The 72089-nt window shown below is 49.2% G+C and overlaps 1 protein-coding gene across 1 annotated transcript; it reads right to left on the bottom strand.

Moving 5' to 3' along the window:
- Positions 1-17892: 17892 nt before the first annotated feature.
- On the bottom strand, positions 17893-61335 carry XRCC5 (X-ray repair cross complementing 5). Its single transcript, XM_075318766.1, has 21 exons — positions 61245-61335; positions 60322-60435; positions 58773-58956; positions 54798-54846; positions 54179-54301; positions 52814-52990; positions 52471-52585; positions 51667-51805; positions 49285-49397; positions 48954-49016; positions 48364-48501; positions 46422-46509; positions 46196-46323; positions 40453-40649; positions 35529-35613; positions 33578-33647; positions 32436-32545; positions 32260-32356; positions 29007-29074; positions 22721-22792; positions 17893-18468 (listed from the first exon to the last, which is right to left on the bottom strand). Exons 1-21 carry the CDS (start codon positions 61260-61262, stop codon positions 18454-18456), a joined length of 2163 nt encoding a protein of 720 aa, XP_075174881.1. The 5' UTR covers positions 61263-61335; the 3' UTR covers positions 17893-18453.
- Between the last annotated feature and the right edge of the window lie 10754 nt (positions 61336-72089).

The raw sequence follows: 72089 nt of genomic DNA, 5'->3' as shown, positions 1-72089 counted from the left end.
AGTGATGTCACTGCTGATCTCTGGTGATTGATAGGCGGTGTTCTCAGTGATGTCACTGCTGATCTCTGGTGATGGATAGGAGGTGTTCTCAGTGATGTCACTGCTGATCTCTGGTGATGGATAGGAGGTGTTCTCAGTGATGTCACTGCTGATCTCTGGTGATGGATAGGAGGTGTTCTCAGTGATGTCACTGCTGATCTCTGGTGATGGATAGGAGGTGTTCTCAGTGATGTCACTGCTGATCTCTGGTGATGGATAGGAGGTGTTCTCAGTGATGTCACTGCTGATCTCTGGTGATGGATAGGAGGTGTTCTCAGTGATGTCACCGCTGATCTCTGGTGATGGATAGGCGGTGTTCTCAGTGATGTCACTGCTGATCTCTGGTGATGGATAGGAGGTGTTCTCAGTGATGTCACTGCTGATCTCTGGTGATGGATAGGAGGTGTTCTCAGTGATGTCACCGCTAATCTCTGGTGATGGATAGGAGGTGTTCTCAGTGATGTCCTTTGGTCGGGGGTCACCATTCTTTAGTCTTCGGTTAGTTTTCTGTTACACTATTTATACTGAATATGTGATAATTTAAATCAGAAGCTGATGTCACCTTAACCCTTTCCGTCCTGTTGGGCGCCATTTCCCCGCAGTCGTCTTCTCACCTCACTTCTCATCTATACATTTTCCATATGATTAGGATTCAGTGTTTGTTTCGCCTTCTGTTTTCGATGTGATGGAATATTAAGCAGTTGCTGTATTGTGGCTTCTCCGGGGGATTATCGTTCACATTATTATCCCCCTGCAGACTTCTCTGCCGATTGCAGCTGCATAAGAAAAAGTAAATGTTAAGGTGAACTCTTAATCAGAGATCACTAGTTGCCTACTGCCTGGCCGAATTGATATGGGCCGAGTGCATGCATAAAAGAATCCACACCAGACACAGTCGGATATGAAGTCTCTTCTTGGTCACAGTAGAAAATGGCACCAAAACAGACAGAGAAGGAACATGCGTCCTCTTGATATAGGCTAGGGGCGTACACAAGTTCAGATATAAAAAAACACAAAAAACCTGAGCTGAAACAATGTTCAGTAAACATGCAACATTAAGCATGTGAATTGCAGCCTTAAGACTAGAAAAAAAACAAAGAGAAAATTGCATGAAAAATACCCTGACTATAAATAAATAAATTGCAAGTGCTTAATAACAGGGTACTTAGTGTATACCTTTTTGCAAAAATGTATACACTAAGTACCCTGTTATTAAGCACTTGCAATTTATTTATTTATAGTCAGGGTATTTTTCATGCAATTTTCTCTTTGTTTTTTTTTACAAGTTCAGATATGCCCATTTTGTTCAAATCAAAGTTTATTAGAATAGAAGAAGATAATCAAACAATTGCACAGCGCGCAGGCAGAGGGTATATATCCAAGCTAGCTGCTAAAAACACAACAGTTCTTTGACTACACCTGCGCCACTGGCGACCAAAAATAACAAGTACAATTCGTATGTGTTTGAAATAGGAAGAACAAGTTGAAAAAAAAGAGATAAAGAAGAGGAGGTGGAAGAAGAATTTAGAGACAGTAAAGACAACAGAAACGTGGGAAAGTAAGATGAAAGGGGAAGGGTACAAAGAGTTCCCACTCGAGTGGACGCGCCCTCCTACATCAAAACCACATTTTCAAGGCTAACCTTCTAGGTACAGAAATAAGAGAATGGAAAATTACCTACATACCTGCCCCCCCGTGAATCCATAGACCCATATCCGGTGAGTCCCTGAACATGATCCACGGGGCCCACGTAGCATCAACTTTGTCCTTGTTGCCGAGTGTCTGCCCTATCAAGGTCTCCATCCTGAAGATCTCGTTGCACTCTGCTATGAATTCATCCCGTGATGGGATTCTAGTTTGCTTCCAATATCTTGGAATTAGGTTTCTGGCAGCTGTTAAAAAATGTCTTAATAAACCTTTCCTAAACCCTGAAGCAGAAACATTCCCGAGGGACAGGAGAGCTAACTCTTTTGTGGGCCGGATCTGACTCAAGGAGAGTTTATTGAGTAACTGGAAAATGCTCTCCCAGAATGATCTCACTGGGGGACATGACCACCAGATATGAGTGAGGGTTCCCCTCTCCTTTTGGCATCTCCAGCACACATCAGAGGCTGATGGAAAGGCAGCATGGATACTCACAGGACACCTATACCACCTAGATAGGATCTTGTAGCACCTTTCCTGTGATATCACATTCAGCGAAGTTTTACCAATAAAGAGAAGGATTTTGGTCCGCTCCTCAGCCGAGAATGACCTCCCCCACTCTCTCTCCCATTTCCCAAAGTACCCAGGCAAGCCGTCCCTCGCACCTCTGCATCTGAGAAACAAGTCATACAAGGTCGAAATGGTATGGCCTGGAGGATCCTTCGCTAGGCAAAGGGCCTCAAAGGGTGTGAGTGCCCTATAGATGTCTACCCTCCTAGCCATAGACACTATAAAACTTTTCAGCTGTTCGAAGAAGAACCACATATCTTGAGATTTGTTGATATCTGAAGAGTAATTATCTAGGGGTTTAAAGCTGGTGTCACACTAAACGACAGCGACAACGACGTCGCTGTTACGTCACCATTTTCGGTGACGTAACAGCGACCTTGTAAGTCGCTGTTATGATCGCTGCTTAGCTGTCAAACACAGCAGAAGCAGCGATCATAAGGTCGCTGTGCTACATGTTCAGAGAGCAGGGAGCCGCGCTTAGCGCTGGCTCCTTGCTCTCCTGCAGCACACATCGGGTTAATTAACCCGATGTGTGCTGCAGCTACATGTCACAGTGCAGAGAGCAAGGAGCCGCGCGCACTGCTTAGCGCTGGCTCCTTGCTCTCCTTGCTACAGTATACATCGGGTTAATTACCCGATGCATACTGCAGCCACATGTCACAGTGCAGGAGCCGGCACTGGCAGCAAGAGCGGAGGCTGGTAACCAGCGCGAACATCGGGTAACCAGGGAAAGGTCTTCCCTTGGTTACCCGATGTTTACGCTGGTTACAGCTTACCGCAGCTGCCAGTGCCGGCTCCTGATCGCTTCATTTCGTCGCTCTCTCGCTGTCACACACAGCGATGTGTGTGTCACAGCGGGAGAGTGACGACCAAAAAATGAAGCTGGACATTCAGCAACGACCGGCGACCTCACAGCAGGGGCCAGGTCGTTGCTGGATGTCACACACAGCGACAGCGACGGGACGTCGCTGCAACGTCACAGAAAATGGTGACGTAGCAGCGACGTCGTTGTCGTCGTCGTTATGTGTGACACCAGCTTAATACCTGTGTCTGAGATAAAGTCACGAATAATAGGATGGTCACTCTTCCTTTTATGGAGGAATGTTGATCTATGGAAACCCGCCTGAAAATCTGAATTACTATGGACCGGTGTCAATGGGCCTGGAATGGAGGACAAGTCAAGATATTTATTACCTCGGGACATAAAATTCCGCAATTGCTTTGTGATAAAGGGTACTGTGATAGAGCTGGAGCTGGGTGGTGCTCTGGTCCAAATAACTACCTTCGGATCAACATCAGATTGCGCGCTTTCGGCTTCCACCCATCTTTTCGTTTCACCTGAGTTAAATAGATCCAGAACGCACGTCCCTAAAGAGGCGTAGCTATACAAAAGGAGATTAGGGAGTCCAGTTCCTCCCATATCCCTTGATCTACTCAATATTTTGTGGGAAATACGTGGGCGTTTATGTGCCCAGACAAATTTGGTTATGCTAGATTTCAGACGTGAGAAAAAAGAGGCCGGCAATACTAAGGGGATGGTTTGGAAGTAATAAAGCAGCTTCGGTAACAGGTCCATTTTGATCGCATTTATCCTCCCAAACCATGAAAGCTGGAGTTTGTGCCAGTTATTGAGTTCTAATTCTAACTTCCTGGAAATGTGGCGGTGATTTGATTTAAAGAGGTCAAGGGGATCTGCCGTCAGTTTAATTCCTAGGTATGTCAATGAATCCACCTGCCATTTGAAGGGGAGAGAGGCTTTGAGCTGAGTCACCAGCATTGGAGGAAGAGATATATTCAGTATTTCGGATTTATGAGTATTTATTTTAAAATTACTCAGAGATCCGAACCTCCGCAATTCAGCCATTATGTTGGGTAGACTAATGAGTGGAGAGGTAACGTACAGGAGCAGATCATCTGCGAATAAAGCTAATTTATGGTCCTGTTTGTGAAATGTAACCCCTTTAATTGATATATTGCTCCTCAATGCCACCGCCAGATGTTCCATGGTCAGAATATATAATAATGGGGAAAGGGGGCACCCTTGTCTTGTTCCATTACATATTGTAAAGGAATCTGAGAGGGAGCCATTTATTTTGATTTGTGCTGTGGGCGAAGAGTAGAGTGCTGTAACTCTGTTCATCATGTGCTCTCCCAACCCTATGTTTTTAAGGACCTGAAACATGAAACCCCAGTGCACCCTGTCAAACGCCTTCTCTGCATCTACCGACAGGATGCACATGGGGATCCCGTGACGTCTTGCGCCGTCAATCAGGGAGATGGTCCTCAGGGTGTTGTCCCTGGCTTCTCTTCAGATATGCCCATTTAGTGGGGACAGTTCATGGGCTAGCCAATGGGGAGATCCGTGTTGCTGTTGATGGGCGGGTCTGACTCCAGTGGATGAAACCATAATGATGGGAGGGACGTCATTTGGTGGATCCATGCTGATGGTTTGGTCTGTGATGTCATCTGATCTTTGGGTTGGTCTTCTAGCTTGACCAGGGGTCTTCCCTTTTATATGGTATCTTCTTTCATCTGGACATTCTTTGTATTCCAAGCAAGGTGTGGATAATAGGAAATGGCGGCCATCTTTATATATGTGTCATGTGTATGATCTGAACCCTGAATTATGTAAGGCAAATCGACATATTTCCCACAATGCTCTATGTCCAGAGGTTAATTAAGTATTTCATTTTATGGCTCTCCTCAACAGTCCCCCCTAAATACTTTATTAACCTTCTGACCCTACCGTGGTCCTCTAACACATCAGCTCTAATGCTTTAACTGCAACCTTTTTTCATTTTTCTATCTGCTATACAAGCAATACTAAGCTTTTGCCCCCGCTCCCCGACGGCTCGCCCTCCCTATCCCTACACTGCTAATACGTGCTGCTAATGTCAGTGAGGGAATATAGAAACCGTGAGATACAGGGATAAAGAGGCGTCTATATGCAATTATATATATCCACTTCATTACCAAAGATTAAATATTCACACTCTGTATTTACATAGCTGTTTGGTAGCTTAAATCAATATGATACAGCAAAATTGAAGGACCAAACCCTAAAAGAAATTAAATATCTCACATGTATAACATGTACCCACTGTATAAATATAATAATAATAAGGCTAGGTAAAGTCATGAGGAGATCTCGTCCAATCACAGACCCTCCACTGTCCAATTCACACTCAGGCTAATAAAATAAACGCATATTTATCAGACACTTAGCATGAAAGAAGCGCAACGCGTTTCTCCCCTCGTCACAGTGGCAGACAGGGTTCATCAGGGGCATCCCCAGGTACTGATCTCTATAGTGACCTCTGCTATAGAATATGTTCTTTTACCGCTTTTTTAGGAACTCCATCTTTACATACCACCAGCATCATGAGTTTTTCAGCAGTAATGTTTTCCACACTGGATATGTTTCAGAGCAGGCCTGAAAAGAAATTCACTCAACACGCACAAATCTCATATAAACCTACTCATGGTAGATGTATATGACTAATCTGCAATCACCGGAGCAGTAGAGCGGATGAGGGGGGTGTTGCTACGAGGTCTTTACAGTTTTTCTACCTTAATAGGCACACGTCTTACAAGACTGGAGGTGTCTGGCCACCTGGGTACTGAGCAGTGGTGCCGCCCAGATCTTGTCCACAGACTGGAGGTGTCTGGCCACCTGGGTACTGAGCAGTGGTGCCGCCCATATCTTGTCCACAGACTGGAGGTGTCTGGCCACCTGGGTACTGAGCAGTGGTGCCGCCCATATCTTGTCCATCCCAACACCTTTGTCACATGGGTTACCTGGGCCATTATTGAGTAGAGCGCTCATGGCAGAGAAAGCTTACCGCCCTTTATCCACAGACCTTCCTCAGTCACTGGCTCCCTGCGTCTCACACTCCGTTCCTTGCTGAATCGCTTGTTCCTGTAAGGATTTAAGAACACAAGGAGTGACCAATGTCACGGACGACGTGACAGGAGCCACCGAGGTACTGGTCTGCATTGGACTCTCAACTCTAGGCCCATTCTTCTTTGTTGTGCACCTGTGCGAGCATCTCCTCCGGCTGCTGCCTATATCCACATTTTGACTATCTTACCACTTTCCGCTCTACGAACCACAGTGATCGCAAATCTGCAACTCATTCTCCTATTCCGATGAGAGAGGAGGGAGTGGTTTGATTTTTAATACCTCATGTTGCGTAACCTCAGCATATCCAGTGCAGAATCAACCAGCATCTTGGTATCTGGATCCATCTACGGAAAAACTCAAAATCTGCATTAGCAATGGCCTCATCTGAGACATGTTCAAAACCTGACAATTCTTGTTACATCAGAGCAATCATGAGATATATGTCTGTCTGCTGTATCCTCCTTACAGATAAAAATATAAAGACAACTTAATAGAAAAACCCAATCGATGAACAAATTAAAACCTTAAATAATACGTGTGACTTTCCACATCATCTTTCCCCCCCTTTATGAATCTATTATCCAAAACATAATTAGATTAAAAAACTGTGTGGCACCAGAGCTCTACATTTAGGAATAAAAGTCACATTGTGTAGATTGTACCTAATCGGGAACAAAATAAATATTATGTTATGTATAACCTTATAATAGAAAACTATTTCAATGGCTTTTATAACCTTCGCTTGAACCACAGAAATCTGCATCGCAATCTTTCTTTCTATAAAAAGGAAACAGATGATTCAATACATTATATATACATATATATATATATATATATATATATATATATATATATATAACACAGAATGCCATAAATAATCCACATACTTTTAAACCAAATTGTAATTATGAATAAATTATTAATAATTATTATTTTTATCATTATTATTAACAACAATAATATTAATAACGTAACACAACCTCTGACCTCTGGCTATAGAGGCGTTCATATTTGCAAAATTGAGGAAATTATCAGGAAATTTTCAGCATCTCTGTGATAATTCTGTCCATAAATACTATTACTTTTTTTTATAAAATGCTGATTTACCATAGAAATCCATCTGATTAAACAGCTTCCCATGCTCTTGTATCTACCAATAAATCTAAACATTTACACAATTAAGTTTTATTCCTGTAGGATAAAATTAGTAAAATAAACTATACCCTTTTCCAGTATAATTTGCAATGAATTAAATGCAGAAAGCTTTTTTTTTTTTTTATTTATTTATTTCCTTGGGCTGCTCTTTAAGGTGTAAACTTAAATAGATAGAACTATCCCCCCTGTAACCTGATACTCTAGTGGAAAAGCCTGTATTTTTCCTCCTCCCCCTGTAGCCAAAAACAGGGTTTCTTTTTTTTTTCCTTCTGCAAGACAAGTCAACATTGCGACCTCTCTTCGCATGGATATATTTAATCTTTTTATATATTTATTTATTTATTTTGAAAACATACAACTCTCAGGATCAATCTATCAGATCCATAACTGGAATATTTATTTATTTTCATCAGATCTCTTTTAAGGTACATTTATTTTAAGGTTTTTCTCTTATTTTTTTATTGCTTACTAATTAATAAGATATTGCTCCTTGTGACTGTCCTGACTCAATCCAACCTGCACACTGGATCTATATTAAGTGTCTTCCACAACTGCCCAATCATTCAATGTTCCATCTTTTAGTGCTATAAACATTTACTAACACTTCATGTTATTCAGTGGCTGCAGTTTTGTCAGCTCCACTGAGGCCTATAGAAAATGGCCCCACAGCACGTGATTTCCTTCTCTTTGTTGGGATTGCAGCATCATCTGGGGGGGGGGGGGGGCGGAAGGGAAACTTTTTTTTTTTTCTCAACTCTTTCCCCCTATATTCCATAGTTTGGATTTTATTCATGCACACCACACATACATTTATATATCTCATATACACACATTCACATATCTACAGTCCTGGTCCAACTACAGTTAAAAACACTCATGTTTCTGTCTAAGTATATAGTACTCCATCCAATCCATTGCTCAAACATTTACAGAGCACATGGTCTTCTTCACACATTCCCTGACTCACTTTGCTTTCTTTGTCTCAATCATGCTGTAGCCATGTGCTTCGTCCACCATTTTAAAATCTTACCTAAAATGTCTGCCTCCATGACTAGCACATGGTTTATCACAGGATTGCGGCCTAGAGTCCCCACATCCCAGCAAAGTCCACTTTCATCCGGATCTTTCCAGCACAACTAGACACCGCTTCATCAATTTTTCCATCTTTCTATCAAGATAAACCACACCAAACAAGCGATCTTTCTCTATGCATACCGGATAAAAACAGACAAACAAAAAGACGGGGGCGATGACAAATAACTGAAACACTAAAGAAAACCTGCAGTTTGCAGCATACACTTCCAAATCCTTCCTTATACTGCCACGTGGTCCCTGTCTGATTTCTGCGTTCCGTAAAATACAAAAAAATACCTAGTATCACCCCTGACTACAAGGTGTCTATACCGGCCGATTCGCCTCTCTTGGAGGACTAACAACTAGCCTAATAAAAAACCACCTAGTATCACCCCTGACTACAAGGAGTCTATACCGGCTGATTCGCCTCTCTTGGAGGACTTATAACTAGCCTAATAAAAAAACCACCTAGTATCACCCCTGACTACAAGGAGTCTATACCGGCTGATTCGCCTCTCTTGGAGGACTTATAACTAGCCTAATAAAAAAACCACCTAGTATCACCCCTGACTACAAGGTGTCTATACCGGCCGATTCGCCTCTCTTGGAGGACTAACAACTAGCCTAATAAAAAACCACCTAGTATCACCCCTGACTACAAGGAGTCTATACCGGCCGATTCGCCTCTCTTGGAGGACTTACAACTAGCCTAATAAAAAAACCACCTAGTATCACCCCTGACTACAAGGAGTCTATACCGGCCGATTCGCCTCTCTTGGGGGACTTATAACTAGCCTAATAAAAAAAACCACCTAGTATCACCCCTGACTACAAGGTATCTATACCGGCCGATTCACTCCAGGAAAACACTTTAAAAAGGTTAGATTTATGTATAACGTAAGGCTCTGCACTCAGTCTAGCCAAAGCTGGGTCCTTACATATGGCTCTGCACTCAGTCTACCTGATGTTGGCACTTACATCTGGCTCTGCACTCATCTGAGCTGGGCCCTTACATCTTGCTCTGCACTCATCTGAGCTTGGCACTTACATCTGGCTCTGCACTCATCTGAGCTTGGCACTTCAAAAACCACAAACCGTATCACAGGCAACCACAAACCATATACTTTACACGTTTTACAGACACCACTCACAAACCCACATGCTCTCTTCACAAATACACAACAGGCAGCAGGCAACTGAATACGTGACGGTTCTTCCGAGATTAATATGGCCAATAGCAGTGAGACCCGTCTGCCCGTCAACAGATACCCCAACAAACCGGACACAGTCAGGCAATCAGTGCCACACACCCCACCGAGACCACGGGAAGACTACAGATTATGAAAAATCAGCAGACCTACCGTACTCTCGTTCGGAAGTGATCAATTTCCAGGGGTGTCCAGCACGTCATGCCATTCCAGTTGCCGGTTCATCAGGATTTCAGGTGTCTCCGTCTATTGGCTCCACGTTGGGCACCAATAAAGTTAAGGTGAACTCTTAACCAGAGATCACTAGTTGCCTACTGCCTGGCCCAATTGATATGGGCCAAGTGCATGCATAAAAGAATTCACACCAGACACAGTCGGATATGAAGTCTCTTCTTGGTCACAGTAGAAAATGGCACCAAAACAGACAGAGAAGGAACATGCGTCCTCTTGATATAGGCTAGGGGCGTACACAAGTTCAGATATGCCCATTTAGTGGGACAGTTCATGGGCTAGCCAATGGGGAGATCCGTGTTGCTGTTGATGGGCGGGTCTGACTCCAGTGGATGAAACCATAATGATGGGAGGGACGTCATCTAGTGGATCCATGCTGATGGTTTGGTCTGTGATGTCTTCTAGCTTGACCAGGTGTCTTCCCTTATATGGTATCTTCTTTCATCTGGACATTCCTTGCATTCCAAGCAAGGTGTGGAGAACAGGAAATGGCGGCCATCTTTATATCTGTGTCATGTGTATGATCTGAAACCTGAATTATGTAAGGCAAATCGACATATTTCCCACGATGCTCTATGTCCAGAGGTTAATTAAGTATTTCATTTTATGGCTCTCCTCAACAAAAGGCGTTACAATTGTAGTGGAATCGGAGGCGATTCCATCACTGAGAGGGATCTGACAACTTCTGTGGCCTCGAAAATGAAGCAGAGTGGTTGTCAAGACCCTAATGCAGAGCGGAAACTGCTCGGAACCTGTCGCGATGGGGCAGCGTCTATGTGGATCATCGGAGAGGAACCTGCAAGAAACTGCCCTCATCCAGAGAAGAAACAATGGCTCCTTGGTCATTGCTTCATTAAATCTTAGAAGGAATTGGAGGTGTTACGGGGGACGAGTGCGGCCATATTTCCCAGAAAAGGATAATATTAATAGTATTAGCTCCTCTCTCTATGCAGAAGCTGAATCCTCCATCCTTGGCGCGGTGGTTATCAGCGCATTATATCAGCATTATTTTGTTTCGCTTTCCTCGTTTGTCTTGGACATTAGTTGTTTGTATTTTGCTCCAAATTCATCAAAAAGGCGAAAGCGATTCATGAATATGTAACTTTATCAAAATTAGATTTCTTGATTTTTCTCTTGAGCTGTTTTTTGCCTCCAAAAGTCATAAAGTTGCACCAAAAATTTGGCAAACTCAAAAATATCCCATTTTGTAACTAGATCAAGGAAAAGGATGGAAACAAAAGAAAAAGTACAAAACGCTCAAAAATAAACACCAGACTCCCAGGCGATGACATCTTCATGACCTTTTATATATCTTTTGTTAATTTTCCATTTATAACCTTAGTGGAAACCATCAGCAAGTTGCCCTGCAGATCACATATATTGTGCACTCAGCATAATAAACCCGCATTGCAACAATGTAGCTGTTTGTTAAGATGCAAACATTTGTGTGGTCCAGGCATGAGCTACTTAAAGGGGTTGTCCCATTAAAAAAAAAAACTTTACTTCCTTTCCCGTCTTCCAGGGCGGAGTCATTTCCGCTGATCCCAGTTTCATTTTCATTATCAGCAGCCAATCACTGAGCTCTGCCACTTTCTCCGTGTAGATGGGACACCTGAGTTTACTGATTGGCTGCAGCGGTGGTAAGATGCTGCCAGCGCTGCAGACAAGAACTGATACCGGGAGTCACAGCTGAGACTCAGTGCTGGACCGAAGGAGGGTGAGGAAAGCACAGTATTTATTACCATATAACAACTCTGCCCATGGCCTGGGATTTCTTATAAAGGGACAATTTCTGCCGTCTCTGAGTATTTATCAGCCGGGCACCGGAGGGCGACGCAGTTTCTGAATCCGACGCCACAAGCGGGTGGGGTGGTAAAGAGAGGAAACAAAGAGGAAAAATAATGTTCCTTTAAATCACACGTAGAACACTAAAAAAGAAAAAATACTCCAAAATGGTGAGAACACGTCCCAATGGAAATGGCTCCTGCTTGCTGATGGTTTCCATGTAGGAGCCAGGGCTTTTCTCAGCAGAAGTAAGGAACAATTAAAAGAAAAATATAAAAATCTGCAAAAAAAGGGTGAAATGAAGAAATAATGCATAAAAACAGATCTTACCAGAGTGGATTTTCTGCTGGGAATTGTAGTCCCACAGCAGCTGGAACGCCACAGATTGAATCCTATAGATCAGTGATCTCCAATTATAAATGATCACTTTCTGATCTATCAGTTTAGAGGAAATATTTTGGCTTCTGGGGAAAGCGCGGCGGCTCCTGCCGAGATCAGCCGGGTTCCCAAGTTAATTTCGGTTCTCCCCCCGGGCCATATTCTGGATGATTCATCCGGCCGCTTTCTGCCTCGTGTCCCCCCCACCCTCGATCATTCAGATGACATGAGTCCGGGGCGACGTCGCTGCTGTGCCTGCCGGGAAGAGCGGTTACCTGCAGATAAAGTAATATCCGCCATTAACCTCTGCTGTGATGGATGCGGATCCACGGCTAATAACAGGTTAAAGGTACAATTTTATTCTATAGTTGCTTCTATCTAATGCTCTAGTTACCTCTAAAGCTGCAATGTTAATACTATAGATTATAAACAGTGATTATTGGAGACGTTGCTGTCAGAGGTGAGACCTCACCACAGTGTTCTGAGATCTCAGGATTTTTAGTCTTTTATTCTCTATATATGAAGTGTCCAGATCCTCGGCTTTCCTTCACACTCCCATAATCACATCATACAATTCCGTATGTCTGCAGTCACCACTAGGGGGAGCTCCCTGTATACAGAGATACATGATAAGATCCTGTCTGCAGCCACCACTAGGGGTAGCTCCCTGTATACAGAAATACATGATAAGATCCTGTCTGCAGCCACCACTAGGGGGAGCTCCCTGTATACAGAGATACATGATAAGATCCTGTCTGCAACCACCACTAGGGGGAGCTCCCTGTATACATAGATACATAAGATCCTGTCTGCAGCCACCACTAGGGGGAGCTCCCTGTATACAGAGATATATGATAAGATCCTGTCTGCAGCCACCACTAGGGGGAGCTCCCTGTATACAGATACATGATAAGATCCTGTCTGCAGCCACCACTAGGAGGGGCTCCCTGTATACAGAAATACATGATAAGATCCTGTCTGCAGCCACAACTAGGGGGAGCTCCCTGTATACAGAGATACATGATAAGATCCTGTCTGCAGCCACCACTAGGGGGAGCTCCTTTATACAGAGATACATGATAAGATCCTGTCTGTAGTCACCACTAGGGAGATCTCCCTGTATACAGAGATACATGATAAGATCCTGTCTGCAGCCTCCACTAGGGGGAGCTCCCTGTATATAAAGATACATGATAAGATCCTGTCTGCAGCCACCACTAGGGGGAGCTCCCTGTATACAGAGATACATGATAAGATCCTGTCTGCAGTCACCACTAGGGGGAGCTTCCTGTATATAGAGATACATGATGAGATTCTGTCTGTAGCCACCACTAGAGGGAGCTCCCTGTATACAGAAATACATGATAAGATCCTGTCTGCAGCCTCCACTAGGGGGAGCTCCCTGTATACAGAGATACATGATAAGATCCTGTCTGCAGCCTCCACTAGGGGGAGCTCCCTGTATATAGAGATACATGATGAGATCCTGGCTGCAGTCACCACTAGGGGGAGCTCCCTGTATATAGAGATACATGATGAGATCCTGTCTCCAGCCACCACTAGGGGGAGCTCCCTGTATACAGAGATACATAAGATCCTGTCTGCAGCCACCACTAGGGGGAGCTTCCTGTATACAGAGATACATGATAAGATCCTGTCTGCAGCCACCACTAGGGGGAGCTCCCTGTATACAGAGATACATGATAAGATCCTGTCTGCAGTCACCACTAGGGGGAGCTCCCTGTATACAGAGATACATGATAAGATCCTGTCTGCAGCCACCACTAGGGTGAGCCCCCTGTATATACAGAGATACATGATAAGATCCTGTCTGCAGCCACCACTAGGGGGAGCTCCCTGTATACAGAGATACATGATAAGATCCTGTCTGCAGTCACCACTAGGGGGAGCTTCCTGTATATAGAGATACATGATGAGATTCTGTCTGTAGCCACCACTAGAGGGAGCTCCCTGTATACAGAAATACATGATAAGATCCTGTCTGCAGCCTCCACTAGGGGGAGCTCCCTGTATACAGAGATACATGATAAGATCCTGTCTGCAGCCTCCACTAGGGGGAGCTCCCTGTATATAGAGATACATGATGAGATCCTGTCTCCAGCCACCACTAGGGGGAGCTCCCTGTATACAGAGATACATAAGATCCTGTCTGCAGCCACCACTAGGGGGAGCTCCCTGTATACAGAGATACATGATAAGATCCTGTCTGCAGTCACCACTAGGGGGAGCTCCCTGTATACAGAGATACATGATAAGATCCAGTCTGCAGCCACCACTAGGGGGAGCTCCCTGTCTACAGAGATACATGATAAGATCCTGTCTGCAGTCACCACTAGGGGGAGCTCCCTGTATACAGAGATACATGATAAGATCCAGTCTGCAGCCACCACTAGGGGGAGCTCCCTGTCTACAGAGATACATGATAAGATCCTGTCTTCAGTCACCACTAGGGGGAGCTCCCTGTCTACAGAGATACATGATAAGATCCTGTCTACAGTCACCACTAGGGGGAGCTCCCTGTATACAGAGATACATGATAAGATCCTGTCTGCAGCCACCACTAGAGGGAGCTCCCTGTATACAGAAATACATGATAAGATTTTGTCTGCAGACACCACTAGGGGGAGCTCTCTGTATACAGAGATACATGATAAGATCCTGTCTGCAGCCACCACTAGGGGGAGCTCCCTGTATACAGAGATACATGATAAGATCCTGTCTGCAGCCACCACTAGGGGGAGCTCCCTGTATACAGAGATACATGATAAGATCCTGTCTGCAGCCACCACTAGGGGGAGCTCCCTGTATACAGAGATACATGATAAGATCCTGTCTGCAGCCACCACTAGGGGGAGCTCCCTGTATACAGAGATACATGATAAGATCCTGTCTGCAGACACCACTAGGTGGAGCTCCCTGTATACAGAGATACATGATAAGATCCTGTCTGCAGCCACCACTAGGTGGAGCTCCCTATATACAGAGATACATGATAAGATCCTGTCTGCAGCCACCACTAGGGGGAGCCCCCTGTATACAGAGATACATGATAAGATCCTGTCTGCAGCCACCACTAGGGGGAGCTCCCTGTATACAGAGATACATGATAAGATCCTGTCTGCAGCCACCACTAGGGGGAGCTCCCTGTATACAGAGATACATGATAAGATCCTGTCTGCAGCCACCACTAGGGGGAGCTCCCTGTATACAGAGATACATGATAAGATTTTGTCTGCAGACACCACTAGGGGGAGCTCCCTGTATACAGAGATACATGATAAGATCCTGTCTGCAGTCACCACTAGGGGGAGCTCCCTGCAAAAAGATTATTAGTCTTCGGTGCTGACTTCTCACAAGACCCCAAAATTCTATTAAGTGTGGATGGGAAAACCCCAGATGTGATCCTCCCCCCCTTTGTTCGCAGCCTGTAGCAGCCTCGTCCGGTCTCCGTTGTTCTGGACGCTTGTATTTGCGGTGACTCCAGGGACGTCTGATCACAGAGCGCGTCTGATCGCGGCGGTGAATGACAATCTGCGCTTTGTGGCGTTGCACAGAACTGATTAGGATTCGGCGGTGCTCGCAAACAGTAATCAAATCTGCCTGAATTGGCGCAGTAATTATTCTGGGTTTTGTGTTTATGCTGATAATTTGCTGCGGAAATGATTCTTTTCATCCAATGTTCACGTCTCCACGGAAAGCAAATGATTACAAGTGACCCGATCGGCCCAATTACCCCGCGGCGCACGAAGACGGCGCCGCACAAAGACTGCGCCGCAGCCACACAATAGTGTATGGGAAGAAAGTAACATTAAATGTAATGTCTGTGTAATTACCGGCAACTCCCTGCCAGCAAGTCCAGTAATCAGGCATCCGATAGTCTGGAACCACTGCAAAACCGGGAACAGAGGACACAATGCCACTGAGCTGTGTATCTAATCCTATCATGTGTGATACTGTCTGCTGAGCTGTGTATCTAATCCTCTCCTGTGTTATATTGTCTGCTGAGCTGTGTATCTAATCCTCCCCTGTGTGATACTGTCTGCTGAGCTGTGTATCTAATCCTGTCCTGTGTGATACTGTCTGCTGAGCTTTGTATCTAAACCTATCATGTGTGATACTGTCTGCTGAGCTGTGTATCTAATCCTCTCCTGTGTTATATTGTCTGCTGAGCTGTGTATCTAATCCTCTCCTGTGTGATACTGTCTGCTGAGCTGTGTATCTAATCCTCTCCTGTGTGATACTGTCTGCTGAGCTGTGTATCTAATACTCTCCTGTGTGATACTGTCTGCTGAGCTGTGTATCTAATCCTATCCTGTGTGATACTGTCTGCTGAGCTGTGTATCTAATCCTCTCCTGTGTGATACTGTCTGCTGAGCTGTGTATCTAATCCTCTCCTGTGTGATACTGTCTGCTGAGCTGTGTATCTAATCCTATCCTGTGTGATACTGTATGCTGAGCTGTGTATCTAATCCTCTCCTGTGTGATACTGTCTGCTGAGTCGTGTATCTAATCCTCTCCTGTGTGATACTGTCTGCTGAGCTGTGTATCTAATCCTGTCCTGTGTGATACTGTCTGCTGAGCCGTGTATCTAATCCTATCCTGTGTGATACTGTCTGCTGAGCCGTGTATCTAATCCTCTCCTGTGTGATACGGTCTGCTGAGCCGTGCATCTAATCCTGTCCTGTGTGAGATACTGTCTGCTGAGCCGTGCATCTAATCCTGTCCTGTGTGATACTGTCTGCTGAGCTGTGTATCTAATGCTAATAGTCTGTGGAGCAGTGTACCCTAGTATATAATGGGTGATAGTTTGCTGAGGGGATGCATCTAATCCTGTGTGATACTGGGCTGGTGTATCTAAGTTTCCTCTTCCTGATGCCGCTCTCGTGGCGCGGTACGTGCAGCTCTCGTCTCCCTCCCTTTGCTCCTTTTTCCGGCGGATCAATAGGACGTGGCTCATTATGTCTTGTGCCCGGTGGGTTCGTGTCCTCGCGGCGCCGTCGTCTGCAGCCGATCATATTAGGATCAGATGCAGAGACCACGTCAGTATCAGATCAGCGCGGTAGATCGGATGCAGCGAACGTCCAGCAGATACGAGATCCCAGGATTCCTGCGGATTTCCAAATGTGACAGCTTCAGAACAGAACGACGGCGGACTACAACCCTCAGCATCTCCTGCACCATCATCACAGCACCGGAGATGCTACAGATCTGTGAAGGGAGTGGAAATTTTTGCAACGTTCTATCGCATGGAAAAAATAAAAAATGCAACTTTGTAATTAAACTCTAGCATTCTGAGTGTGCGGCTCCTGCGCAGAGCTGGGGTTACTACGGTAACAGACTACAAACCCTGCGTAGTCTGATCCTGCTGTAGACTCAGAGAGGCGCAAGTGCAGGGTCAGAGAACAGAGCGGCCGGAAAACCTACACCCACCGCAGAGACCGGAAACCTGCAGTAATCCGGCGTCTGCAGGAGCAGAAGGTAACATCGAAACATCCAGACAAACGGAATCTCAGACAAGAAAATGGCTGATAACAGAGGACAACAGTCTGCACTGGATCTAAGAGGAGTGGTTGCTGATCTCTGGGGGATAGTTTGGGCTTGGCGCTATGATCCGGGGGGTGGCTGTGCAGTGCAAGCATTCAGGCTGTGCCCCCTGCAGGTACCAATGTGCCCATTGTTGGATATAGGTGGGCAGCGTGGGTTTCGAGCCGATGCCCCCCAGTCCTGTTATGGCACAGCGGCAGCTGCTGATCTGAGGCCGCTGATCTCCCCCGCCAGGAGCCGGTCTGTGATGCAGAGGACGTCGTCTCGCGCTCCGTGGATGCAGCACGGAGGGGGCGCCCAAACTTTTGCTTCACCCCCACCAGCAGGCAGATGATCGGTGTCTGACATCTCATTTATTACAGCTCATTACAGATGTTAATCAAAAGGCAAAAAATAGAAAGAAAACAGTAAATATAAAACCTCCATAATCCACCCTTAGAGCATATTCTAGGATTCCTTCTCCCCTCTTGTGAGACGGCTGATTCAGAGCTGCAATCACAATTCTGCCCGTAGTTGCTTCATCTTTATGGGCCTCATCAGACAGGAGAAGCAGACGCTATTCGTCCGCTGCGTAATGTGAAGTGTCAATGAGGAAACTGCTGGAAACCACCCCCCAAATCCCCCCAACATCTCACATACATGGCTTCTGAGTGAGTGGAGGGGGTCTGCGAGGGGAGACCCCCAAGTGCCATCAACTGCACAGCGGAGAAAAGGGAGAATGAAGGAACTAAATTATCAGCAGTTCACATGGATCAGTTCCATCACACGTCCGGAGCAAGCGATCGCCACCGCATGAAACGGCCCGAAATCAGCGAGAAGAAGCCGAGTGCAAAATATACAGATATTACACTGTAACCACGGAGACTCCTCATCCTCTGCCGACATCCCATAATGCGACTGCTACATCATATCCAACTGCAGAGAGAACGGGAGAGGTTAGAACTGCACAATATAATACACAGCACAGTACTGATCATAAGAAATAACCTGCTATACTCCAGAGCTGCACTCACTGTGTATATACATTACTGATCCTGAGTTACCTCCTGTATTATACTCCAGAGCTGCACTCACTATTCTGCTGGTGCAGTCACTGTGTATATACATTACTGATCCCGAGTTACCTCCTGTATTATACTCCAGAGCTGCACTCACTATTCTGCTGGTGCAGTCACTGTGTACATACATTACATTACTGATCCTGAGTTACCTCCTGTATTATACTCCAGAGCTGCACTCACTATTCTGCTGGTGCAGTCACTGTGTACATACATTACATTACTGATCCTGAGTTACCTCCTGTATTATACTCCAGAGCTGCACTCACTATTCTGCTGGTGCAGTCACTGTGTATGTACATTACATTACTGATCCTGAGTTACCTCCTGTATTATACTCCAGAGCTGCACTCCCTATTCTGCTGGTGCAGTCACTGTGTACATACATTACATTACTGATCCTGAGTTACCTCCTGTATTATCCTCCAGAGCTGCACTCACTATTCTGCTGGTGCAGTCACTGTGTACATACATTACATTACTGATCCTGAGTTACCTCCTGTATTATACTCCAGAGCTGCACTCACTATTCTGCTGGTGCAGTCACTGTGTATGTACATTACATTACTGATCCTGAGTTACCTCCTGTATTATACTCCAGAGCTGCACTCACTATTCTGCTGGTGCAGTCACTGTGTATATACATTACTGATCCTGAGTTACCTCCTGTATTATACTCCAGAGCTGCACTCACTATTCTGCTGGTGCAGTCACTGTGTACATACATTACATTACTGAGCCTGAGTTACCTCCTGTATTATACTCCAGAGCTGCACTCACTATTCTGCTGGTGCAGTCACTGTGTATATACATTACTGATCCTGAGTTACCTCCTGTATTATACTCCAGAGCTGCACTCACTATTCTGCTGGTGCAGTCACTGTGTATATACATTACTGATCCTGAGTTACCTCCTGTATTATACTCCAGAGCTGCACTCACTATTCTGCTGGTGCAGTCACTGTGTACATACATTACTGATCCTGAGTTACCTCCTGTATTATACTCCAGAGCTGCACTCACTATTCTGCTGGTGCAGTCACTGTGTACATACATTACTGATCCTGAGTTACCTCCTGTATTATACTCCAGAGCTGCACTCACTATTCTGCTGGTGCAATCACTGTGTACAGACATTACTGATCCTGAGTTACCTCCTATATTATATTCCAGAGCTGCACTCACTATTCTGCTGGTGCAGTCACTGTGTACATATATTACATTACTGATCCTGAGTTACATCCTGTATTATACTCCAGAGCTGCAGTCACTATTCTGCTGGTGCAGTCACTGTGTACATACATTACATTACTGATCCTGAGTTACCTCCTGTATTATATTCCAGAGCTGCACTCACTATTCTGCTGGTGCAGTCACTGTGTACATACATTACTGATCCTGAGTTACCTCCTGTATTATACTCCAGACCTGCACTCACTATTCTTCTGGTGCAATCACTGTGTACATACATTACTGATCCTGAGTTACATCCTGTATTATACTCCAGAGCTGCACTCACTATTCTGCTGGTGCAATCACTGTGTACAGACATTACTGATCCTGAGTTACCTCCTATATTATATTCCAGAGCTGCGCTCACTATTCTGCTGCTGCAGTCACTGTGTACATACATTACTGATCCTGAGTTACTTCCTGTATTATACTCCAGAGCTGCACTCACTATTCTGCTGGTGCAGTCACTGTGTATATACATTACTGATCCTGAGTTACCTCCTGTATTATACTCCAGAGCTGCACTCACTATTCTGCTGGTGCAGTCACTGTGTACATACATTACTGAACCTGAGTTACTTCCTGTATTCTACTCCAGAGCTGCGCTCACTATTCTGCTGCTGCAGTCACTGTGTACATACATTACTGATCCTGAGTTACCTCCTGTATTATACTCCAGAGCTGCACTCACTATTCTGCTGGTGCAGTCACTGTGTACATACATTACATTACTGATCCTGAGTTACCTCCTGTATTATACTCCAGAGCTGCACTCACTATTCTGCTGGTGCAATCCCTGTGTACATACATTACTGATCCTGAGTTACATCCTGTATTATACTCCAGAGCTGCACTCACTATTCTGCTGGTGCAGTCACTGTGTACATACATTACTGATCCTGAGTTACCTCCTGTATTATACTCCAGAGCTGCACTCACTATTCTGCTGGTGCAATCACTGTGTACAGACATTACTGATCCTGAGTTACCTCCTATATTATATTCCAGAGCTGCACTCACTATTCTGCTGGTGCAGTCACTGTGTACATATATTACATTACTGATCCTGAGTTACATCCTGTATTATACTCCAGAGCTGCAGTCACTATTCTGCTGGTGCAGTCACTGTGTACATACATTACATTACTGATCCTGAGTTACCTCCTGTATTATATTCCAGAGCTGCACTCACTATTCTGCTGGTGCAGTCACTGTGTACATACATTACTGATCCTGAGTTACCTCCTGTATTATACTCCAGACCTGCACTCACTATTCTTCTGGTGCAATCACTGTGTACATACATTACTGATCCTGAGTTACATCCTGTATTATACTCCAGAGCTGCACTCACTATTCTGCTGGTGCAATCACTGTGTACAGACATTACTGATCCTGAGTTACCTCCTATATTATATTCCAGAGCTGCGCTCACTATTCTGCTGCTGCAGTCACTGTGTACATACATTACTGATCCTGAGTTACTTCCTGTATTATACTCCAGAGCTGCACTCACTATTCTGCTGGTGCAGTCACTGTGTATATACATTACTGATCCTGAGTTACCTCCTATATTATATTCCAGAGCTGCGCTCACTATTCTGCTGCTGCAGTCACTGTGTACATACATTACTGATCCTGAGTTACTTCCTGTATTATACTCCAGAGCTGCACTCACTATTCTGCTGGTGCAGTCACTGTGTATATACATTACTGATCCTGAGTTACCTCCTGTATTATACTCCAGAGCTGCACTCACTATTCTGCTGGTGCAATCCCTGTGTACATACATTACTGATCCTGAGTTACTTCCTGTATTATACTCCAGAGCTGCACTCACTATTCTGCTGCTGCAGTCACTGTGTACATACATTACTGATCCTGAGTTACCTCCTGTATTATACTCCAGAGCTGCACTCACTATTCTGCTGGTGCAGTCACTGTGTACATACATTACATTACTGATCCTGAGTTACCTCCTGTATTATACTCCAGAGCTGCACTCACTGTTCTGCTGGTGCAATCCCTGTGTACATACATTACTGATCCTGAGTTACATCCTGTATTATACTCCAGAGCTGCACTCACTATTCTGCAGACTTTGGAGTTAAAATCCCCCATCATGCCTTGCTGTTCGGTGTCTGCACACATATTGCGGGGACATGTGTGTGATGGGAGCTGGCAGCAGATGCCGCACACAATAGTAAATACATTTGCTGGACCTGATGAAGCTGGTGTGAATGTACTATTCAGCAGGGAGCTCTTCTGCGATGGATCCTCCTGTAAGTACATCAGTGTCATCAGGCTATGTCTTTATTTTAATGATGTGTACAGCCTGTATACTGAGTGCTGGAGACAGATTCCGTTCCTGCCCCCGCTGCCCCCCGAGTCTCCGGCTTTCAGTCACTGAATGGAAACGTTTTTATTCACTGACAGCAAAAAATAATGAAGAGCTGAAAATGTGAGAGACGCAACACGAAGGAGGCCGAGTGCACGAGGTGTTACTAATTATTATATATGTCTACCTGTAGATACGGAGCAGTAGTGTGACTGTACAGACGAGACCCCCGCTCTCCTGTGCGACCCCCGCTCTCCTGTACGCCCCCGCCCTCCTGTACACCCCCTGGCTCCCCTCTGCGCCCCCCCCGGCTCCCCTGTGCGCCCCCCCCGGCTCCCCTGTGCGCCCCCCCGGCTCCCCTCTGCGCCCCCCCGGCTCCCCTCTGCGCCCCCCCCGGCTCCCCTCTGCGCCCCCCCCCGGCTCCCCTCTGCGCCCCCCCCCGGCTCCCCTCTGCGCCCCCCCCGGCTCCCCTCTGCGCCCCCCGGCTCCCCTGTGCGCCCCCCGGCTCCCCTGTGCGATCTCTACTTGTAGATCTTACCAGGTCATCCACGTCTCCGCCTTCCTCCATCTTGGTGGCGTCCTCCTTGATCTCCTCACTTGGGGCCAAGAACTGTGTGAGACATGAACAGGAGATTATGGGGGCGGCCATCAGAGGGTGCAGCGGGGGAAGGGTGAGGAAGGAAAGAAGGGAATTTTGTTACTTACCGTAAATTCCTTTTCTTCTAGCTCCTATTGGGAGACCCAGACGATTGGGTGTATAGCTACTGCCTCCGGAGGCCACACAAAGCATTACACTAAAAAGTGCAAGGCCCCTCCCCTTCTGGCTATACACCCCCAGTGGGATCACTGGCTCACCAGTTTTAGTGCAAAAGCAAGAAGGAGGAAAGCCAATAACTTGGTTAAACAAATTCACTCCGAAGTAACATCGGAGAACTGAAAAACCGTTCAACATGAACAACATGTGTACCCGAAAAAACCCAAAAATCCCGAAGGACAACAGGGCGGGTGCTGGGTCTCCCAATAAGAGCTAGAAGAAAAGGAATTTACGGTAAGTAACAAAATTCCCTTCTTCTTCGGCGCTCTATTGGGAGACCCAGACGATTGGGACGTCCAAAAGCTGTCCCTGGGTGGGTAAAGAAATACCTCATGTTAGAGCTGCAAGACAGCCCTCCCCTACGGGGAGGCAACTGCCGCCTGCAGGACTCTTCTACCTAGGCTGGCGTCCGCCGAAGCATAGGTATGCACCTGATAATGTTTGGTGAAAGTGTGCAGACTCGACCAGGTAGCTGCCTGGCACACCTGTTGAGCCGTAGCCTGGTGTCGTAATGCCCAGGATGCACCCACGGCTCTGGTAGAATGGGCCTTCAGCCCTCATGAAACCGGAAGCCCAGCAGAACAGTAGGCTTCAAGAATTGGTTCTTTGATCCATCGAGCCAGGGTGGCCTTAGAAGCCTGCGACCCTTTGCGCTTACCAGCGACAAGGACAAAGAGTGCATCCGAGCGGCGCAGGGGCGCCGTGCGGGAAATGTAGATTCTGAGTGCTCTCACCAGATCTAACAAATGTAAATCCTTCTCATACCGATGAACTGCATGAGGACAAAACGAAGGCAAAGAGATATCCTGATTAAGATGAAAAGAGGATACCACCTTCTGGAGAAACTCCTGAATGGGGCGCAGCACTACCTTGTCCTGGTGGAAGACCAGGAAGGGGGCCTTGGATGACAACGCTGCTAGCTCAGACACTCTCCGAAGAGATGTGACCGCTACCAGAAAGGCCACTTTCTGTGATAGTCTAGAAAGTGAAACCTCCCTCAGAGGCTCGAAGGGCGGCTTCTGGAGGGCAACTAGTACCCTGTTCAGATCCCATGGATCTAACGGCTGCTTGTACGGGGGTACAATATGACGAACCCCCTGCAGGAACGTGCGCACCCTAGGAAGTCGTGCTAGACGCTTTTGAAAAAAGACGGATAGCGCCGAGACTTGCCCTTTAAGGGAGCCGAGCGACAAACCTTTTTCTAACCCAGATTGCAGGAAAGAAAGAAAGGTAGACAATGCAAATGGCCAGGGAGACACTCCCTGAGCAGAGCACCAGGATAAGAATATCCTCCACGTTCTGTGGTAGATGTTAGCGGACGTGGGCTTCCTAGCCTGTCTCATGGTGGCAACGACCCCTTGGGATAATCCTGAAGACGCTAGGATCCAGGACTCAATGGCCACACAGTCAGGTTCAAGGCCGCAGAATTCCGATGGAAAAACGGCCCTTGGGACAGTAAGTCTGGTCGGTCTGGTAGTGCCCACGGTTGGCCGACCGTGAGATGCCACAGATCCGGATACCACGCCCTCCTTGGCCAGTCTGGGGCGACGAGTATGACGCGGCTGCAGTCGGATCTGATCTTGCGTAGCACTCTGGGCAAGAGTGCCAGAGGTGGAAACACATAAGGGAGCCGGAACTGCGACCAATCTTGCACTAAGGCGTCTGCCGCCAGAGTTCTGTGATCGCGAGACCGTGCCATGAAGGTCGGGACCTTGTTGTTGTGCCTGGACGCCATTAGGTCGACGTCCGGCCTTCCCCAGCGGCTACAGATTTCCTGAAACACGTCCGGGTGAAGGGACCATTCCCCTGCGTCCATGCCCTGGCGGCTGAGGAAGTCTGCTTCCCAGTTTTCTACGCCGGGGATGTGAACTGCGGATACGGTGGAGGCCGTGGCTTCCACCCACATCAGAATCCGCCGGACTTCCTGGAAGGCTTGCCGACTGCGTGTCCCTCCTTGGTGATTGATGTATGCCACCGCTGTGGAGTTGTCCGACTGAATTCGGATCTGCTTTCCTTCCAGCCACTGCTGGAAGGCTAGTAGGGCAAGATACACTGCTCTGATTTCCAGAACATGGATCTGAAGGGTGGACTCCTGCTGAGTCCACGTACCCTGAGCCCTGTGGTGGAGAAAAACTGCTCCCCACCCTGACAGACTCGCGTCTGTCGTGACTACCGCCCAAGGCGGTGGTAGGAAGGATCTTCCCTGTGATAATGAGGTGGGAAGAGGCCACCATTGCAGAGAGTCCTTCTGTGAAAAGGATACTTTCCTGTTCAGGGATGTTGACTTCCCGTCCCATTGGCGGAGAATGTCCCAATAAGAGGACGCAGATGAAACTGCGCAAACGGAACCGTCCCATTGCCGCCACCAACTTCCCGAGGAAGTGCATGAGGCGTCTTAAGGAGTGCGACTGACCTTGACGGAGAGTCTGCACCCCAGTCTGTAGTGACCGCTGCTTGTCCAGCGGAAGCTTCACTAGCGCTGAGAGGGTATGAAACTCCATGCCAAGATACGTTAGTGATTGGGTCTGTGACAGGTTTGACTTTGAGAAGTCGATGATCCACCCGAACGTCTGGAGAGTCTCCAGCGCAACATTCAGGCTGAATTGGCATGCCTCTTGAGAGGGTGCCTTGACAAGTAGATCGTCCAAGTAAGGGATCACAGAGTGTCCCTGTGAGTGCAAGACTGCTACCACTGCCGCCATGACCTTGGTGAACACCCGTGGGGCTGTCGCCAGACCGAATGGCAGAGCTACGAACTGAAGATGGTCGTCTCCCAGCACGAAACGTAGAAAACATTGGTGCTCTGTAGCAATCGGCACGTGGAGATAAGCATCTTTGATGTCTATTGATGCTAGGAAATATCCTTGAGACATTGAGGCAATGACGGAGCGGAGGGTTTCATCCGGAACCGCCTGGCCTCCACGTGCTTGTTGAGCAGTTTTAGGTCCAGAACGGAACGGAAAGAGCCATCCTTTTTTGGCACCACAACCAGATTGGAGGAAAACCGTGTCTTGTTCCTGAAGAGGAACAGGGATTACCACTCCTTCTGCCTGCAGAAGAGCATCGGCTCGGTGGGGAGGTGGGGACGTTCTGAAGAATCGAGTCGGAGGACGAGAACAGAACCCTGTCCTGTGCACGTGGGCACAATGTCCCTCACCCACCGGTCTGTGACCTGTGGCAGCTAAATGTCGCAAAGGCGAGCGAATCTGCCATCAACCGCGGATGCGGAGAGATGAGAGAGCTGAGAGTCATGAGGAGACCGCCTTGGTAGCGGTTCCTCCGGCTGCCTTCCTTGGGCGTGATTGAGCCCCCGGAAACTGAGCCCCTCTGAGGCTTTTCAGCTCTTTTGGACGAGGACAATTGGGACCTGCCCGAGCTTGGGAAGGACCGAAACCTCGACTGTCCTTCCAGGACAGCATTAATAGGGTAAGTCGCAATGCAGACATTGCGAGGTTACGGACGCCCCTGCGGCACAAATGTACATATGCTCAAGACCAGCTGTGCAAGAACAGCTGAAAAGCTTAGGGTGCCCATACGGCTGTAAATGCCGGAGCAACCGACACGCCGATAGCCTCATAGACAGATTTCAACCAGAGTCCATCTGTCTGGCATCTTTAAGTGAAGTCCCATCTCCACTGCAACTATGCTCTAGCCGCAAGCCTGGAGATTGGAGAATCCACCTTTGGACCCTGGGTCCCACGCTTGACCACGTCAGGGGGAAAAGGATAACGTGTATCCTTAATACGTTTGGAGAACGCTTATCTGGTAAGCGTGGTGTTCCTGGACTGCTTCTCTGAAGTCAGCGTGGCCAGAAAAATACTCAATCTACGTTTGAGCTACTGAAAAGGGACTTCTCCTGCTGTGAAGCTGACTCCTCCGCTGGGGGAGCTGAGGGAGAAAGATCCAACATTCCATTGATGGACGCTATAGGATCATTCCTTATGGCGTCACCATCCGGTGTATCCGGATTGAGAGCGTTGTCAGGATCAAAGTCCTGATCAGCTACGTCTGCCCCATCATACAGAGAGCCTCCTGGGACCCCCCCGGAGCACCGATTTTATTCCCAATGAGGGTGGCCAGGGAGCAATGATCCAGATTGCCCATGGCCTGTCCGGACTGCAAGTCTCTATCCCATTGCAACTCCATCCCTGTCCTTGGACAGGGTTGACAGGTGGTTCCTTTGGCCACGTCTAGTAGAGACCCCGGCTGACCAAGTGCTCCAGGGGAGCATTGCACACAATGGGGTTCAGTGCCGTGGAACAGTATCACATGCAGTAAAAACAGCATCGAAAGCCTGAGTTGCTTATATGCTGCTGCCGACTAGCCATCTAGGACATAGAGCTAAGAATGGCGACCGTACAATGCAATGTATAGCATACAAGCATAAAGTACAATGAACACTGCAGCACATGCAATACAAGCAGCATAGAAAGCCTGTGCCTTGGCACCCCTGCTTTTCTGCTGCTGTAGACTAGCCATCTAGGGGAATATAGCCCAGAATATCGACCATACAGTGCAATGTATAGCATACAAGCATAAGTACAAATGAACACTGCAACCCCTGCAATACAAGCAGCATAGAAAAAACCTGTGCCTCAGCACCCCTGCTTTTCTGCTGCTGTAATCTAGTCATTCTAGGCGAAAATAGCCCAGACTAGTGACCGTACAGTGCAGTGTATAGCATACAAGCATAAATACACATGAACACTTCAGTACATGCAATACAAGCAGCATAGAAAGCCTGTGCCTTAGCACCCCTGCTTTCCTGCTGCTGATGTGTCGCCATCTAAGAGGGCATATAGCCAAAAATAGCGACCTATGCAGTGTAAGCATAAAAATACCAATGGACAACTGCGGTATTTAGTGGGGTCAGCACTTCAGGTGCCGCTTACCGCCCGCCTATAAGCGGGTGTGTGGTCGCCCTAGTCCTGTGCCTGGTCGCCCAGAGTCCGATCTCTCAGCTCGGACTGCAGGAATGGCTGCCGGCGTCCTTCTCCCGCTCGTGTGAGTAGGGGGCGGGCCGTGGGCGTGCCCCCAAGTCAGAGCGGTAAACCGGCGTCCCACAGTGTCCAGTGAGAGGGCTGGAGCATGTAAATAAGGCTCCAGCCCTCGGCGCTGATTGTACAGCGTCTCTCCCCTACCCTGATTGACAGGGTGGGGGCGGGAACGAAGCGGAGCTAGGCCGCAAAAGCCGGGGACTGGATTTATAAGCGCCGCCGCCGTAAAAGCGCGGTCGGCGCTAAGTCCCCGGCGCACTACAAGTCCCAGCCGCGCCGCCGCTCCCGGAGCGTCCGGCGCGGTAGTTCCCCATACATAAAGTCACTCAGCTAGGCTGTAGTGACTGTAACCCTTTACTGTCCCCGGCGCACTAGCACACCCAGCAAGTCTGGAGTGTGCTGTGCCTGTGTGTACGGGGACACAGAGTACCTGAATGGTGCAGGGCCATGTCCCTGAACGGCACCCAGCTCCGTATCCAGCAGGTTCAATGGGTCTGTGGATGGAGCCCGGCCTCAGGGCTTTGGGGCCGGTAAGATCCCACTTCCTCAGAGCCCCTCAGGGGGATGTGGAAGGAAAACAGCATGTGGGCTCCAGCCGCCGTACCAGCAATAGGTACCTCAACCTTACAAACCACAAGCGGGGTGAGAAGGGAGCATGCTGGGGGCCCTATATGGGCCCTCTTTTCTTCCATCCGATATAGTCAGCAGCTACTGCTGACTAAACAGTGGAGCTATGCGTGGATGTCTGACCTCCTTCGCACAAAGCAGAAAACTGGTGAGCCAGTGATCCCACTGGGGGTGTATAGCCAGAAGGGGAGGGGCCTTACACTTTTTAGTGTAATGCTTTGTGTGGCCTCCGGAGGCAGTAGCTATACACCCAATCGTCTGGGTCTCCCAATGGAGCGCCGAAGAAAGTGAGAATTCTGCTCCCCTCCCCCCCCTGTATTGAGGGGGGATGGTGGACACCGGGGCAGTGGCGTTTCCACCTGCAGCGTCAGATTAGGGTCTGGTACCTGTTTGGCCTCCTCCGGAGTCACCGCGCTGTCTGCAGATTCCTTACTGGTTATTAGGGAAATGCCATCTGCAGAAAGAGAAGACGACAAACATGACGGGCGCCGGACCCTCGCTGACTGCGGGACCCCAATAATATGGACACATTCAGCCTGATAACAACTGAGCAGCCGCAACTAAAGGCTGCGCGATCTCGCCTGAGCCGCCGGACTCAGCGCCCTCCCCCCCAGTGCTACGTAAAAATAAATGATATATTCCTGCATTAAAAGGCCGACTGCACAAAAAATATATTTTATATAAAAGCTTTTTTTGTAGAAAAATTTGCATAATTACACGAAAAAAGCTTCTCATAGCCAGATCAGACACCCCATACTTTGCACTGACGAGGGGCAAGCACCCCGAAACACCGTGTCTGCAAATTGGGATTCTGATCTGGCTTATATATCCTAAGTTATATTGAAAGGATTGTTAAAAATCCACATTTAACTTTTAGGATCGCTACTTTCAATAGGTGGCGCTGCGCTAGAGTTTGTCTCCTGTCCTGGAGAGACAATTTGAATATTTTGCAGAGGGGCAGCTACAAATCCCCTTACAGCATCCAGCCAGACTGGCTTGCAAAGTCTCCATAAGGAGAATAGTGTTCCCCGTGGTCCCACATAATTACACAATAATTTATAAGTGGCCAAAACACCGCAAAAAAAAAATAAAAGCATCGTTCAGCCGCGTCCCTGAGGAAGAAATAAAAAAGCCGCGGCTGCTGAAATCCAGGGGGAAAAAGCTAAAATATATCTGAGGTCAATCATTAGGGGTTGATGGTCGTGCCCCGTGATGACTCTTTATATACAGAGGCTACGCCCCGTGATGACTCGTCATATACAGAGGCTGTGCCCAGTGATGACTCGTCATATACAGAGGCTACGCCCCGTGATGATTCGTCATATACAGAGGCTACGCCCCGTGATGACTCTTCATATACAGAGGCTACGCCCAGTGATGACTCGTCATATACAGAGGCTACGCCCAGTGATGACTCGTCATATACAGAGTCCGCACCCCGTGATGACTCCTCATATACAGAGGCTGCGCCCAGTGATGACTCTTCATATACAGAGGCTGCGCCCAGTGATGACTAGTCATATACAGAGGCTACGCCCCGTTATCACGCGTCATATACAGAGGCTATGTCCCGTAATGACTCTTCATATAGAGTCCGCGCCCCGTGATCACGCTTCATATACAGAGGCTACGCCCAGTGATGACTCGTCATATACAGAGGCTGCGCCCAGTGATGACTCGTCATATACAGAGGCTACGCCCCATGATGACTCCTCATATACAGAGGCTACGCCCCGTTATCACGCGTCATATACAGAGGCTATGTCCCGTAATGACTCTTCATATAGAGTCCGCGCCCCGTGATCACGCTTCATATACAGAGGCTACGCCCAGTGATGACTCGTCATATACAGAGGCTGCGCCCAGTGATGACTCGTCATATACAGAGGCTACGCCCCATGATGACTCCTCATATACAGAGGCTACGCCCCGTGATGACTCTTCATATACAGAGGCTGCGCCCTGTGATGACTATTCATATACAGAGGCCGCGCCTTGTGATCACGCTTCATATACAGAGGCTACGCCCCGTGATGACTCCTCATATACAGAGGCTGCGCCCCGTGATGACTCCTCATATACAGAGGCCGCGCCTCGTGATGACTCCTCATATACAGAGGCTACACCCCGTGATGACTATTCATATACAGAGGCTGCGCCCCGTGATGACTATTCATATACAGAGGCCGCGCCTTGTGATCACGCTTCATATACAGAGGCTACGCCCCGTGATGACTCCTCATATACAGAGGCTGCGCCCGTGATGACTCCTCATATACAGAGGCTGCGCCCCGTGATGACTCTTTATATATAGAGGCTACGCCCCGTGATGACTCCTCATATACAGAGGCTGCGCCCCGTGATGACTCTTTATATATAGAGGCTACGCCCCGTGATGACTCCTCATTTACAGAGGCTACGCCCCGTGAGGACTCCTCATATACAGAGGCTGCGCCCCGTGATGACTCCTCATATACAGAGGCTACGCCCCTTGATGACTCTTCATATACAGAGGCTACGCCCCTTGATGACTCTTCATATACAGAGGCTACACCCCGTGATGACTCTTCATATACAGAGGCTACGCCCCGTGATGACTCTTTATATATTGAGGCTTTGCCCCGTGATGACTCCTCATATACAGAGGCTACGCCCAGTGATGACTCTTTATATATATATATATATAGAGGCTACGCCCCATGAGGACTCCTCATATACAGAGGCTACGCCCCTTGATGACTCTTTATATACAGAGGCTACGCCCCATGACGACTCTTCATATACAGAGGCTATGCCCCGTAATGACTCTTCATATACAGAGGCCGCACCCCGTGATGACTCTTCATATACAGAGGCTACGCCCCGTGATGACTCCTCATATACAGAGGCTGCGCCCGTGATCACGCTTCATATACAGAAGCTACACCCCGTGATGACTCCTCATATACAGAGGCTGCGCCCGTGATCACGCTTCATATACAGAGGCTATGCCCCGTGATGACTCCTCATATACAGAGGCTACGCCCCGTGATAACTCTTCATATACAGAGGCTACGCCCCGTGATGACTCTTTATATATATAGAGGCTATGCCCTGTGATGACTCTTTATATACAGAGGCTACGCCCCATGACGACTCCTCATATACAGAGGCCGCGCCCCGTGATGACTCCTCATATACAGAGGCCACGCCCCGTGATGACTCCTCATATACAGAGGCCACGCCCCATGATGACTCCTCATATACAGAGGCCACGCCCCGTGATGACTCCTCATATACAGAGGCCGCGCCCCGTGATGACTCCTCATATACAGAGGCTACGCCCGGTGATGACTCCTCATATACAGACGTCCTGATACCCTCTGTACTTCGTTTCCGCGCCGTTTTCAATATCTCTGCCGGCTGTGGGTGAATATGAACTTTCGTGGTCAGATCTAATAGTTCTCAGCACTGAGGGATTGATACAAAGTATCACAACGGCCGGACGATGATACAATGTATCACTGCGGGGTCAGGCCCAGAAGAGGTGTGAAAATGGTGAGAACTGAGCACAGATAAGGGGACGATCGCAGCCATTAATGCTCCGACGCAGATCCACGCCCACATCCGGGGTCCGGCCCGCTGCGGACCCCAACGCACCTTGCACCACGATTTCCCAGAAATCCTTTAACACGCGGCTCGCCGTCCTCTCTTTCAAAAACTGAAGAAATTCATTGAAGTCTCGGGCGTGGGACGTCTGCGGGGTACAAGACACACAGAATGAGCACATGTATATCACTGCCAGGAAAGAGCTGATAACAGAGAATAACGCCTACCCGTACTGCTTCCTCCCGAAAACACGTAATGCAGCTCATGCTCTTCATGTAATACTGCGACTGCTTAATGTCCAGGAACTCGTAGATCCGATTCACCAGCTGTTTACTCACTAAAGGGAAAGTAATACAGAGGAGAAATGCTGGGGGCGGTAGTACGCAGAGCGGAAAATGAGTGTCAGCCAAAATAACAACAAACTACACAATCCGGGGGCACAAGAGAAGAGGACAGCTCCAAATTCCAGCAGAATAGTGAGCGCAGCTCTGGAGTATAATACACGAGGTAACTCAGGATCAGTAATGTAATGTATGTACACAGTGACTGCACCAGCAGAATAGTGAGTGCAGCTCTGGAGTATAATACAGGAGGTAACTCAGGATCAGTAATGTAATGTATGTACACAGTGACTGCACCAGCAGAATAGTGAGTGCAGCTCTGGAGGATAATACAGGAGGTAACTCAGGATCAGTAATGTAATGTATGTACACAGTGACTGCACCAGCAGAATAGTGAGTGCAGCTCTGGAATATAATACAGGAGGTAACTCAGGATCAGTAATGTAATGTATGTACACAGTGACTGCACCAGCAGAATAGTGAGTGCAGCTCTGGAGAATAATACAGGAGGTAACTCAGGATCAGTAATGTAATGTATGTACACAGTGACTGCACCAGCAGAATAGTGAGTGCAGCTCTGGAGTATAATACAGGAGGTAACTCAGGATCAGTAATGTATATACAATGACTGCACCAGCAGAATAGTGAGTGCAGCTCTGGAGTATAATACAGGAGGTAACTCAGGATCAGTAATGTATATACAATGACTGCACCAGCAGAATAGTGAGTGCAGCTCTGGAGTATAATACAGGAGGTAACTCAGGATCAGTAATGTAATGTATGTACACAGTGACTGCACCAGCAGAATAGTGAGTGCAGCTCTGGAGTATAATACAGGAGGTAACTCAGGATCAGTAATGTATGTACATAGTGACTGCACCAGCAGAATAGGGAGTGCAGCTCTGGAGTAGAATACAGGATATAACCTGAAATTAATAGATGTAAGATAGATGATATAGTTCTTAGTTTGGGGTCGGGGAACATTTAATAATCTTAGAAATCACAATCAGAAATATCTTTGAACTCACAATCCTGGAAGTTTGCGTTCTTCTGTCTGACCAGCACACGGAAGTCACTCGCAGGGTTCACACTTCCCACCTGAAATAATGTCACAGGGTGATGACGCCGGCCTCAGTACAGTATATACATATATACACACATTATATATCTGCAACAACAATAAGACTATCCAGCACGGTGGGGCGCAGGGTGAGGTCTGCTCTGAAGCTGCAGAATTACACTGTCTCATCCTTCTCAGCATCGTCACAACATCTGCACAAAGAATGGACTCGACCCTGGTCCGAGCATCCGGCTGCTGGATACCCCCTGTATCTACCCCCCGTATCTACCCCCCTGTATCTACCCCCCGTATCTCAGGGTCACTGTGCAGGAGTCTGGCAGAAAGTGCCGCTCCGCGCGCCTCCACCCCCGGACCCCGCACAGTCTGATCTCACCGTGTCTCGCGGGTACAAGTATAACATTCTTAGGTGTTATTCCAGTTTCAGTGTCATTGACAGCTCCTAATTACACCGATACATTGTACCAAACCCATCAGCCGTATGTGGAGGAGATCACTAGAACCAGGCACAGTGTGGACCCGCGAAAACATGGACTCAGTTCCTGAACATTTGCTAGACCACTGCTTGCTGCCAGTGAATTAACACGTGTCTAAAGGCAGAAAATACGTTCAGACCTAACACAGCTGAATATTACACAGATCAGTCCAGGTCAAGGTCAGGATGGGCTGAGACTCTGCCCTCTCCTCTCTTCCCGGGCGGAGGCCCCTTCTCCTCTCTTCCCGGGCGGAGGCCCCTTCTCCTCTCTTCCCCGGGCGGAGGCCCCTTCTCCTCTCTTCCCCGGGCGGAGGCCCCTTCTCCTCTCTTCCCCGGGCGGAGGCCCCTTCTCCTCTCTTCCCGGGCGGAGGCCCCTTCTCCTCGCTTCCCGGGCGGAGGCCCCTTCTCCTCGCTTCCCGGGCGGAGGCCCCTTTTCCTCTCTTCCCGGGCGGAGGCCCCTTCTCCTCTCTTACCGGGCGGAGGCCCCTTCTCCTCTCTTACCGGGCGGAGGCCCCTTCTCCTCTCTTCCCCGGGCGGAGGCCCCTTCTCCTCGCTTCCCGGGCGGAGGCCCCTTCTCCTCGCTTCCCGGGCGGAGGCCCCTTTTCCTCTCTTCCCGGGCGGAGGCCCCTTCTCCTCTCTTCCCGGGCGGAGGCCCCTTCTCCTCTCTTACCGGGCGGAGGCCCCTTCTCCTCTCTTACCGGGCGGAGGCCCCTTCTCCTCTCTTCCCGGGCGGAGGCCCCTTCTCCTCTCTTCCCGGGCGGAGGCCCCTCTCCTCTTTTCCCGGGCGGAGCCCCCTTCTCCTCTCTTCCCGGGCGGAGGCCCCTCTCCTCCCGGGCGGAGGCCCCTCTCCTCTCCTCCCGGGCGGAGCCCCCTTCTCCTCTCCTCCCGGGCGGAGCCCCCTTCTCCTCTCCTCCCGGGCGGAGCCCCCTCTCCTCTCTTCCTGGGCGGAGCCTCCCTGCCCCCTCCTCTTTTTGGGTGGAGTCTACCCGGAGTGACTACAATATCACTACATTGGGCCAGTCTTCGGCCGCACAACTTTTTTTTCTGTCCTAGACTCAGATACAATTAAAGGGATTGTCCGGTTTTCTGAAACAAGTCTGCAGCTCATCTATGGGATGCTCCGGTGTTGCTGGTGAAAGCGGGGGTCTTGTGTCCACATGTAAGCGATTTTCATACAGATGGTCATGTGCTAGAAGTGCTCAGCCCCTCCAAATCCACTTATATTGATACAGACGACGTTTTCAGAGTGTGGCCATACAAATCGCACACGACCGCCCGCTGTCACCGACAACCCTTAATGCCTGCAGATACAAGGAAATGGCGTTTGTGCTGCTGCATGAAGCTCACAGAGGAGCGACCCCCGGAATCTGCAGAACCCAGGCCTGGAGGGAAGATCCACAAATATAGTGCAAATGCTGGAGCTTACAGATGTGACACTGGCATCCGCCACCTGAGAAAGACTGAAATCATCATCACTGGTCTTCATTTTCTTGCTCTCAGGCTCCTGGTTACTGCAAAAAATAAATAATAATCATCATAATAATAATAATAATAATAATAATAATAATAATAAAAAAAATAAAAAAAAAAAATCACAGTAATAGTGCAAAGATCGATTCTGAAAAACAGACGCCCAAAATGCTGCGTACACATGAGACTGACTATGGATGAACCTGCTGACAAGAATATAACTACTATAATACTGCCCCCTATATACAAGAATATAACTACTATAATACTGCTCCTATGTACAAGAATATAACTACTATAATACTGCCCCTATGTACAAGAATATAACTACTATAATACTGCTCCTAAGTAAAGGAATATAACTACTATAATACTGCCTCCTATATACAAGAATATAACTACTATAATACTGCTCCTAAGTAAAGGAATATAACTACTATAATACTGCCCCTATGTACAAGAATATAACTACTATAATACTGCTCCTAAGTAAAGGAATATAACTACTATAATACTGCCTCCTATATACAAGAATATAACTACTATAATACTGCTCCTAAGTAAAGGAATATAACTACTATAATACTGCCCCTATGTACAAGAATATAACTACTATAATACTGCTCCTAAGTAAAGGAATATAACTACTAAAACACTACCCCTATGTACAAGAATATAACTACTATAATGCTGCTCCTATGTACAAGAATATAACTACTATAATACTGCCCCCTATGTACAATAATATAACTACTATAATGCTGCTCCTATGTACAAGAATATAACTACTATAATACTGCCCCCTATGTACAAGAATATAACTACTATAATACTGCTCCTATATACAAGAATATAACTACTATAATACTGCTCCTATATACAAGAATATATCTACTATAATACTGCCCCCTATGTACAAGAATATAACTACTATGATACTGCTCCTATGTACAAGATTATAACTACTATAAAACTGCCCCTATGTACAAGAATATAACTACTATAATACTGCTTCCTGAGGGCAGCTTTCCCTTTGGCTGCTCTCTTCCTATGTACACAATATCATTATCACACGCCTCGCTCCCCCGGGGGGTCCAGGTGCTGCTCTTTGTGGTTTTGGCGGTAGTGTCACTTGTGCGGTGTTATTTCTTCCCTCCTGCGGTTTATCATTAGGCTTCTTGGACGTTGCTGCCACTTGGTGCACAATATTGTGAGGTCCGTCAGTGTCTTGCGGCGCTGCCCCCGTCTGGAGGGGGTGGGGGTTGCGCTCACAGCACAGATCAGACAGGGACAAGGTTCCCTTATTTTGCTCCGGAGCAGAAATCAATAATCTGCAATCAGCTAATCACAAGGCTCGTCAGGACCTGGGGCTGTAATCAAACAGTGGAAAGCTACAAATGAAGAATCCGGCCTGCAGCGTAATGGCCGGGCCCGGCCTGAGCGGCAGCGCGGCGTTAACCCCTGAGCCGCTGGGACGCCTCTCGCCCACTTATTACTGAGGCTTTTCATCTGGGAGACACAGACGTCACCGAGATTCAGAAAAGAGACAGAGGAGCGCAGCAGCCGGGAACACGAGCGCCAGACGCCGGTCACTGGCTGGTGACATTCACCCAAATAATGGCTAATTATCCGCCCCGGGGGCAGCCGCCGCCAACGTCCTCATGGAGCTCAGCTACATTGAATAAATCTGCAGTATCGGAGTCATGAAATATCGAGCGCCCACTAACCCCAATCATAAGGGCAGCAGCGGGCGGCACGCGACTGCCCCAGGGATGAGTGTTCATTCCACCTATAATTTAGGAGGTTTGCACCTTTTATGTATGGGGTCTGCACAGGACGCAGTGGACACTTCATTCGGTATCTGGACCCCCACAGTCCGGGAGCAGAGCTGAGCGCAGGTTTTCAGCAGCGCGGAGCGCAGGTTTTCAGCAGCGCGGAGCGCAGGTTTTCAGCAGCTCGGAGCGCAGGTTTTCAGCAGCTCGGAGCGCAGGTTTTCAGCAGCTCGGAGCGCAGGTTGTCAGCAGCGCGGAGCGCAGGTTTTCAGCAGCGCGGAGCGCAGGTTTTCAGCAGCGCGGAGCGCAGGTTTTCAGCAGCGCGGAGCGCAGGTTTTCACGCTGTTCTCCTGTGATGTCAGGAATTGTTATTTTATTATTTTTTCTCCCAAAAAAAAGAAGAAAATAAAAAGTTACATTTTAGGATGTAGTAAAAAGTGACCGCTGTTTAATAGGTGAATACGCTGCGCAGGCAAAAATTCCCATATTTATTTTTTGGTAAATGTAAAAAATTATTTCCATTGGCAAAATCTATTACGTTCAGATTTTTCTGTTTAGGGGGGAAAGACTTTCTTTCCTTTTTTGTCCCCCCCTGGCAGACCTGGAGCAGCCATCACAGCGACACTGGGGCACACGGATGTCAGGGGGCACCACGGGGATGGAGGGGGGATTTACAGCTTCAGATCGGGGAGGCCATTAGATAAAAGGAAAAAAGAAGCTGCGCTCATCCCAGCTCCAGACCACCAGACTCCTGGAGCTGCGCTCATCCCAGCTCCGGACCACCAGTCTCATGAAGCTGCGCTCATCCCAGCTCCGGACCACCAGACTCCTGATGCTGCGCTCATCCCAGCTCCGGACCACCAGACTCCTGAAGCTGCGCTCATCCCAGCTCTGGACCCCCAGTCTCCTGAAGCTGCGCTCATCCCAGCTCCGGACCACCAGTCTCATGAAGCTGCGCTCATCCCAGCTCCGGACCCCCAGACTCCTGAAGCTGCGCTCATCCCAGCTCCGGACCCCCAGACTCCTGAAGCTGCCCTCATACCAGCTCCAGACCACCAGACTCCTGAAGCTGCGCTCATCCCAGCTCCGGACCCCCAGACTCCTGAAGCTGCGCTCATCCCAGCTCCGGACCCCCAGACTCCTGAAGCTGCGCTCATCCCAGCTCCGGAACCCCAGACTCCTGAAGCTGCCCTCATCCCAGCTCCGGACCCCCAGACTCCTGAAGCTGCCCTCATCCCAGCTCCGAACCCCCAGACTCCTGAAGCTGCGCTCATCCCAGCTCCGGACCCCCAGACTCCTGAAGCTGCGCTCATCCCAGCTCCGGACCACCAGACTCCTGAAGCTGCGCTCCTCCCAGCTCCGGACCACCAGTCTCCTAAAGCTGCGCTCATCCCAGCACCGGACCACCAGTCTCCTGAAGCTGCCCTCATCCCAGCTCCGGACCACCATTCTCCTGAAGCTGCGCTCATCCCAGCTCCGGACCCCCAGACTCCTGAAGCTGCCCTCATCCCAGCTCTAGACCCCCAGACTCCTGATGCTGCGCTCATCCCAGCTCCGGACCACCAGACTCCTGAAGCTGCGCTCATCCCGGCTCCGGACCCCCAGACTCCTGAAGCTGCCCTCATCCCAGCTCCGGACCACCAGTCTCCTGAAGCTGCGCTCATCCCAGCTCCGGACCCCCAGACTCCTGAAGCTGCCCTCATCCCAGCTCCGGACCACCAGACTCCTGAAGCTGCACTCATCCCAGCTCCGGACCACCACACTCCTGAAGCTGCGCTCATCCCAGCTCCGGACCACCAGTCTCCTGAAGCTGCGCTCATCCCAGCTCTGGACCCCCAGTCTCCTGAAGCTGCCCTCATCCCAGCTCTAGACCCCCAGACTCCTGATGCTGCGCTCATCCCAGCTCCGGACCACCAGACTCCTGAAGCTACGCTCATCCCGGCTCCGGACCCCCAGACTCCTGAAGCTGCCCTCATCCCAGCTCCGGACCACCAGTCTCCTGAAGCTGCGCTCATCCCAGCTCCGGACCACCAGTCTCCTGAAGCTGCGCTCATCCCAGCTCCGGACCCCCAGACTCCTGAAGCTGCCCTCATCCCAGCTCCGGACCACCAGACTCCTGAAGCTGCGCTCATCCCAGCTCCAGACCACCAGACTCCTGAAGCTGCGCTCATCCCAGCTCCAGACCACCAGACTCCTGAAGCTGCCCTCATCCCAGCTCTAGACCCCCAGACTCCTGATGCTGCGCTCATCCCAGCTCCGGACCACCAGACTCCTGAAGCTGCCCTCATCCCGGCTCCGGACCCCCAGACTCCTGAAGCTGCGCTCATCCCAGCTCTAGACCCCCAGACTCCTGAAGCTGCGCTCATCCCAGCTCTGGACCACCAGACTCCTGAAGCTGCCCTCATTCCAGCTCTAGACCCCCAGACTCCTGATGCTGCGCTCATCCCAGCTCTGGACCCCCAGACTCCTGAAGCTGCCCTCATCCCAGCTCTAGACCCCCAGACTCCTGATGCTGCCCTCATCCCAGCTCTGGACCACCAGACTCCTGAAGCTGCCCTCATCCCAGCTCTAGACCCCCAGACTCCTGATGCTGCCCTCATCCCAGCTCCGGACCCCCAGACTCCTGAAGCTGCGCTCATCCCGGCTCCGGACCCCCAGACTCCTGAAGCTGCGCTCATCCCGGCTCCGGACCCCAAGACTCCTGAAGCTGCGCTCATCCCAGCTCTAGACCCCCAGACTCCTAAAGCTGCAGACAATCAATGACAGGAGCAGTCAGGTGACTGGTGGTGGTGATGTCATTGCTTGCGGTCTGGCGTCTGAGCAGATTGCTGGGATGATTTGATTTTAGCTTACAGTCTTTTTTTTTTTTTTTACATCCTAATGGCTGTCTAAAGTAATAAAAAAAAAAAAGTTGTACAACTCCTTTTAAATAGCAGAATAAATAAATGAATCCTGTAATCTGGCCTCTTGCACGCAGCGCAGCGTCACCCAGCAGAGGACTCCGGGCACCGTGTGTGCCCATTTCTGCACAGAAGCTCCGATAACATTTCCCAGTGGAGACACATGATGGGACGTGAATCCCTGGCACATGAGGGGTGCGGGACGTACTTGTCTGGGAAGACTTGTTGGGCTGTAACCTGCTCCTTCATCTTGCTGGACTCCTGCAGCGGGAAGCAGCTCTTCACCTTCTCCAGCGCAGCCTGACACTGCGCCTTCACCTCTGCCGGGGTCTGCAGCATGTCCAGGAGGTGCTGCTCGATGTCCGGGAGGGGGTCATCAGGGTGCAAGGCCTTGTGCTGTAGGCACTGTCATAAGAAAGGAGGACAAAGATAGGCGCCTGCAGCCATGATCATGCGAACTACACATAGATACCTGGGGTTACTGAGATCGTATCTATCCTTCTAGTGGTGGCTGTATAAATCTGTATGTAGTGAGCGACCCTCTAGTGGTGGCTGTATAAATCTGTAGTAGTGATCTCCCTCTAGTGGTGACTGTATAAATCTGTATGTAGTGAGCTCCTTCTAGTGGTGGCTGTATAAATCTGTATGTAGTGAGCTCCCTCTAGTGGTGGGCTGTATATATCTGTATGTAGTGAGCTCCCTCTAGTGGTGGCTGTATACATGTGTATGTAGTGAGCTCCCCCTAGTGGTGGCTGTATAAATCTGTATGTAGTGAGCTCCCTCTAGTGGAGGCTGTATAAATCTGTATGTAGTGAGCTCCCTCTAGTGGTGGCTGTATAAATCTGTATGTAGTGAGCTCCCTCTAGTGGTGGCTGTATAAATCTGTATGTAGTGAGCTCCTCTAGTGGTGACTGTATAAATCTGTATGTAGTGAGCTCCCTCTAGTGGAGGCTGTATAAATCTGTATGTAGTGAGCTCCCTCTAGTGGTGACTGTATAAATCTGTATGTAGTGAGCTCCCTCTAGTGGTGGCTGTATAATCTGTATGTAGTGAGCTCCCTCTAGTGGTGGCTGTATAAATCTGTATGTAGTGAGCTCCCTCTAGTGGTGACTGTATAAATCTGTATGTAGTGAGCTCCCTCTAGTGGAGGCTGTATAAATCTGTATGTAGTGAGCTCCCTCTAGTGGAGGCTGTATAAATCTGTATGTAGTGAGCTCCCTCTAGTGGTGTCTGTATAAATCTGTATGTAGTGCGCTCCCTCTAGTGGTGGCTGTATAAATCTGTATGTAGTGATCTTCCTCTAGTGGTGGCTGTATAAATCTGTATGTAGTGAGCTCCCCCTAGTGGTGGATGTATAAATCTGTATGTAGTGAGCTCCCTCTAGTGGTGGTAATATAAATCTGTATGTAGTGAGCTCCCTCTAGTGGAGGCTGTATAAATCTGTATGTAGTGAGCTCCCTCTAGTGGTGGTAATATAAATCTGTATGTAGTGAGCTCCCTCTAGTGGAGGCTGTATAATCTGTATGTAGTGAGCTCCCCTAGTGGTGGATGTATAAATCTGTATGTAGTGAGCTCCTCTAGTGGTGGCTGTATAAATCTGTATGTAGTGAGCTCCCTCTAGTGGTGGATGTATAATCTGTATGTAGTGAGCTCCCTCTAGTGGTGGCTGTATAAATCTGTATGTAGTGAGCTCCCTCTAGTGGTGGCTGTATAAATCTGTATGTAGTGAGCTCCCTCTAGTGGTGACTGTATAAATCTGTATGTAGTGAGCTCCCTCTAGTGGAGGCTGTATAAATCTGTATGTAGTGAGCTCCCTCTAGTGGAGGCTGTATAAATCTGTATGTAGTGAGCTCCCTCTAGTGGTGTCTGTATAAATCTGTATGTAGTGCGCTCCCTCTAGTGGTGGCTGTATAAATCTGTATGTAGTGCGCTCCCTCTAGTGAGGCTGTATAAATCTGTATGTAGTGAGCTCCCCTAGTGGTGGATGTATAAATCTGTATGTAGTGATCTCCCTCTAGTGGTGGATGTATAAATCTGTATGAAGTGAGCTCCCTCTAGTGGTGGCTGTATAAATCTGTATGTAGTTGAGCTCCCTCTAGTGGTGGCTGTATAAATCTGTATGTAGTGAGCTCCCTCTACTGGTGGCTGTATAATCTGTATGCAGTGAGCTCCCTCTAGTGGTGGCTATATAAACCTGTATGTAGTGAGCTCCTTCTAGTGGTGGCTGTATAAATCTGTATGTAGTGAGCTCCCTCTAGTGTTGGCTGTATAAATCTGCATGTAGTGAGCTCCCTCTAGTGGAGGCTGTATAAATCTGTATGTAGTGAGCTCCCCTAGTGGTGGATGTATAAATCTGTATGTAGTGAGCTCCTCTAGTGGTGGCTGTATAAATCTGTATGTAGTGAGCTCCCTCTAGTGGTGGATGTATAAATCTGTATGAAGTGAGCTCCCTCTAGTGGTGGCTGTATAAATCTGTATGTAGTGAGCTCCCTCTAGTGGTGGCTGTATAAATCTGTATGTAGTGAGCTCCCTCTACTGGTGGCTGTATAATCTGTATGCAGTGAGCTCCCTCTAGTGGTGGCTATATAAACCTGTATGTAGTGAGCTCCTTCTAGTGGTGGCTGTATAAATCTGTATGTAGTGAGCTCCCTCTAGTGTTGGCTGTATAAATCTGTATGTAGTGAGCTCCCTCTAGTGGAGGCTGTATAAATCTATATGTAGTGAGCTCCCCTAGTGGTGGTTGTATAAATCTGTATGTAGTGAGCTCACTCTAGTGGTGGCTGTATAAATCTGTATGTAGTGAGCTCCCTCTAGTGGTGGTTGTATAAATCTGTATGTAGTGCGCTCCCTCTAGTGTTGGCTGTATAAATCTGTATGTAGTGAGCTCCCTCTAGTGGTGACTGTATAAATCTGTATGTAGTGAGCTCCCTCTAGTGGTGGCTGTATAAATCTGTATGTAGTGAGGTCCCCTAGTGGTGGCTATGTAAATTTATATTTAGTGAGCTCCCCCTAGTGGTGGTTGTATAAATCTGTATGTAGTGCGCTCACTCTATTGGTGACTATGTAAATCTGTATGTAGTGAGCTCCCTCTAGTGTTGGCTGCATAAATCTGTATGTAGTGAGCTCCCTCTAGTGGTGGCTGTATAAATCTGCATGTAGTGAGCTCCCTCTAGTGGTGGCTGTATAAATCTGTATGTAGTGAGCTCCCTCTATTGGTGACTATGTAAATCTGTATGTAGTGAGCACCCTCTAGTGGTGGCTGTATAAATCTGTATGTAGTGAGCTCCCTCTAGTGGTGGCTGTATAAATCTGCATGTAGTGAGCTCCCTCTAGTGTTGGCTGTATAAATCTGCATGTAGTGAGCTCCCTCTAGTGGAGGATGTATAAATCTGTATGTAGTGAGCTCCCCCTAGTGGTGGATGTATAAATCTGTATGTAGTAAGCTCCCTCTAATGGAGGATGTATAAATCTGTATGTAGTGAGCTCCCTCTAATGGAGGATGTATAAATAATAATAATAATAATAATTTTATTCATTTATATAGCGCTATTAATTCCATAGCACTTTACATACATTGGCAACACTGTCCCCATTGGGGCTCACAATCTAGAGTCCCTATCTATCTGTATGTAGTGAGCTCCCTCTAGTGGAGGCTGTATAAATCTGTATGTAGTGAGCTCCTTCTAGTGGTGGCTGTATAAATCTGTATGTAGTGAGCTCCCTCTAGAGGTGGCTGTATAAATCTGTATGTAGTGAGCTCCCTCTAGCGATGGCTGTATAAATCTGTATGTAGTGAGCTCCCTCTAGTGGTGGGCTGTATAAATCTGTATGTAGTGAGCTCCCTCTAGTGGTGGCTGTATAAATCTGTATGTAGTGAGCTCCCTCTAGTGGTGGCTGTATAAATCTGTATGAAGTGAGCTCCCTCTAGTGGTGACTGTATAAATCTGTATGTAGTGAGCTCCCTCTAGCGATGGCTGTATAAATCTGTATGTAGTGAGCTCCCTCTAGTGGTGGCTGTATAAATCTGTATGTAGTGAGCTCCCTCTAGTGGTGGCTGTATAAATCTGTATGTAGTGAGCTCCCTCTAGTGGTGGCTGTATAAATCTGTATGTAGTGAGCTCCCTCTAGTGGTGGCTGTATAAATCTGTATGTAGTGAGGTTCCTCTAGTGGTGGCTGTATAAATCTGTATGTACTGAGCTCCCTCTAGTGGAGGCTGTATATATCTGTATGTAGTGAGCTCCCTCTAGTGGTGGCTGTATAAATCTGTATGTAGTGAGGTCCCTCTAGTGGTGGCTGTATAAATCTGTATGTAGTGAGCTCCCTCTAGTGGTGGCTGTATAAATCTGTATGTAGTGAGGTCCCCCTAGTGGTGACTGTATAAATCTGTATGTAGTGAGCTCACTCTAGTGGTGGTAATATAAATCTGTATGTAGTGAGCTCCCTCTAGTGGTGGTAATATAAATCTGTATGTAGTGAGCTCCCTCTAGTGGTGGTAATATAAATCTGTATGTAGTGAGCTCCCTCTAGTGGTGGATGTATAAATCTGTATGTAGTGAGCTCCCTCTAGTGGTGGCTGTATAATCTGTATGTAGTGAGCTCCCTCTAGTGGTGGCTGTATAAATCTGTATGTAGTGAGCTCCCTCTAGTGGTGGTAATATAAATCTGTATGTAGTGAGCTCCCTCTAGTGGTGGCTGTATAAATCTGTATGTAGTGAGCTCCCTCTAGTAGTGACTGTATAAATCTGTATGTAGTGAGGTCCCTCTAGTGGTGGTTGTATAAATCTGTATGTAGTGAGCTCCCTCTAGTGGTGGCTGTATAAATCTGTATGTAGTGAGGTCCCTCTAGTGGTGGCTGTATAAATCTGTATGTAGTGAGCTCCCTCTAGTGGTGGCTGTATAAATCTGTATGTAGTGAGCTTCCTCTAGTGGTGGCTGTATAAATCTGTATGTAGTGAGCTCCCTCTAGTGGTGGCTGTATAAATCTGTATGTAGTGAGGTCCCTCTAGTGGTGGTTGTATAAATCTGTATGTAGTGAGCTCTCCCTAGTGGTGGCTGTATAAATCTGTATGTAGTGAGCTCCCTCTAGTGGTGGTTGTATAAATCTGTATGTAGTGCACTCCCTCTAGTGGTAGCTGTATAAATCTGTATGTAGTGAGCTCCCTCTAGTGGTGGCTGTATAAATCTGTATGTAGTGAGCTCCCTCTAGTGGTGACTGTATAAATCTGTATGTAGTGAGCTCCCTCTAGTGGTGGCTGAATAAATCTGTATGTAGTGAGCTCCCTCTAGTGGTGACTGTATAAATCTGTATGTAGTGAGCTCCCTCTAGTGGTGGTTGTATAAATCTGTATGTAGTGCACTCCCTCTAGTGGTAGCTGTATAAATCTGTATGTAGTGAGCTCCCTCTAGTGGTGGCTGTATAAATCTGTATGTAGTGCACTCCCTCTAGTGGTAGCTGTATAATTCTGTATGTAGTGAGCTCCCTCTAGTGTTGACTGTATAAATCTGTATGTAGTGAGGTCCCTCTAGTGGTGACTGTATAAATCTGTATGTAGTGAGCTCCCCCTAGTGGTGGTTGTATAAACCTGTATGTAGTGAGCTCCCCTAGTGGTGACTGTATAAATCTGTATGTAGTGAGCTCCCCCTAGTGGTGGTTGTATAAACCTGTATGTAGTGAGCTCCCCCTAGTGGTGACTGTATAAATCTGTATGTAGTGAGCTCCCTCTAGTGGTGGCTGTATAAATCTGTATGTAGTGAGCTCCCCCTAGTGGTGACTGTATAAATCTGTATGTAGTGAGCTCCCTCTAGTGGTGGATGTATAAATCTATTTGTTGGGAGCGCTCTTCTGTAACTGAAGCAGAAAGCTTGGAATGAACAGGTCGACAACTCAATATTCTCAATTTTGTTTTTCTTTGTGATTTTTTTTTAATCTATGGAGGGGAGTAGATTTTACCTGGAATAATCTTTGGAACTGGGGATTTGGGATTTTGCTTGGTTTGAATAAATCTTCAATCTCTTCATCATCTTCCTGAACCAAACTCATGTTGTCAATCAGTGAGTCCACGGCGGAGAGCTGAGCGTCTGCGACAGAATTAGTGTTTAGTGGTGGCAGGAAAATGAACACAACAAACTAAACATGTTAGAGAGACCTGGAGGTAAAAACCGCAGCACAACACTACCTGTGGGCTGGACCTTATTATTGCTGAGAGATGAGAAGAGATACTGACGCAGATCCTCCATGAAAGGCAGCTGCACATACATCAGACACTGCGAGCAGAGGAGAAGCCTGTAACAACGTGTCAGCACGAAGAAAGCAACCACATATACACAAACACCAAGAGCTACATGCATCCTGTATTATACCCCAGAGCTGCACTCACTATTCTGCTGGTGCAGTCACTGTGTACATACATTACATTACTGGTCCTGAGTTACCTCCTGTATTATACTCCAGAGCTGCACTCACTGTTCTGCTGGTGCAGTCACTGTGTACATACATTACATTACTGATCCTGAGTTACCTCCTGTATTATACTCCAGAGATGCACTCACTGTTCTGCTGGTGCAGTCACTGTGTACATACAATACATTACTGATCCTGAGTTACCTCCTGTATTATACTCCAGAGCTGCACTCACTATTCTGCTGGTGCAGTCACTGTGTACATACATTACATGACTGATCCTGAGTTACCTCCTGTATTATACTCCAGAGCTGCACTCACTATTCTGCTGGTGCAGTCACTGTGTACATACATTACATGACTGATCCTGAGTTACCTCCAGTATTATACTCCAGAGCTGCACTCACTATTCTGCTGGTGCAGTCACTGTGTACATACATTACATTACTGGTCCTGAGTTACCTCCTGTATTATACTCCAGAGCTGCACTCACTATTCTGCTGGTGCAGTCACTGTGTACATACATTACATTACTGGTCCTGAGTTACCTCCTGTATTATACTCCAGAGCTGCACTCACTATTCTCCTGGTGCAGTCACTGTGTACATTACATTACTGATCCTGAGTTACTTCCTGTATTATACTCCAGAGCTGCACTCACTATTCTGCTGGTGCAGTCACTGTGTACATACATTACATTACTGATCCTGAGTTACCTCCTGTATTATACTCCAGAGCTGCACTCACTATTCTGCTGGTGCAGTCACTGTGTACATACATGACTGATCCTGAGTTACCTCCTGTATTATACTCCAGAGCTGCACTCACTATTCTGCTGGTGCAGTCACTGTGTACATACATTACATGACTGATCCTGAGTTACCTCCTGTATTATACTCCAGAGCTGCACTCACTATTCTGCTGGTGCAGTCACTGTGTACATACATTACATGACTGATCCTGAGTTACCTCCTGTATTATACTCCAGAGCTGCACTCACTATTCTGCTGGTGCAGTCACTGTGTACATACATTACTGATCCTGAGTTACCTCCTGTATTATACTCCAGAGCTGCACTCACTATTCTGCTGGTGCAGTCACTGTGTACATACATTACATGACTGATCCTGAGTTACCTCCTGTATTATACTCCAGAGCTGCACTCACTATTCTGCTGGTGGAGTCACTGTGTGCATACATTACTGATCCTGAGTTACCTCCTGTATTATACTCCAGAGCTGCACTCACTATTCTGCTGGTGCAGTCACTGTGTACATACATTACATTATTGATCCTGTCTTATACTCCAGAGCTGCACTCACTATTCTGCTGGTGCAGTCACTGTGTATATACATTACTGATCCTGAGTTACCTCCTGTATTATACTCCAGAGCTGCACTCACTATTCTGCTGGTGCAGTCACTGTGTACATACATTACATTATTGATCCTGTCTTATACTCCAGAGCTGCACTCACTATTCTGCTGGTGCAGTCACTGTACATATATCACATTACTGATCCTGAGTTACCTCTTGTATTATACTTCAGAGCTGCACTCACTATTCTGCTGGTGCAGTCACTGTGTACATACATTACATGACTGATCCTGAGCTACCTCCTGTATTATACTCCAGAGCTGCGCTCCCTGGTTTATGTAGGAGTGCAGCAGAGTTTTCTCGCTTTGTTATTTCAGTGCTTGTTGCCTTGTACCTCGTACCTCGTATTTCTCCTTGATGTGGGGGAACGCCACCCCGACCTGCGGGTTAGACCTCCTGTCGTAGGCGTACCGCACCACGGCCACCATTTCCGTGTCATGAAGTGCGTGGATCAGTGCGGAGAGAGCGATGGTGGCGGCCTGGAGAACAGAAGCAGGCGCACGTGAGTCCGGGGCGGGGGATTCCTGCAGATTTGTACATTTCTAGAACCGTGGATTGTGCCTTCTACGGGAATCATTAGTAACAATACAGAAATGTGGACAAATATTTTTGATTTTTGTCTCCATCAGATGTGATTGGACATAAAATAAAACAGATTTTTCCATCGCAGCAGCACAAAGATGGCGGTGACGGGGTCTTCAGCGCAGACACTGGTGGTGGGGGGGGATGGGCACACGTACGGCTGCCCACATTGGTTGGGACCATTTAAATGCTGCGGTTGGAGATTGGCTGCGGCATGTAAATGGTTAAACAGCCGTGATCAGAGCTCAAGGACCCGGGCCCCGCTCCAGACATCGGGGGCACATGGATGTCCTAGGTCAGGAAGGGTTAATCATTGATCAGCGGCTTCTTCACATTTACTGACACTTACTTCATCATCGCTCGGGGCGAAGACCTTCAGGACCTGGTTGCCCAGAAAATGCGTCCTCTCGATCTGAAATCACAGACAGGTCCCTATGAGACACCGTTCACACCGAGCCGAGCCCTCCAGCGTCACTAATGCTCCAGTCACCTCCGGAGCTGCGTGCATAATTCTGCTGGGCACCGCACATCCTCCTGCAGGTTCAGGGGCTGCAGCCACCACAGTGATGGGCATGGATTGCATACAGCTCTGGATGTGACTGGAGCACAACACGTGACGTGTGGATTTGCATCATATATATCTGGCCGTTCAATTAAAGGGACGGTAACGCTGCCGGCACCTGTGACGCCTTTGTGAACCCCAGGACGGAGAAGCACTTGGATTCGGTTTTGTATTTCATCTGATCTTGATCCACTTTTGAGAAGGGAATTATGTCGCTCCCATAGCGGAAACCTGAGCAGAAAGGAGAGAGCGGTCACATATAGCGAATTCCCCCAACTACAACCCCCAGCGTCTCCCCGACCGGTCACATATAGCGAATCCCCCCAACTACAACCCCCAGCGTGTCCCCAACCGGTCACATATAGCGAATCCCCCCAACTACAACCCCCAGCGTGTCCCCGACCGGTCACATATAGCGAATCCCCCAACTACAACCCCCAGCGTGTCCCCGACCGGTCACATATAGCGAATCCCCCCAACTACAACCCCCAGTGTGTCCCCAACCGGTCACATATAGCGAATCCCCCCAACTACAACCCCCAGCGTCTCCCCGACCGGTCACATATAGTGAATCCCCCAACTACAACCCCCAGCGTCTCCCCAACCAGTCACATATAGCGAATCCACCCAACTACAACCCCCAGCGTCTCCCCGACCGGTCACATATAGCGAATCCCCCAACTACAACCCCCAGCGTCTCCCCAACCGGTCACATATAGCGAATCCCCCCAACTACAACCCCCAGCGTCTCCCCAACCGGTCACATATAGCGAATCCCCCCAACTACAACCCCCAGCGTCTCCCCAACCGGTCACATATAGCGAATCCCCCCAACTACAACCCCCAGCGTCTCCCCAACCGGTCACATATAGCGAATCCCCGAACTACAACCCCCAGCGTCTCCCCAACCGGTCACATATAGCGAATCCCCCCAACTACAACCCCCAGCGTGTCCCCAACCAGTCACATATAGCGAATCCCCCCAACTACAACCCCCAGCGTGTCCCCAACCGGTCACATATAGCGAATCCTCCAACTACAACCCCCAGCGTCTCCCCAACCAGTCACATATAGCGAATCCACCCAACTACAACCCCCAGCGTCTCCCCGACCGGTCACATATAGCGAATCCCCCAACTACAACCCCCAGCGTCTCCCCAACCGGTCACATATAGCGAATCCCCCCAACTACAACCCCCAGCGCCTCCCCAACCGGTCACATATAGCGAATCCCCCCAACTACAACCCCCAGCGTGTCCCCAACCGGTCACATATAGTGAATCCCCCCCAACCACAACCATCAGCGTGTCCCCAACCGGTCACATATAGCGAATCCCCCCAACTACAACCCTCAGCGTGTCCCCGACCAAAAGACACAACCTCAATACCTAGAAAGTCATCAGCGTGATCCCAGACCTGTACCTAGAGGCGGACATTGATTTCTTAAAGCAACAGTGTCCCGTTTCCACAGTTGCTGATATTGTGTGTTGTGCATGGCCCTTTAAATTCTTCCTGTCTGAGCCCAAATTCATTTTTGTCTTTTTTTTCCCTCCTTTCTTTTTAAAAGAGACATTTTTCCATCCACATGGACATAATTGGGCTTATTTTTTGCAGGAAAAGTTGCACTTTTGAAAGATATGATTCACCTTTCTGTATAATGGACAGAAAAACGCGATTCCATCCTTGTTTAGGAGTTTTGTTTTGCAACATAAATGACCAATAATGATCATGTGGACGGTGCGAGCAGTGACCGGGCCCAATGCTTTATAGCGGAGCCTGAGCAATGTCGTGTAGGTGCACAATATGGTCACCGCTTTCTACGCTCTCCGGCGCCCCCCCCTCCAGGTCACGGGTCTGCCCCACGATCACGTCACAGGGCAACCGATGGGAGCAGGGACCGGCGCCCCCCGACGGCACGTGTCATGATAGAGCAGTTTAGCAGCTACGAGCGGAGCAGCCCATCAAGTGCCAGGGAAGACGCAGGATCAGCATCAAAGGCAGGGACGCGGCTGATGACCGACATGTACGCCACCGGCACTGAAGAACCTTCTTATTGCATTTTTTACTTTGAATTGCGGATTTTTGATTTCTTTACATTAAGGGTTAATGCTGTTCCTTTTTTCTTTTCAGATAGCACCGGCAGGAAGGGGCGGGGGGGGGGGGTACATATTTAATTTCCCATTTGTACTATATACGATACCTCAGTAAAAGGTAGAAATAACCGTTTCCTATGAAGTCAATGGAGCACAAATACGGCATTAATGGGGGCCTCCGGTAGGACCCCGCCTGCCGTATATCAAAACACTGACCAATCACAATCGTGCCCGATTGGCACTGGAATTGACGCCCCCCCCCCCCCGGGATCGCAGCATTTTGATGTCGCTGACGAGATTGACAGCAGCAGCGTTTTAATGGCTGATCAGCGGTGATTAGCTGCGTACCACCCTGAGCTCGCGGAGGGGATGGCTGCACCTCGGGGGTCCCGGGGTCCTTCCCCCACCTTGTATGGTGTCGTCTTTCTGGATTTCCGTCTCCTCGTCGTTATTCAGGCAGTACACCGTCTCCCTCTGCACGTCGTCCTTCTTCAGGGACTTGGCGTCCACGCTCATCCAGCTCTTCTTCACCTTCTCCTCTGTGACCTGCGGCGGTGACAGAAGGGTTAAACCATCCGTGCTACAAAGTGTCAGCTTCCCAATACGCCTCATGCCTCCGGACTTTGCCACCTATAAGATCTCTGATTGCGGTCAGTGAAACCAAATAACAACTGTCACGGGTCTAATGCGTCTCACAGCTGAGGGTTTGTTACAATTGGATCCAGTATCGATTACATCAGCAGCAGAGTGAATCTGTCTCCTGCATGGAAAGTTTGTTACAATGTATCAGTGCGGGATAAGAAGTGTCAGCCCAGAGCCCAGACTGATACAGAGGATTGTCTGCACCGGATGCAACTGTAACAAACCCTCAGCTGTGAGGTCTGCACTGGTTATAACCTGTAGATAATGTTCCCATTCACTGACAGCAAGCGCAGATCTTGGCGCCAAATTTATTGAGGAATCATTTTCAGCTGAAAATGAAGTCTCTGTCATCTGTGAGCGGCCGCCTCTGTGTATCTCAGTATGGCGGTGATCCTGGGGGACTACAACTCCCAGCATGCCCTAAACATCTCCTCCTGGAGAAAGCAAGTGGTGTCGGGCTCCTTAGATCAGAGGCGCCTGGGTTGTCAGATGTCCTTTTTTCTTACTAAACATGACAATTAACTGGCTGATAACTGTGGACAATCGCTGATCATGTGACCGACACTCACCGACTTGTACCCCACGATGCGTATGGAAATGTTGGAGCCGATGGTCAGCACGCACGGCCACGCCATGGGCCGCCGCTCGATCTTCTTGAACATGGAGAGTTTCTCCAGACTGTCCCTGAACCCCAAAAATCAACAGAAAAAGGTCACCGACCACAAAGAAAAGCACATGACCTGTAAAAACGGGCGACTCTGGCCCCGCTGCATGCGCTACTGGGGTCATACGGAGCCTAATACCCACCTCCTGTCTCTTTAAAGGCTCAGGCTGCCACTCTGTCCCCCATGCTTTACCCTGCAGCTCTGCTTTCTTACACTGCTCCTTGGAGAGGTCACAATGGGCTCTTACCTGAAGGTGTAGACTTCGTCCAGGCCGTCCTCGCCCTCCAGGGAGAACATGATCTGCCGCACCATCTGGACGCCATCTTTCTGCTGGGCCGAGAGCCCTTTCCCCGGGCCGAGTCTCCGTCCATCATCTCCTCCATCACCGGCCGCGTCCTCATCCTCCTCTAGAGGGAAGGGTAAACTGCGGAGAGACCATTATATCATTAGAACGTACGGTGACTACTACAAAGGCTACTTCGGTGGCTCAGTGATTAGCACTGCAGTCTTGTGGTGGCTCAGTGATCAACACTGCAGTCTTGTGGTGGCTCAGTGGTCAGCACTGCAGTCTTGTGGTGGCTCAGTGGCCAGCACTGCAGTCTTGTGGTGGCTCAGTGGCCAGCACTGCAGTCTTGTGGTGGCTCAGTGGCCAGCACTGCAGTCTTGTGGTGGCTCAGTGGCCAGCACTGCAGTCTTGTGGTGGCTCAGTGGCCAGCACTGCAGTCTTGTGGTGGCTCAGTGGCAAGCACTGCAGTCTTGTGGTGGCTCAGTGGCAAGCACTGCAGTCTTGTGGTGGCTCAGTGGCAAGCACTGCAGTCTTGTGGTGGCTCAGTGGCAAGCACTGCAGTCTTGTGGTGGCTCAGTGGTCAGCACTGCAGTCTTGTGGTGGCTCAGTGGTCAGCACTGCAGTCTTGTGGTGGCTCGGTGGTCAGCACTGCAGTCTTGTGGTGGCTCAGTGGTCAGCACTGCAGTCTTGTGGTGGCTCGGTGGTCAGCACTGCAGTCTTGTGGTGGCTCAGTGGTCAGCACTGCAGCCTTGCAGCGCTGGGGTCCTGGGTTCGAATCCCACCAAGGACACCATCTGCAGGAGTTTGTATGTTCTCCCCGTGTTTGCGTGGGTTTCCTCCGGGTTCTCCGGTTTCCTCACACACTCCAAAGACATACAGATAGGGACTCTAGATTGTGAGCCCCAATGGGGACAGCGTTCTTGATGTATGTAAAGCGCTGTGGAATATGTTAGCGCTATATAAAAATAAAGATTTATTTATTTTTATTTATTATATGGAGAACGCGCTAACAACAATCAGCACCGGCTTTATGTCAGTGAATGGAAGCCACATACAGGTCTAAACATCTGTAATGCTCCTCACACAGGAGCGGCAGTCGTTACAATGTATCAGTTACCTACACGAGGCGCCGTCACCTGCGGGAGAAGCGTTAGGACCCCACCAGAAAGTAGATGGATGACATTCACTGACAGCAAGCAGCGAGCACAGAAGCCAGGATTCAGAGGTGGAGAATTCTCCATTGTAGGGTGATTTCTCTTTATTCATTGGTGTTTGTGGGTGACTATGCTGGGATTTGTAGTTCCCCAGCAGGTCCGAGTCACGTACAAGAACTGCAGGGTGATGCCGGCTTTCTTCATGTTGGCGATGATGATCTCCAGCTGGTCCTCGGTGAAGGGGCTGCTGAGGTCGGTCAGCACCGCGATGTGCAGCTTCTCGTACTTCTTACCGCTAAGAGAGGAACAAACGTCACAAGAAAGGAAAAAAGAAGCAAGGGGCAGCCAACGACAACAGCGGCCCCCCAAGCCTCCCGAAACAAGCCCACAGCAGCCCCCTCCTAGCCCCAGCAGCCCCCTCCCCCTGGCCACAGCAAACCCCCTCCCCCCCCAAAGCTTCAGCTACAGCATCCCCCAAGCCAAGGCTACTGTACTGCCCCCCCACTGAGCCGAGGCCACTGCTGCCCTCCCCCCCGAGCCAAGGCCATCGCGGTCCCCCCCCCCCTCCCAAGCTAAGATGCTGACCCTGTCCCCATAGTTATATGTGCAAATGCTGGTGACAGTCAGTATGGCCGCCCTCTCAGCTCCGCAGGGTGGTCACTCAGCTTTCCCAGAGCCCTGACTGCCTGACTTGCTGTTTCCGGGGGGTCTGCTCCAGGACCTGCTGTATACACACACCTCGGGGGTACACGTGCACTGACCACCTCCATGTAGCGGCAATGGTCACTTACAGCGTCTCCTTCTGCAGAATATCCATCGAGACGATCAGGGCGTCCAGGACTGGAAGGGTTAAGGAGAACACGAGGAGTGCAGAGGAATGGGCTTATCGGGGGGATATCGCAGTGCGAAGGAGGACAGGACCCTCATTAGGGGGAGACCAGGACTGGATCAGTGGGGGACGGATCAGACAGGAGAAGGGATCCTTTGATAAGCACAGAAGGTAGTAGAGATGGGTTTTCCAAAGCCGCGCCAATGACCAAGGGACGATGAAAGTATAAGATTAATGTTGCTTTATTTCATGCTCAGGTCAGCGCGTTTCAGGAGACTCCGCCCCTTCATCAGGACAAACCGGCAAAGAACAAATCTCTGATCTCTGATTTGATGTTCTTTGCCGGTTTGTCCTGATGAAGGGGCGGAGTCTCCTGAAATGCGCTGACCTGAGCATGAAATAAAGCAACATTAATCTTATACTTTCATCGTCCCTTGGCCATTGGCGCGGCTTTGGAAAACCCATCTCTACTACCTTCTGTTATCAGCCATTGTGGGGACTGTTGCCGTGACCTGGAGTTACATGCTTTTATAGGAGTTGTGACTGTCACAACTTCCATTGGCGAGTTGAACCCCTTCTTTTATAACCCCTTGTCTACTGGGGTAAGACCCTATTGCGCTTCTTTTTCCATACTCTTTTATAATCAGAGCACCGACAGACGGGGGAGACTGTGTAATAACCGGAGCACCGACAGACGGGGGAGACAGTGTAATAACCGGAGCACCGACAGACGGGGGAGACAGTGTAATAACCGGAGCACCGACAGACGGGGGAGACAGTGTAATAACCGGAGCACCGACAGACGGGGGAGACAGTGTAATAACCGGAGCACCGACAGACGGGGAGACAGTGTAATAACCGGAGCACCGACAGACGGGGGAGACAGTGTAATAACCGGAGCACCGACAGACGGGGGAGACGGTGTAATAACCGGAGCACCGACAGACGGGGGAGACAGTGTAATAACCGGAGCACCGACAGACGGGGAGACAGTGTAATAACCGGAGCACCGACAGACGGGGGAGACAGTGTAATAACCGAAGCACCGACAGACGGGGAGACAGTGTAATAACCGGAGCACCGACAGACGGGGGAGACGGTGTAATAACCGGAGCACCGACAGACGGGGAGACAGTGTAATAACCGGAGCACCGACAGACGGGGAGACAGTGTAATAACCGGAGCACCGACAGACGGGGAGACAGTGTAATAACCGGAGCACCGACAGACGGGGGAGACGGAGTAATAACCGGAGCACCGACAGACGGGGAGACAGTGTAATAACCGGAGCACCGACAGACGGGGGAGACGGTGTAATAACCGGAGCACCGACAGACGGGGGAGACGGTGTAATAACCGGAGCACCGACAGACGGGGGAGACGGTGTAATAACCGGAGCACCGACAGACGGGGGAGACGGAGTAATAACCGGAGCACCGACAGACGGGGAGACAGTGTAATAACCGGAGCACCGACAGACGGGGAGACGGAGTAATAACCGGAGCACCGACAGACGGGGAGACAGTGTAATAACCGGAGCACCGACAGACGGGGAGACGGAGTAATAACCGGAGCACCGACAGACGGGGAGACGGAGTAATAACCGGAGCACCGACAGACGGGGAGACAGTGTAATAACCGGAGCACCGACAGACGGGGAGACAGTGTAATAACCGGAGCACCGACAGACGGGGGAGACGGAGTAATAACCGGAGCACCGACAGACTGGGAGACAGTGTAATAACCGGAGCACCGACAGACGGGGAGACAGTGTAATAACCGGAGCACCGACAGACGGGGGAGACGGTGTAATAACCGGAGCACCGACAGACGGGGAGACAGTGTAATAACCGGAGCACCGACAGACGGGGAGACAGTGTAATAACCGGAGCACCGACAGACGGGGAGACAGTGTAATAACCGGAGCACCGACAGACGGGGGAGACGGAGTAATAACCGGAGCACCGACAGACGGGGAGACAGTGTAATAACCGGAGCACCGACAGACGGGGGAGACGGTGTAATAACCGGAGCACCGACAGACGGGGGAGACGGTGTAATAACCGGAGCACCGACAGACGGGGGAGACGGTGTAATAACCGGAGCACCGACAGACGGGGGAGACGGTGTAATAACCGGAGCACCGACAGACGGGGGAGACGGAGTAATAACCGGAGCACCGACAGACGGGGAGACAGTGTAATAACCGGAGCACCGACAGACGGGGAGACGGAGTAATAACCGGAGCACCGACAGACGGGGAGACAGTGTAATAACCGGAGCACCGACAGACGGGGAGACGGAGTAATAACCGGAGCACCGACAGACGGGGAGACGGAGTAATAACCGGAGCACCGACAGACGGGGAGACAGTGTAATAACCGGAGCACCGACAGACGGGGAGACAGTGTAATAACCGGAGCACCGACAGACGGGGGAGACGGAGTAATAACCGGAGCACCGACAGACTGGGAGACAGTGTAATAACCGGAGCACCGACAGACGGGGAGACAGTGTAATAACCGGAGCACCGACAGACGGGGAGACAGTGTAATAACCGGAGCACCGACAGACGGGGGAGACGGAGTAATAACCGGAGCACCGACAGACGGGGAGACAGTGTAATAACCGGAGTACCGACAGACGGGGAGACAGTGTAATAACCGGAGCACCGACAGACGGGGAGACAGTGTAATAACCGGAGCACCGACAGACGGGGAGACAGTGTAATAACCGGAGCACCGACAGACGGGGGAGACGGAGTAATAACCGGAGCACCGACAGACGGGGAGACAGTGTAATAACCGGAGCACCGACAGACGGGGGAGACGGTGTAATAACCGGAGCACCGACAGACGGGGAGACAGTGTAATAACCGGAGCACCGACAGACGGGGGAGACGGAGTAATAACCGGAGCACCGACAGACGGGGAGACAGTGTAATAACCGGAGTACCGACAGACGGGGAGACAGTGTAATAACCGGAGCACCGACAGACGGGGGAGACGGAGTAATAACCGGAGCACCGACAGACGGGGAGACAGTGTAATAACCGGAGTACCGACAGACGGGGAGACAGTGTAATAACCGGAGCACCGACAGACGGGGGAGACGGAGTAATAACCGGAGCACCGACAGACGGGGAGACGGAGTAATAACCGGAGCACCGACAGACGGGGAGACAGTGTAATAACCGGAGTACCGACAGACGGGGAGATGGAGTAATAACCGGAGCACCGACAGACGGGGAGACGGTGTAATAACCGGAGTACCGACAGACGGGGAGATGGAGTAATAACCGGAGCACCGACAGACGGGGGAGATGGAGTAATAACCGGAGCACCGACAGACGGGGAGACGGAGTAATAACCGGAGCACCGACAGACGGGGAGACGGTGTAATAACCGGAGTACCGACAGACGGGGAGATGGAGTAATAACCGGAGCACCGACAGACGGGGGAGACGGAGTAATAACCGGAGCACCGACAGACGGGGAGACAGTGTAATAACCGGAGCACCGACAGACGGGGAGACAGTGTAATAACCGGAGCACCGACAGACGGGGAGACGGTGTAATAACCGGAGTACCGACAGACGGGGGAGATGGAGTAATAACCGGAGCACCGACAGACGGGGCAGATGGAGTAATAACCGGAGCACCGACAGACGGGGAGACGGTGTAATAACCGGAGCACCGACAGACGGGGAGACGGAGTAATAACCGGAGCACCGACAGACGGTGGAGACGGTGTAATAACCTTCGTAGCGCATAGTAACCAGTCAGTAAGTAAAGGGAAAGCGTCAGCGGAGGTCGGGGCAGGGGTCGAGGCGAGGCCTGGCAGGGGTCGGGGCAGGGGGGGTGTGGAGTTGGGCAGGGATCAGGGCGGGGGGCGGGAAGGGGCCGGGCGGGTTCCTGCCGGGACGTGCGGAGGATACAGTCGGCCTGCTCGGCGCCGGGTTGGATCACATCCTGGATCTCCTCCAGCAGCTGGAAGTCCGGGAGCATGAGGTGCCGCTGCACGGTGATGTGCTGGTACTGGTCCCGAGACGCCAGCGCGTTATCTGTGCCATCGGTGCCAAACAGCACAACTGCGACCTCGTCCTTGGATTCTGCAAAGACCTGAAACAGCGGAGAACAGAAAGGCCGGGAATACAGAGAGCGGATCTGCAGAGAGGAGGCGTCTCACAATGGAAACACCTCTGCTTCCTGTCAGTGACAGACACATTCTTGTTTCCTACAAATCCACACAGCTGAGGGTTTGGTACAATTGTAACCGTCCTGTGTGGATTTCACACATCAGCACAAGCCTCGCTTCTGTTCTCACAGTTTGTTACAATGTATCAGTGCAGGTTATTAGCGCAAAGATCTTCACTGGATAAAACTAAAAATTAGAGGCTTTTCCTCCTCCCCCAACTCCTCCTGGCAGGTCACAGTCAGACCCTCCTCCAGCTCCTCCTGGCAGGTCACAGTCAGACCCACCCCAGGCTCCTCCTGGCAGGCCACAGTCAGACCCACCCCAGGCTCCTCCTGGCAGGCCACAGTCAGACCCACCCCAGGCTCCTCCTGGCAGGCCACAGTCAGATCCACCCCAGGCTCCTCCTGGCAGGTCACAGTCAGACCCTCCTCCAGCTCCTCCTGCCAGGTCACAGTCAGATCCTCCTCCGGCTCCTCCTGCCAGGTCAGTGTCAGATCCTCCTCCGGCTCCTCCTGCCAGGTCACAGTCAGATCCTCCTCCGGCTCCTCCTGCCAGGTCACAGTCAGACCCTCCTCCGGCTCCTCCTGGCAGGTCACAGTCAGACCCTCCTCCGGCTCCTTCTGGCAGGTCACAGTCAGACCCTCCTCCGGCTCCTCCTGGCAGGTCACAGTCAGATCCTCCTCCGGCTCCTCCTGCCAGGTCACAGTCAGACCCTCCTCCGGCTCCTCCTGGCAGGTCACAGTCAGACCCTCCTCCGGCTCCTCCTGGCAGGTCACAGTCAGACCCTCCTCCGGCTCCTCCTGCCAGGTCACAGTCAGACCCTCCTCCGGCTCCTCCTGCCAGGTCACAGTCAGACCCCTGCTCCAGCTCCTCCTGCCAGGTCATAGTCAGACTCCTCCTGCCAGGTCACAGTCAGACCCCTCCTCCAGCTCCTCCTGGCAGGTCACAGTCAGACCCTCCTCCAGCTCCTCCTGCCAGGTCACAGTCAGACCCCTCCTCCAGCTTCTCCCGACAGGTCACAGTCAGACCCCTCCTCCAGCTCCTCCTGGCAGGTCACAGTCAGACCCCTCCTCCAGCTCCTCCTGGCAGGTCACAGTCAGACCCTCCTCCAGCTCCTCCTGGCAGGTCACAGTCAGACCCTCCTCCAGCTCCTTCCGACAGGTCACAGTCAGACCCTCCTCCAGCTCCTTCCGACAGGTCACAGTCAAACCCACCCCCTGCTCCTCCTGGCAGGTCACAGTCAGACCCACCCCCTGCTCCTCCTGGCAGTCAGTAAAAGTCCCAATTACCTGTCTCTGCACAAACAGCGTCAGGACTTTCTTTGCCTGTTCGAATGGTGTCTCCTCGCCCTGATTGGAGTGACTCATGGCGAGTCCCACGTCCATACACAGCACGATCGCCGTCTGCAGAGAAATCAGGACGAGTCCTTATTACATCGGAGATATCCTGCTCGAGTGCCGGGGCCGCTGTACACTGCAGTGTGAACACCGACAAGTCTCCCTCCCTGATCAAGATCTATCTGACAAGCCGGGAGCTCGTGTTCATGGCCACCATTACAGCGCCCCCAGGAGGCCTCACCCCGCACTGCCCAAAGCCTGAACTACAAAACCAGCACAGGAGGGACTGTTCACACTTGTCAATGTCGCCACTCACATCCAAAGATCGACAACAACACAACCAGCACCAGCCCGGCCATCATTATATGGGAAAGACTAGAAGGAAATAAAAGGATAAAAAATACATGTGAACAATGACCCTCAGCTATGCTGCAGGAAAGGCGGGATATATATATAGAGATATAGATATATATATATATATATATATATATATATATATATATATATATATATATATATATATATATATATATATAGCGCCGTCTAGTGGTGAGAATTGGAACTGCAGGGACAGAAGATCAGTGGTTCAGAGTGAGAGCTCCATCTAGTGGTGATTATCAGGACTGCACCCACAGAGATTTGCCCGGACTTGCCCGTGTCACACGTTATTTCGCCCCCGAGCCTCTGGTGTACAGGACATAGTCACAGTACAGACGCACGCTCATAGCCAGGCATGTATGATCACACACTGTCTATTGCCTTTACTATACTGCGCTCAGCGCCGAGTTGCGGCCCCGTGTGTGAGGCAGCGGCACAGCTCCGGCCCTGACTCCGCAGCCTCTGAGGCCGGCAGCACAATATTCCCGGCTTCGTACCTTTCCCGCCCGGGCCATATTTTTTTCCGTTTGTGATTTCCGCGTGTGTCTCGTCTTATTCCTTCCCCCGTCTACACACCGCGAGGATGCAAGTTCCGACCTTGAGAGTGGTGCGCGCAGCGACCCCTGGTGGCCAGTGCGGGGATCTCTACATTAGAGAGGTCATTTGGTTCGGATTTATGCTGAAATCTTTCTTTTCCCTTCTGTCATAGAAGTAACAATGTATCTTTGAGGGTAGAAAATTGCTTGTTCTAACCCACAAAAGCTCTCCACAGTGCTGCACCCCCTACATCCTCCTCAACTCTATCACTCACCCGTCCTCTCCACAGTTCTGCACCCCCTACATCCTCCTCATCTCTGTCTATCACCACAAATCTCTCCACAGTGCTGCACCCCCTACATCCTCCTCATCTCTATCACCCTACCTGTCCTCTCCACAGTGCAGCACCCCCCTACATCTCCTCCTCATCTCTGTCTATCACTACCCGTCCTCTCCACAGTGCAGCACCCCCCTACATCTCCTCCTCATCTCTGTCTATCACTACCCGTCCTCTCCACAGTGCTGCACCCCCCTACATCTCCTCCTCATCTCTGTCTATCACTCACCCGTCCTCTCCACAGTGCTGCACCCCATACATCTCCTCCTCATCTCTCTCTATCACCTACCCGTCCTCTCCACAGTGCTGCACCCCCTACATCCTCCTCATCTCTATCACCCTACCCGTCCTCTCTACAGTGCTGCACCCCCCTACATCTCCTCCTCATCTCTGTCTATATCCTACCTGTCCTCTCCACAGTGCTGCACCCCCTACATCTCCTCCTCATCTCTGTCTATCACCTACCCGTCCTCTCCACAGTGCTCCACCCCCCGACATCTCCTCCTCATCTCTGTCTATCACCTACCCGTCCTCTCCACAGTGCTGCACCCCCCTACATCTCCTCCTCATCTCTGTCTATCACCTACCAGTCTTCTCCACAGTGCGTCACCCCCTATATCTCCTCCTCATCTCTGTCTATCACCTACCCGTCCTCTCCACAGTGCTGCACCCCCTACATCTCCTCCTCATCTGTCTATCACCTACCCGTCCTCTCCAGAGTGCAGCACCCCCTACATCTCCTCCTCATCTCTGTCTATATCCTACCTGTCCTCTCCACAGTGCAGCACCCCCTACATCTCCTCCTCATCTCTGTCTATATCCTACCTGTCCTCTCCACAGTGCTGCACCCCCTACATCTCCTCCTCATCTGTCTATCACCTACCTGTCCTCTCCACAATGCTGCACCCCCTACATCTCCTCCTCATCTCTGTCTATAACCTACCCATCCTCTCCACAGTGCTGCACCCCCTACATCCTCCTCATCTCTGTCTATAACCTACCCATCCTCTCCACAGTGCTGCACCCCCTACATCTCCTCCTCATCTCTGCCTATCACCTACCCGTACTCTCCACAATGGTGCACTCCCCTACATCCTCCTCATCTCTGTCTATAACCTACCCATCCTCTCCACAGTGCGTCACCCCCTACATCTCCTCCTCATCTCTGTCTATCACCTACCCGTACTTTCCACAATTCTGCACCCCCCTACATCCTCCTCATCTCTGTCTATCACCTACCCGTTTTCTCCACAGTGCGTCACCCCCTACATCTCCTCCTCATCTCTGTCTATCACCTACCCGTCCTCTCCACAGTGCTGCACCCCCTACATCTCCTCCTCATCTCTGTCTATATCCTACCTGTCCTCTCCACAGTGCTACACCCCCTACATTTCCTCCTCATCTCTGTCTATCACCTACCCGTCCTCTCCACAGTGCTGCACCCCCTACATCCTCCTCATCTCTGTCTATCACCTACCCGTCTTGTCTACAGTGCTGCACCCCCTACATCTCCTCCTCATCTCTGTCTATAACCTACCCGTCCTCTCCACAGTGCATCACCCCCTACATCTCCTCCTCATCTCTGCCTATCACCTACCCATCCTCTCCACAGTGCTGCACCCCCCAAATCTCCTCCTCATCTCTGTCTATAACCTATCCATCCTCTCCACAGTGCTGCACCCCCCTAAATCCTCTTCATCTCTATCACCCTATCCGTCCTCTCCACAGTGCAGCACCCCCTACATCTCCTCCTCATCTCTGTCTATATCCTACCTGTCCTCTCCACAGTTCTGCACCCCCTATATCTCCACCTCATCTCTGTCTATCACCTACCCATACTCTCCACAATGCTGCACCCCCCTATATCCTCCTCATCTCTGTCTATCACCTACCCGTCCTCTCCACAGTGCTGCACCCCCTACATCTCCTCCTCATCTCTGTCTATAACCTACCCATCCTCTCCACAGTGCGTCACCCCCTACATCTCCTCCTCATCTCTGTCTATCACCTACCCCTTTTCTCCACAGTGCTGCACCCCCCTACATCCTCCTCATCTCTGTCTATAACCTACCCATCCTCTCCACAGTGCTGCAACCCCCTACATCCTCCTCATCTCTGTCTATCACCTACCCCTTTTCTCCACAGTGCTGCACCCCTACATCTCCTCCTCATCTCTGTCTATAACCTACCCATCCTCTCCACAGTGCGTCACCCCCTACATCTCCTCCTCATCTCTGTCTATCACCTACCTGTCCTCTCCACAATGCTGCACCCCCTACATCTCCTCCTCATCTCTGTCTATAACCTACCCATCCTCTCCACAATGCTGCACCCCCCTACATCCTCCTCATCTCTGTCTATATCCTACCTCTCCTCTCCACAATGCTGCACCCCCCTACATCCTCCTCATCTCTGTCTATCACCTACCCGTCCTCTCCACAGTGCTGCACCCCCCTACATCTCCTCCTCATCTCTGTCTATCACCTACCCGTCTTCTCCACAGTACTGCACCGCCTACATCTCATCTCTGTCTATAACCTACCCATCCTCTCCACAGTGCGTCACCCCCTACATCTCCTCCTCATCTCTGTCTATAACCATACCCATCCTCTCCACAATGCTGCACCCCCTACATCTCCTCCTCATCTCTGTCTATCACCTACCCATCCTCTCTACCATTCTGCACCGCTCTACATCTCCTCCTCATCTCTGTCTATCACTTACCCGTCTTCTCCACAGTTCTGCATTTCCCTACATTTTCTCCTCTTCTCTGTCCATCACTCTACCTGTCTTCTTCACAGTTCTGCACCGCATTACATCTCCTCCCTCAGTCCTCCCGGTGACTTTTTCACATCCTCCTGCACTCGGTGAACGTTCGTCCCCAGGTCCTCATACATTTATTACCTGTGGAATAATTACTGAACATAAGATCTAGATAAAGCCACAGTAAGGTCTCTCAGCAGCAGTTGTCCTACTTGTTGATGGTTTCCACATAACATTATTATTTATTATTATTGCTCCATTTATTTCATGGCATTTTCATTACTGTACAGCAATAATCTGGAATAGACGGATTATACTCAGTTGTGTTGTCGCATTGAGTCCTCCGGAGTTGTTTTTTGTTGTTTTTTTTTGCATCCGCTCTTTTTCAGGGTTAATCTACTTCCCTCATACGATATCTTCAAGAACGGAAGGAAAAGATTAAAGAGAAAACATTTTACAGATTAGAGACCTTCAGTTTCTTCTATTCCTCTCACAGCTGTGTCCTATGCATTAGAAACATTTTTATTCTCTAGCCACATCCGAAGCTGCAGCGATATTCAGTGGACTGTGGCATAAAGTCACAGCTGAGACCCCAGAGTTCTGCAGACTCTGCTGATGGCACCAGAAATGGAGCATTCTCAGTGCAGCCCAGCAGGGGCAGCAGAGTCCACCAGGAGGCAGCAGAGTCCACCAGGAGGCAGCAGAGTCCACCAGGAGGCAGCAGAGTCCACCAGGAGGCAGCAGAGTCCACCAGGAGCACAGCCAAGGTCTTGCAGCTTTGGATGTGAGCGGAGTATGGTGAAATGTAATCAATGAGAAATGATTCTGCAGATGGGAGGATGAATTCTGGTGTGAGAGGAGTGGTATAGAGAGGGAATGCTGTGCTGCGGAGGCAGGGGTGATATCTGCACCAGGTTATCATCACAGGGGCCATTGTCTGAGATAGTAATGAGACCCCCAGCCGCTCTCTGGCCACAGGGGGCTACATCCTGGTTTCCCTGTATTTATTTCTCTGCACGCAAAGGCGCATAACAATGGCGCATTCATCGGAGCCAGACAGCGCTGCATCTGTGTGAGCAGAGACCGGCCTGGCAGCAATGCTCCATGGCTGAGCGACTGAATGCAATCTATTGTTCTCTGTTATCTGCCATTTCAGGCTGGAGCGTTGGGGGTGCTGACTGCACAACAGATGTATATATTTTATTGTTCTCTGTTATCAGCCGTTTCAGTAGTTCTCAGAAGAAGTATGGAGTATAAGCCAGGGCATATACAGAGCAGAGGGGTCCTAACTGCAATATTCAGAATGGTGCCCCCTGCTGGTGATTGCAGCATTAAACCCCATGAACCACGGACAGCAGAGCCCAGAACTTCATACAGTTAGGTCCAGAAATCTTTGGCCAGTGACACAATTTTGGCGAGTTGGGCTCTGCATGCCACCACATTGGATTTGAAATGAAACCTCTACAACAGAATTCAAGTGCAGATTGTAACGTTTAATTTGAAGGTTTGAACAAAAATATCTGATAGAAATTGTAGGAATTGTCACATTTCTTTACAAACACTCCACATTTTAGGAGGTCAAAAGTAATTGGACAAATAAACCAAACCCAAACAAAATATTTTTATTTTCAATATTTTGTTGCGAATCCTTTGGAGGCAATCACTGCCTTAAGTCTGGAACCCATGGACATCACCAAACGCTGGGTTTCCTCCTTCTTAATGCTTTGCCAGGCCTTTACAGCCGCAGCCTTCAGGTCTTGCTTGTTTGTGGGTCTTTCCGTCTTAAGTCTGGATTTGAGCAAGTGAAATGCATGCTCAATTGGGTTAAGATCTGGTGATTGACTTGGCCATTGCAGAATGTTCTACTTTTTTGCACTCATGAACTCCTGGGTAGCTTTGGCTGTATGCTTGGGGTCATTGTCCATCTGTACTATGAAGCGCCGTCCGATCAACTTTGCGGCATTTGGCTGAATCTGGGCTGAAAGTATATCCCGGTACACTTCAGAATTCATCTGGCTACTCTTGTCTGCTGTTATGTCATCAATAAACACAAGTGACCCAGTGCCATTGAAAGCCATGCATGCCCATGCCATCACGTTGCCTCCACCATGTTTTACAGAGGATGTGGTGTGCCTTGGATCATGTGCCGTTCCCTTTCTTCTCCAGTCTTTTTTCTTCCCATCATTCTGGTACAGGTTGATCTTGGTCTCATCTGTCCATAGAATACTTTTCCAGAACTGAGCTGGCTTCATGAGGTGTTTTTCAGCAAATGTAACTCTGGCCTGTCTATTTTTGGAATTGATGAATGGTTTGCATCTAGATGTGAACCCTTTGTATTTACTTTCATGGAGTCTTCTCTTTACTGGTGACTTAGAGACAGATGCACCTACTTCACTGAGAGGGTTCTGGACTTCAGTTGATGTTGTGAACGGGTTCTTCTTCACCAAAGAAAGTATGCGGCGATCATCCACCACTGTTGTCATCCGTGGACGCCCAGGCCTTTTTGAGTTCCCAAGCTCACCAGTCAATTCCTTTTTTCTCAGAATGTACCCGACTGTTGATTTTGCTACTCCAAGCATGTCTGCTATCTCTCTGATGGATTTGTTCTTTTTTTTCAGCCTTAGGATGTTCTGCTTCACCTCAATTGAGAGCTCCTTAGACCGCATGTTGTCTGGTCACAGCAACAGCTTCCAAATGCAAAACCACACACCTGTAATCAACCCCAGACCTTTTAACTACTTCATTGATTACAGGTTAACGAGGGAGACGGCTTCAGAGTTAATTGCAGCCCTTAGAGTCCCTTGTCCAATTACTTTTGGTCCCTTGAAAAAGAGGAGGCTATGCATTACAGAGCTATGATTCCTAAACCCTTTCTCCGATTTGGATGTGAAAACTCTCATATTGCAGCTGGGAGTGTGCACTTTCAGCCCATATTATATATAGAATTGTATTTCTGAACATGTTTTTGTAAACAGCTAAAATAACAAAACTTGTGTCACTGTCCAAATATTTCTGGACCTAACTGTATCTTAGACCTTGTGGCTGTTATTGGGCCCATAGATAACGGGTCCGGTGCTGTTGAGAATCTTCGGTCCAAGAGAAGCTGATATTATGGGGGATCGGACTCCTGAGTCCGGATCAGAAGCTCCAGATGCTTCTGTTATGGGGGCAAATCCCAGCACAGTTATGGGGGTCTTCTTTGCTGTAATGTCCTCTGCTCCCTGGGTTAGTAGTGGAGTAGGGGGTCCTATGCGATGCAGAGGATGGGCATAACATCACCGTATATAACTGTGCTGTGATCTCTTATACAGTCATGGCCAAAAGTGTTGGCACCCTTGATATTGCTCCAGAAAGTGACGTATTTCTCCCAGAAAATTATTGCAATGACACGTTTTGTCATAGACAAGTTTATTTCCTTTGTGGGTATTAAAACAACAAAAATAAACCTGAGAAAAAAGGCAAATTGGACAGAATTTCACACACAACCCCCAGAAATGGGCCAAAGAAAATTGTTGACCCCCTTTACAAAATTGTGGGTAAGGCACTTTGTTTCCAGCATGTGGTGCTCATTCACACTCACCTGTGGCAAGTAACAGGTGGGGGCAATATGAAAATCATATCCTAAACCAGATAAAAAGGGGAGAAGTTGACTCCGTTTTTGCATTGTGTGTCTGAGTGTGCTGCACTAAGCATGGAGAACAGAAAGAGGAGAAGAAAACTGTCTGAGGACCAAAATTGCTGAAAAATATCAACAATCTCAAGGTTACACGTCCATCTCCAGAGATCATGATGTTCCTTTGTCCATGGTGTTCAACATAATCCAGACGTTTACACCCCATGGCGCTGCAGCTAATCTCCCTGTGAACGGTTGATGTAAGTTTGCAACACAATATCATCCGGATGGTGGATAAGCCCCAATCAAGGTCTAGAGAAATTGCAGCCATCCTGCAGCTCAGGGGCATCAGTCTCAGCAAGAACTATCTGTCCACATCTGAAGGAAGCGTTATGTAGGAGACCCAGGAGGACCCCACTACTGATACCAAAACAGAAAAAAAACAAAAACTAAAATGTATGTGAGCAACCAAAATCCTTCTGGGAAAGCGTCTTGTGGACAGATGAGACCAGGATAGAGCTTTTTGGTAAAGTGCATCATTCTACTGTTTACTGAGAACGGAATAAGGCCTACAAAGTAAAGAACACGGCACCTACAGTCACACATGGTGGAGGTCAGAGATGTTTGGGGTTGTTTTGCTGCCTCTAGCACTGGGTGCGGTGACTGTGTGCAAGACATCATGAAATCTGAAAATTATCAAAAGATTCTGGATGGCAATGTAATGCCCAGTGTCAGAAAGCCGGGTATAGTCCTAGGTCAGGACCATGACCCCAAACACTTCAAGAAGCCCCAGAGATAGATGGAAATAAAGCGCTGGAGAGTTCTGAAGAGGACACAATGAGCCCAAAAATAAATAATTTTCCGGGGGACATTCTTCATTTTCTGGAATAATTTAAGGGTGCCAACACTTTCAGCCATGACTGTGCGTTCTTCAGGACGGGTATCTCCCACTATATGGTCACTGTATGGCGGTATTATCGGTGTTGGCCTTTGTGTAGAGATGTATTTCCAGTATCAGTGCAGTCGGTCAGGCGCTGAGGTTCCCCTGCTCCCGGTATTGGGCTGCACCCCCGCAGTGGTAATGGCAGTTCCCGGGTAGCAGCCGCTCTGATGTTTCGCCCCCGGAGCTGAACTCCTCACTTCGCCTCTGGGCTGCAGTTTTTGCCTCCGTATTTTTGGAGCTTGTGATAATCTGCACTCGGCTTCGTGATTAATTCACTGCAGTAAATCCCATCCATCCCTCAGCGACAAAGACATAAAGGACGAAGCGACAAGATGTAAAGACGCTCCAGTCCTACAGAAAGCCGGGACCCCCCATCCCACAGCCCCAGGTCTCACAGGACCTGACGTGTCCTGCAGAGCATCGCTCCCGCTGATAATCTGCATGTGTGATGGATAACGCATCTTCTGCACATGCACAGTGCGGAGCTGAGTGATGAATTCTGCGGATCCTGCAGCTCCCGATCCAGTGATTACAGTAATCTACATCGCTGTGACAGGGGCCGCGCTGACCTACATCCCTGCAGAGACTATCCCTGGAGAGAAGCAGAGCTGTCAGCAGACACCGGCTACTGTCACTGCAGAGATACCCCTGGGGAGGGGGTACTGCTAACCTGTGTGCATCTAATCCTATCCTGTGTGATACTGTCTGCTGAGCTGTGTATCTAATCCTATCCTATGTGATACTGTCTGCTAAACTGTGTATCTAATCCTCTCCTGTGTGATACTGTCTGCTGAGCTGTGTATCTAATCCTATCCTATGTGATACTGTCTGCTGAGCTGTGTATCTAATCCTATCCTATGTGATACTGTCTGCTGAGCTGCGCATCTAATCCTCTCCTGTGTGATACTGTCTGCTGAGCTGTGTATCTAATCCTATCCTGTGTCTGCTGAGCTGTGTATATAATCCTAGCCTGTGTGATACTGTCTGCTGAGCTGTGTATCTAATCCTATCCTGTGTGATACTGTCTGCTGAGCTGTGTATCTAATCCTATCCTGTGTGATACTGTCTGCTGAGCCGTGTATCTAATCCTCTCCTGTGTGATACCATCTGCTGAGCTGTGTATCTAATCCTATCCTGTGTGATACTGTCTGCCGAGCTGTGTATCTAATCCTCTCCTGTGTCATACTGTCTGCTGAGCTGTGCATCTAATCCTCTCCTGTGTGATACTGTCTGCTGAGCTGTGTATCTAATCCTCTCCTGTGTGATACTGTCTGCTGAGCTGTGTATCTAATCCTCTCCTGTGTCATACTGTCTGCTGAGCTGTGCATCTAATCCTCTCCTGTGTGATACTGTCTGCTGAGCTGTGCATCTAATCCTCTCCTGTGTGATACTGTCTGCTGAGCTGTGTATCTAATCCTATCCTGTGTCTGCTGAGCTGTGTATCTAATCCTCTCCTGTGTGATACTGTCTGCTGAGCTGTGTATCTAATCCTCTCCTGTATAATACTGTCTGCTGAGCTGTGTATCTAATCCTCTCCTGTATGATACTGTCTGCTGAGCTGTGTATCTAATCCTCTCCTGTGATACTGTCTGCTGAGCCGTGTATCTAATCCTATCCTGTGTTATACTGTCTGCTGAGATGTGTATCTAATCCTCTCCTGTGTGATACTGTCTGCCGAGCTGTGTATCTAATCCTCTCCTGTGTCATACTGTCTGCTGAGCTGTGCATCTAATCCTCTCCTGTGTGATACTGTCTGCTGAGCTGTGTATCTAATCCTATCCTGTGTCTGCTGAGCTGTGTATCTAATCCTCTCCTGTGTGATACTGTCTGCTGAGCTGTGTATCTAATCCTCTCCTGTATGATACTGTCTGCTGAGCTGTGTATCTAATCCTCTCCTGTATGATACTGTCTGCTGAGCTGTGTATCTAATCCTCTCCTGTGATACTGTCTGCTGAGCCGTGTATCTAATCCTATCCTGTGTGATACTGTCTGCTGAGATGTGTATCTAATCCTCTCCTGTGTGATACTGTCTACTGAGCTGTGTATCTAATCCTCTCCTGTGTGATACTGTCTGCTGAGCTGTGTATCTAATCCTCTCCTGTGTGATACTGTCTGCTGAGCTGTGTATCTAATCCTCTCCTGTGTGATACTGTCTGCTGAGCTGTGTATCTATCCTCTCCTGTGTGATCTGTCTGCTGAGCTGTGTATCTAATCCTCTCCTGTGTGATACTTTCTGCTGAGCTGTGTATCCAATCCTCTCCTGTGTGATACTGTCTGCTTAGCTGTGTATCTAATCCTATCCTGTGTGATACTGTCTGCTGAGCTGTGTATCTATCCTCTCCTGTGTGATACTTTCTGCTGAGCTGTGTATCCAATCCTCTCCTGTGTGATACTGTCTGCTTAGCTGTGTATCTAATCCTATCCTGTGTGATACTGTCTGCTGAGCTGTGTATCTAATCCTATCCTGTGTGATACTGTCTTCTGAGCTGTGTATCTAATCCTCTCCTGTGTGATACTGTGCTGAGCTGTGTATCTAATCCTCTCCTGTGTGATACTGTCTGCTGAGCTGTGTATCTAATCCTCTCCTGTATGATACTGTCTGCTGAGCTGCGTATCTAATCCTCTCCTCTGTGATACAGTCTGCTGAGCTGTGTATCTAATCCTCTCCTGTATGATACTGTCTGCTGAGCCGTGTATCTAATCCTCTCCTCTGTGATACAGTCTGCTGAGCTGTGTATCTAATCCTCTCCTGTGTGATACTGTCTGCTGAGCTGTGTATCTAATCCTCTCCTGTGTGATACTGTCTGCTGAGCTCTATCTAATCCTATGCTATGTGATACAGTCTGCTGAGCCGTGTATCTAATCCTCTCCTGTGTGATACTGTCTGCTGAGCTGTGTATCTAATCCTATCCTGTGTGATACTGTCTGCTGAGCTGTGTATCTGATCCTCTCCTGTGTGATACTGTCTGCTGAGCTGTGTATCTAATCCTCTCGTGTCTGATACTGTCTGCTGAGCTGTGTATCTAATCCTCTCCTCTGTGATACTGTCTGCTGAGCTGTGTATCTAATCCTCTCCTCTGTGATACAGTCTGCTGAGCTGTGTATCTAATCCTCTCCTGTGTGATACTGTCTGCTGAGCCGTGTATCTA

Source organism: Anomaloglossus baeobatrachus, chromosome 7 (genome assembly GCF_048569485.1).
Source record: "Anomaloglossus baeobatrachus isolate aAnoBae1 chromosome 7, aAnoBae1.hap1, whole genome shotgun sequence".
NCBI classification, from domain to species: Eukaryota; Metazoa; Chordata; class Amphibia; order Anura; family Aromobatidae; genus Anomaloglossus; species Anomaloglossus baeobatrachus.
This window is presented reverse-complemented; position numbering and strand designations above follow the sequence as displayed.

Bases quoted from the DNA above. Each gene is read 5' to 3' on its own strand.
- XRCC5 (XM_075318766.1), bottom strand. The intron at 54,302-54,797 runs GTAAGTGACCAT...TTCCTCTCTTAG, and splicing joins ATTCTGCAGAAGGAGACGCT to CGGTAAGAAGTACGAGAAGC. The intron at 22,793-29,006 runs GTACCAGACCCT...TGTCTCACACAG, and splicing joins CTCCGGAGGAGGCCAAACAG to TTCTTGGCCCCAAGTGAGGA.